Source organism: Ovis aries, chromosome 10 (genome assembly GCF_016772045.2).
Source record: "Ovis aries strain OAR_USU_Benz2616 breed Rambouillet chromosome 10, ARS-UI_Ramb_v3.0, whole genome shotgun sequence".
NCBI lineage: Eukaryota > Metazoa > Chordata > Mammalia > Artiodactyla > Bovidae > Ovis > Ovis aries.
In genome coordinates, this window is record NC_056063.1 from 50444 (window position 1) to 111559 (window position 61116).

The 61116-nt window shown below is 39.4% G+C and overlaps 1 protein-coding gene and 2 pseudogenes across 1 annotated transcript; all 3 read right to left on the bottom strand.

The window, feature by feature from the left end:
- Positions 1–23393: 23393 nt before the first annotated feature.
- Positions 23394–41535, bottom strand: LOC101118284 (olfactory receptor 5W2-like; the record flags this gene model as incomplete). The annotated part of the gene is made up of 3 exons (XM_060394256.1): positions 41503–41535; positions 24800–25146; positions 23394–23993 (listed from the first exon to the last, which is right to left on the bottom strand). Coding segments are annotated over exons 1-3 (980 nt in total), but the record flags the coding sequence as incomplete, so codon positions are not given.
- A 1179-nt stretch (positions 41536–42714) lies between these two features.
- LOC121820499 (olfactory receptor 5W2-like) lies at positions 42715–43409 on the bottom strand (annotated as a pseudogene).
- Positions 43410–56067: 12658 nt separating this feature from the next.
- Positions 56068–56750, bottom strand: LOC121820500 (olfactory receptor 5W2-like; annotated as a pseudogene).
- Between the last annotated feature and the right edge of the window lie 4366 nt (positions 56751–61116).

Below are 61116 nucleotides of genomic sequence, written 5' to 3' on the forward strand. Positions count from 1 at the left end.
CGAGTGGGGGCATGCATGTGAGCTTTCCTCCCGAGCTGTAGCAGCAGTGTCACGATTCATGGCGCGTGGATCAAGGGATCTGTGGCTTTCCCTCCAGGCTTTCCCACGAGGCTTTCCCACAGGACTATCCCAGGTGCCACCGTGGTGTGAGTCGATCCTCGGAGTGAAAGTCGAGGCAGTGCAGGGAAAACAGCTTCCTCTGGAATGGACTGAGACATCTGGGGGACTCTTGGAATGGTGGCACCACCCTGGAGTTCCTCTCGCCTTTCCTGTGGAGAGCGCCTCCTCTTGAGATGCGACGGGAACGCCGGGAATTCTTTCCCGAAAAAGCAGGGAAAGGATCCCTCATCTTGAGCTACGAGGCGGAAATGGGGCTCCTCTGGATGTGCGCGTGAGCCTCGTGCTTCCTCTCAAGGGGAGACAGGTATGTGGGGGAACTTCTTGAGTTGCAGCAAGGGTGTGAAGGACCCTTCAGAAGTCCCAGAGTTTAGGTGTGTTTAGCCTCGAGACACCTCATTGGAAATGGGCCTCATCTCGCCTGGAGGGGAGAACCTCCTGGATTTTCTCGAGTAGCTGCAGGTGCTCTCAACTTATAACGGGGACCTCAGGGACCCGCTCCTGTGGCCTCATGAAAGGCCAGTCCCCTTTCAAGTTGATAGGGGGCCTCTCCGGATTCTTATCTCGTCGATGCCTGGCCCTAAGACCTTGGGTGGAGTCGGGGCCAGAACCTGAGGATTCCTCTCAAGGGCTGACATGGATCTTGGGGTACTTCTGGAGTCTCCTGAGGGGAGTCAGTCCTGTCTCCAGTTGGGGGCATGCACAAGCGCTTTCCTCCGGAGCTGTAGCAGCAGTGTCACGCTTCCCGACGCCTGGATCAAAGGTTCTGTGCCTTTCCCTCGAGGCTTTCCCTAGAGGCATTCCCACGAGTCTTTCCCACAGGGCTCTCTCACGTGCCCCCGTGGTGTGAGTCGATCCTCGCCGTGAAAGTCGGGGCAGTGAAGGGAAAACAGTTTCCTCTGGAATGGACTGAGACATCTGGGGTCTCCTGGAATGGTGGAGCGACCCTAGATTTCCTCTCGCCTTTCCTGTGGAGAGCGCTTCCGCTTCAGAAGCGACTGTAAGGCGGGGAATTCTTTCCCGAGGAAGCAGGGAAAGGATCCCTCATCTCGAGCTACGTGGCGGAAACGGGGCTCCTCTGGATGTGGGCGGCACCCTCGTGCTTCCTCTCGATTGGAGACGGGTGTGTCAGGGGACTTCTTGAGTTGCAGCAAGGGTGTGAAGGACCCGTTGGAAGTTCCAGAGGTTAGGTTAGATTAGCCTCGAGACGCCTCAGCTGAAATGGGCCTCATCTCGCCTGGAGGGGAGAACCTCCTGGATTTTCTCGAGTTGCGGCAGGTGCTCTCGACTTAGACGGGGACCTCACGGACCCGCTCTGGTGGCCTCAGGAAAGGCCAGTCCCCATGCGAGTTGCTAGGGTGCCTCTCGGGATTCCTCTCCCGTCGATGCCGGGGCCTAAGTCATTGTGTGGAGTCGGGGCTGGAACCTGAGGATTCCTCTCCAGTGTTGACATGGATCTTGGGGTACTTCTGGAGTCTCCCCATGGGAGCAAGTCCTCGTCTCTAGTGGGGGCATGCACGAGCGCTTTCCACCCTAGCTGTAGTAGCAGTGTCACGCTTCTCATCGCGTGGTTCAAGGGATCTATGGCTTTCCCTAGAGGCTTTCCCACGAGGCTTTCCCACGAGTCTTTCCCACAGGGCTCTCCCACGTGCCACCATGGTGTGAGTCGATCCTCGGCGTGAAAGTCGAGGCAGTGCAGGGAAGACAGGTTCCTCTGGTGCCGGGAGCCAGTGTGAGGAATCTTGTCCGTGACAAGTTCATGAGGAAGGAAGCTGACATACGCAAGGCGAGCTCAGACTTCAGGGACCCCTCTGGAAATTCCTATGCATGTACCCCAACAAAAATCTGCTGGTTTTTGTGCTCTGCTTTTCTACTCTTCTGACATTTTCTGGAAAAAGTCAAGGCTTTAGTCTTCTGCATTTGAAAGAGTGTTTCAATCCAAAAGACCCTCTGATAGCTTTCTAGCCTGCCTGCAGGACTCATACAGCTGCGCGTGTAATTGTTTGAGGCCTCCTGACCGCAGGAGGCACAGGAAGCTTAAAACATCCTAGGAATGAAGGGGCTTCCGAGGAGTCAAAATCTTTAGAATAGGACTGATTAAAGGTTTCATTTGTTGAGTCAATGCTTGCTGCCAAATTTTCATATCCTATATTTTTAGATATAGTTGGTATATAGAAAAACAAGTAGTAGACCTTGTATTAGCAACATTAGATCTTTGAGTTCAGTACCTTCTTTGTTATAACCCACTGCACCTTTGTTCTATAGAGATGTAACTGCAATGCTTTAAGAAGATGTACATTAAAGAAAAACACTTCAGGGGAAACAAAACTAACATTCATTAAGGAAGAGAGCCAAAAAGTGTTAACAAGCCTCTTGGCCAGAAGATAATGTAAATCACCTGAGACCTTTTGTATACAAAATGATGTATAGAAAGAGTCTGAGCTGGAAACGCTACATAATTTTGGGTTACCCATTGATCTTCGTGTTTTATCAAAAGTATAAAAGGCCTTCTGAACAATAAAGGAGGGGGCCAGCTTCTCGGACCAGTTTCTCGAATTAGTCTCTCGGCCTGGTTTCTTGGGACTCTGGCTCCCCCGTGTCTCTCTCTCTCTTCTTCTCTCCCTTTCCCTATCTCTTCTCTTTACTTTAACTTCAGGCTGAATCTCCACCTGGGGCGCAGAGGCTCGCCAGGTCTACTTACTTGCCCTGGCTGTTAAGACCCACACGAAAGGGAGCTTATGGCGAGGCACCCTGAGATTTTCAAGCTGGCGCCGGTGGCCCAACGTAGGTGGTTCAAATTCCTTGTCTGGAAATTTATTGGCCTTCCGTGTAAACCAAGCTATTCAGCCCTCTTCCTCCACTTAATCTTCTTACTACACTATAGTTTCTTAATCAAATCTTATATTAATAAATAAACGACTCTTTCCATGCCAACGCCGTCCACCCTTTGAATTCCCTGAATCCACCAGGGTTGGACCCCGGCACTCTGGAATGGACTGAGACATCTGGGGGATGCTTGGAATGGTGGCACTACCCTGGAGTTCCTCTCGCCTTTCCTGTGGAGAGCACCTCCTCTTGAGATGCGACGGGAACACCGGGAATTCTTTCCCGAACAAGCAGGGAAAGGATCCCTCCGCACGAGCTACGAGGCGCCCACAGGGCTCCTCTGGATGTGGGCGGGACCCACGTGCTTCCTCTCGAGTGGAGACGGGAATGTCGGGGAACTTCTTGAGTTGCAGCAAGGATGTGAAGGACCCTTTGGAAGCTCCAGATGTTAGGTGTGCTTAGCCTCGAGACGCCTCAGCAGAAATGGGCCTCATCTCGCCTGGAGGGGAGAACCTCCTGGATTTCCTCGAGTTGTGGCAGGTGCTCTCGACTTACGACGGGAACCTCAGGGACCCGCTCTGGTGGCCTCAGGAAAGGCCAGGCCCCATGCGAGTTGCTAGGGGGCCTCTCGGGATTCCTCTCCCGTCGATGCCGGGGCCTAAGACCTTGTGTGGAGTCGGGGCCGGAACCTGAGGATTCCTCTCCAGTGCTGACATGGATCTTGGGGTACTTCTGGAGAATCGACAGGGGAGTCAGTCCTCGGATCGACTGGGGTAATGCACGAGTGCTTTCCTCCCGAGCTGTAGCAGCAGTGTCATGCTTCCCGTCGAGTGGATTAAGGGATCTGGGACTTTCCCTCGAGGCTTTCCCATGAGGCTTTCACACAGAGCTATCCCATGTGCCAACATGGTGTGAGTCGATCCTCGGCGTGAAAGTCGAGGCAGTTCAGGGAAAACAGGTTCCTCTGGAATGGACTGAGACATCTGGGGGACTCTTGGAATGGTGGCACCACCCTGGAGTTCCTCTCGCCTTTCCTGTGGAGAGCCCCTCCTCTTGAGATGTGACGGGAACTCCGGGAATTCTTTTACGAAGAAGCAGGGAAAGGATACCTCCTCTCGAGCTACAAAGTGGAAACGGGGCTACTCTGGATGTGTGCGGGACCCTCGTGCTTCCTCTCGAGTGGAGACGGGAATGTCGGGGAACTTCTTGAGTTGCAGTCAGGGTGTGAAGGACCCTTTGGAAGTTCCAGAAGTTAGGTGTGATTAGCCTTGAGATGCCTCAGCAGAAATGGGCCTCATCTCGCCAAAACCTCCCTGATTTTCTCGAGTTGCGGCAGGTGCTCTCGACTTACGATGGGGACCTCAGGGATCCGCTCTGGTGGCCTCAGGAATGGCCAGTCCCCATGCGAGTTGCTAGGGGGCCTCTTGGGATTCCTGTCCCGTCGATGCCGGGGCCAAAGACATTGTTGGCATTCGGGGCCAGAACCTGAGGATTCCTCTCCAGGGCTGACATGGATCTTGGGGTACTTCTGGAGTCTCCCCAGGGAAGTCAGTCCTCGTCTCGAGTGGGGGCATACACGTGGGCTTTCCTCCCGAGCTGTAGCAGCAGTGTCAGGCTTCCCATCACGTGGATCAAGGGATCTGCGGCTTTCCCTCGAGGCTTTCCCAGGAGGCTTTCCCACAGGCCTGTCCCACGTGCCACCGTGGTGTGAGTCGATCCTCGGCATGAAAGTCGAGGCAGTGCAGGGAAAACAGGTTCCTCTGGAATGGACTGAGACATCTGGGGGACTCTTGGAATGGTGGCACGACCCTGGGCTTCCTCTCGCCTTTTCTGTGGAGAGCGCCTCCTCTTGAGATGTGCAGGGAACGCTGGGAATTCTTTCCCGACCAAGCAGGGAAAGGATCCCTCCTTTCGAGCTACGAGGTGGAAACGGGGCTCTTCTGGATGTGGGCGGTACCCTCGTGCTTCCTCTCGAGTGGAGAAGGGTATGTCGGGGAACTTCTTGATTTGCAGCAAGGGTGTGAAGGACTGTTTGGAAGTTCCAGAGGTTAGGTGTGCTTAGCCTCGAGACGCCTCAGCGGAAATGGGCCTGATCTCGCCTGGAGGGGAGAACTTCCTGGATTTTCTCGAGTTGTGGCAGGTGCTGTCGACTTACGACGGGGACGTCAGGGACCCTCTCTGGTGGCCTCAGGAAAGGCCAGTCCCCATGCGAGTTGCTAGGGGGCCTCTCGGGATTCCACTCCCGTCGATGCCGGGGCGTAAGTCCTTGTGTGGAGTCGGGGCCGGAACCTGAGGATTCCTCTCCAGGGCTGACATGGATCTTGGGGTACTTCTGGAGTCTCCCCAGGGAAGTCAGTCCTCGTCTATAGTGGGGGCATACACGTGGGCTTTTCTCCCTAGCTGTAGCAGCAGTGTCACGCTTCCCGTCTCGTGGATCAAGGGATCTGCGGCTTTGAATCGAGGGTTTCCCACTAGGCTTTCCCACGAGGGTTTCCCACAGGGCTGTCCCACGTGCCACCATGGTGTGAGTCGATCCTCGGCGTGAAAGTCGAGTCAGTGCAGGGAAAACAGGTTCCTCTGGAATGGACTGAGACATCTCGGGGACTCTTGGAGTGGTGCCAAGACCCTGGGGTTCCTCTCGCCTTTCCTGTGGAGAGTGCCCAAGGGGGCCCAGGTGATTGCTCCATGGGGCCCACGAGATTAGCAACAAGGGGCCCACGTGATTGCCCAATGGGGACCAAGTGATTGCCCCTCGGGGCCCACGTGATTGCCCCAGGGGGCCAAGTGATTGCAGCAGGGAGACCACGTGATTGCCCCAGGTAACCCAAGTGATTGCCACAGGGGCCTACGTGATTGCCCCATGGGTCAGTTGCCACAGGGTGCCCACGTGATTTCCCCGGGGGCAATTGCCACAAGGTGACCACATGATTGCCCCGTGGGGCCCATGTGATTGCTCCGGAGGCCCCACGTGATGGCCTAGGGGGGCCTACGTGATGGCACAGCGGGGCACACATGATGGGCCAGGGGGGCCCACGTGTTTGCCAAAGCTTGCCCACGTGATTGCCCTGGTGGGCCCACGTGATTTACCTTGGGGGCCCACGTGATTTCCCCTGGGGGCACACGTGATTTCCCCTGGGGGCCCACGTGATTTCCCCTGGGGGCACACGTGATTTCCCCTGGGGGCACACGTGATTTCCCCTGGGGGCACACGTGATTTCCCCTGGGGGCACACGTGATTTCCCCTGGGGGCACACGTGATTTCCCCTTGGGGCCCTCGTGATTTCCCCTGGGGGCCCACGTATAATCCCCGGGGGGCCCACGTGATTTCACCTGCAGGCCCACGTGATTTCCCCTGAGGGCCAACGTGATTTACCTTGGGGGCCAACGTGATTTCCCCTGCGGGCCCACGTGATTTCCCCGGGGGGCACAGGTGATTTCCCCGGGGGGCCCACGTGATTTCCCCGGGGGCCCACGTGATTTCCCCTGCAGGCCCACGTGATTTCCCCTGGGAGCCCACGTTATTTCCCCGGGGGGCCCCGTGATTTCCCCTGGGGCCCACGTGATTTCCCCTGGCGGTCCACGTGATTTCCCCGGGGTCCCACGTGATTTCCCCTGGGGGCCCACGTGATTTACCTTGGGGACCCACGTGATTTCCCCTGCAGGATAGTCTCTCAGATGTTACAGCTTGTTTATTTTAAAGTGACACCTGAAAACTCACTAAACAATGACATATGGCTCCTAGATTTGTGGGAGAACTGATGGATCATACAAGTCCCATTTCTAAACCAAGGAGCAGTCCAGCAGTGACCGAGAGCAGAGGAGCAACTAGGAAGAGCTGTCACACTGGGAGGACATCTGTTTTAGTTACATCACATTGACTAGAACATAATCAATGTTGGGGTGAAGAGAACGTGATGTGGGGGACCACTTCGTTGCAGTTTCAGGAAGGAATAGGAAGTAAAGACAGTGGTGTCCCTTGACATTGTACAACCTAACAGTTTTGAGGAGGTGGTCTCTGCATTATCCATCTGTTGTAATATTTTATCACACATGTGAGTCATTGCTGTATACCTTTGAGCACAGGTTGATATTTGTTCTTTAGACACCTATAGGTGATGAATATTCTTCCCAAATGTACTATAATCATGTATATTACCTCTAAAACTTCAGTCTTAATGCAGTTAATTTAATTGTCACAGATGTATAAATGTAAAATGTGAGCAAACAAGAAAAGATATACAGGTTTATGCATTCCAGTAATCCAGTAACTTTCATATCTTGTCTGAGCTCTAACTTGGAGTAAATACAAAACAAATGATTTTCAGTTATTTTTGTTTATGTCTTCATACTGTTTACTGTTATAGTATTTCCCCTTGGTGTCTATAAAGCTAGAATATCCTGCAGACAAAATTCAATTAAATTAATAGTTTTCAGAAAAGAGATTTTTGTTACAATTATTAATGCTTTTCCTTAATGTATTCTCTTCTTTATGTGATGACCTCAATATGAAAATACCAAATGTACTTCTGTGGCAGATATTGACAAGAAAAATCTCAAAAACCCTATGTAATTGCTAAAAGTATTTCAGCATGTATGTATAAGATGATGATATATTTGTGGTCATTAAGAATTTATTTCCATTCTCTATTTCTCTGTTGTGTATTTGGACGGAGTGAAGTCAATCATCGTTACCATAACCTGATTTATTTCCAGACTTATTTTTCTCAGATGCTTCTCTTTCTCTAAGAATACCATGTTTCCTCAGGCTACAGAACCCCATCTTATCTTCACAAACCTGACTGCCCTTTCAGGTCATGATGACTTATTCTCCCTAAATCTGTAACATGGATTGCAGTGCACTACTGATAATTGAATAACGTAAATTGCTTCCCGTGAATACCTTTTTGAATCATGAGGGCATAGAAGGAGAGACTGAAGATAGAATGTAAAATGCAAGACTTTGGAGACAAACAATTGAAATAAATAATCTGTATCTAAACAAACTTCCTTGATGTCAATGATGTCCCTAAAAATAATACTGTATAGGTAACTATCTATTTAAAATTTCAAAATAAAATTTGATTTAGTAAATATTCATATGGTTTTCTATAAAGTATATCAATTCACACAGCCACTATGACTTTTCAGTGTGAATCATCTGGGTTTTCCATATCTTGTGTTAGCTGCTCAGACGTGTCCAACTCTTTTTGATTCTATGGATTGTAGCCCACCAGTATGCTCTGTCCATGGAATTCTCCAGGCAAGGATACTAGAGTGGAGTTACATTCCCTTCTCCAGGGCATCTTCCCAACCCAGGGAATGAACCCGGGTCTGTTGAAGACAGATTCTTTACCATATAAGTCACCAGGGAAAATCTTCTACATCTTAGACAGTACTTATTTGTTGTTGGCCTTTTCAATCCTGTGCATTGTGTAGAATATCTGATTCCCTGATGATGCAAAAAAGCTGGAAATCAACTTATATGAATATCCCTTTTAACAAAATGTCTCTTAAAGTCAAAATTCTGCATAGGTTAGTTAATTGGGTTTGATTTATGAGATTGGGCCTCCTGTAACCCATTGGACTGGAGATGTAATTTTTTTCCATCCATTGGTAAATATATATATATATATATATATATATATATATATATAGAGAGAGAGAGAGAGAGAGAGAGAGAGAGCCCATCCCTCTGTTATACTTTTTAAATCATCCCAAATAGAAATTATTGATAGAAGCATATTGACATAGATATAGCACGTGGTAGCTGAAATGTTCAATAGTGATTATTACATTCATAACTCTTTTTTGACCAGTGGAAAATGAAGCCCAGGGAGGAAGTGATTTGTTGATGGTGACAGTTATTGTAAGTTGAGTGTTCATATAGACACAATGTTGTTTAAACTGCTTCTCCAGGTCATAGCTTAAAAGATGGTAAAGCATCTGCCTACAATGTGGGAAACCCTGGTTCGATCCCTGGATTGGAAAGATCCCCTGGAGAAGGAAATGACAACCCACTCCAGTGTTCTTGCCTGGAAAATCCCATAGACCCTGTAGCCTGATAGGCTACAGTCCATTTGGTCGCAAAGAGTCAGATACTACTAAGCGACTTCACTTCAGAGAGGTTTTCAAGCTAAGTTAAATTTGCTGCCTCTGAAGAAAGAGACACATACTTATCAAATCAATGAGAACTATTACAGTTTTGATTCAACAAACTCTGCTAACTTTTCACCAGTATGAGCTCATGGCCTCTATCATTCTGTATATGACTTAACTACCATCCCTGGTTATGCTTATTTTTGGGGATACCAATTGCAGAGTAGAACGAAGGAACTGAGAGAAAAAAACTAACTTAAGTTACAATCTCATTACACAAAGTTCCTGAAGGAGGCCATGCAATGGGAGTCAGAGACGGTAAATGAAGCCTACAATTATTGGGATGATACCTTAATGAGAGGCTGACAAATGACTCAGAGGAAAAAAAAAAAAGGACTGGACAATATAAACAAAGAACTAAACTCAAAGTTGAGGTTGAGTAGTCAGAGAGAGGGTGAACTAGCAAGAGAGAAGAAAGCCTTCAGTAGTGAAAATGTATGCTGTGTAATAAATTGCATCAGAGTTGCATTTATTGCAGTGGAAACTATCTTTAACAGTAGTTTTTTCCAGAGGAGGGAATAAGTTAGAAGGTTGGAATCAACATAAACACACTACTATGTATAAAGTAGATAATCAACAAGGTCTTACCCTACAGTATAGGGAACTCAAGACTCTGTAATAACCTATATGGGATAATAATCTGAAAAAGAATATATACATGGATTTGTATTACAAATCACTTCGCTGTACAACTGAAACTAAGACAAAATTGTTAATCAACTCTAACCCAATATAAAGTATAAATTAAAAAGTAGAATTTTGCCAATACAGATCATTGTGAAGGTAAGGTGTGGGCAATGCTGGCTTTCAGTGGGGTAGAATGGAATTGTAGCTTGCAGGTCATGAGAATCAAGTATTTTGTCCTAAATATGGAACAGGAAATGTCTTAAGTGTATGAGTTCATCACAAAAGATAGACACTGTTTCCTTTGCAGCTAAATGTGCTATTTCAACTATGGCCCTTGGGACAGGACCAGAGAATTACATAAGAAAAGTACTCTGGGATTTATTAGCCAAATCATTTCTTGGCAAGGTGCAACCAGGGAATTACATCATTAGGGTGGTTTCAAGCATTTGGACTGATTTGGGAATGGCGTGCCCAACATAGATCACTGTGAAGTAACCTCTGGGCAGCTTGGACAATGAATGAATGCAGGGTCTGGAAAAAACAGTCCTAAGGGCAAAGAACTCCAAAAACGATATGATGCTGGGATGTGTAGTGAGATCTCAAACATTGGTTGACCTGCCTCTGAAGTAGACAAAGATGGATGCTGAAGATGCCACTCAATGACCTGGTGCTCTGAATGATGCCATCTCTTTTCAGGGTTTGTCCCGGAGGGAGTTATGAAGCTCTATATGCTTGCTGAAAGTGAAAGAGGAGAGTGAAAATGTTGGCTTAAAACTCAACATTCAGAAAACTAAGGTCATGGCATCTAGTCCCATCACTTCATGGAAATAGATGGGGAAACAGTGTCAGACTTTATTTTTTTGGGCTCCAAAATCACTGCAGATGATAATTGCAGCCATGAAATTAAAAGATGCTTACTCCTTGGAAGGAAAATTATGACCAACCTACACAGCATTTTCAAAAGCAGAGACATTACTTTGCCAACAAAGGTCCATCTAGTCTAGGCTATGGTTTTTCCAGTGGTCATGTACGGATGTGAGATTTGGACTGTGAAGAAAGCTGGGCACCGAAGAATTGATGCTTTTGAACTTTGGTCTTAGAGAAGACTCTTGAGAGTCCCTTGGACTGTAAGGAAATCCAACCAGTCCATCCTACAGGAGATCAGTCCTGGGTGTTCTTTGGAAGGACTGATGCTAAAGCTGAAACTCCAATGCTTTGGCCACCTCATGCAAAGAGTTGACTCATTGCAAAAGACCCTGATCATGGGAGGGACTGGGGGCAGGAGGAGAAGGGGACCACAAAGGATGAGATGGCTGGATGGTATCACCAACTCGATGGACATGAGTTTGAGTGAACTCCGGGAGTTGGTGATGGACAGGGAGGCCTGGCATACTGTGATTCATGGGGTCGAAAAGAGTCGGACATGACTGAGTGACTGAACTGAACTGAACTGATGTAAAACAGATAGTGTGTGGGAGCCTGCTGTACACCACAGGGAGCTCAATGTGGTGCCTTGCAGTGACCTAGAGGGGTGTGGTGCCAAAATGTAGGGTGAGAGGGAAAGGATATATGCACACATATGGCTGATTTGTTCCATTGCACAGCAGAGCTAACATAACATTGCAAAGCAACTGTACCCCACTTAAAAAAAATCCAGATTAAATACTCACCTCTCTCACATCTTAATCATTATGTTAAAACAAAAATAAACAGAAACAAATGCAAAAAATCCTGGTTTTCTTATCATCTGTAAAGGTATTGATACAGTGTCATTAGATAAATAGTTAAAGGAATAAAGTAAAGTTTACCTTTTTTTCCTTAAACATACAGTGGGTAGATGGTAAAAGAAAAAAATCCATCTGCCATGAAGGAGACAAGGGTTAAATCCCTGGTTAGAAAGATCTCCTGAAGAAGGAAATCCAGTATTTTCGCCTGGAGAATTACATGGGCAGAAGAACCTCGTGGGCTACACTCCATAGGCTCAGCAAAAGTCAGACACTATTGAGTGACTAGAACCTCAGCATCTTAAATGCGAATGATGGCCAGATAATTCAATTTTACATAACACAAATAAGCTTATTTTTAATAGGCATGATGATCTTTAATAGGTTTTTAACAAAGTACATATAATGTGGAAGGGGTTTGGACAATATTTAAGAGGTACTGATATAAAAAATATACTGAGAAAAAATCCATTATTTAAGATTATGAAAGAAAATAGGTTTCGGCCACAGCAATCAAACCAGAAAAAGAAATAAAAGGAATCCAAATTGGAAAAGAAGAAGTAAAACTCTCACTGTTTGCAGATGACATGATCATCTACATAGAAAACCCTAAAGACTCCACTAGAAAATTACTAGAGCTAATCAATGAATATATTAAAGTTGCAGGATATAAAATCAACACACAGAAATCCCTTGCACTCCTATACACTAATAAGGAGAAAACAGAAAAAGAAATTAAGGAAACAATTCCATTCACCATTGCAATGAAAAAAAAAAATAAAATACTTAGGAATATATCCACCTAAAGAAACTAAAGACCTATATATAGAAAACTATAAAACACTGGGGAAATAAATCAAAGAGGACACTAATACATGGTGATTATTACCATGTTCATGGATCAGAAGAATCAATGTAGTGAAAATGAGTATACTACCCAAAGCAATCTATAGATTCAATGCAATCCCTATCAAGCTACCAGCAGTATTTTTCACAGAGCTAGAACAAATAATTTCACAGTTTGTATGGAAACACAAAAAACCTCGAATAGCCAAAGCAATCTTGAGAAAGAAGAATGAACTTGAGGAATCAACCTGCCTGACTTCAGGCTCTACTACAACGCCACAGTCATCAAGACAGTATGGTACTGGCACAAAGACAGAAATATAGATCAATGGAACAAAATAGCCCAGAGATAAATCCACATACCTATGGAGACCTTATCTTCCACAAAGGAGGCAAGAATATACAATGGATTAAAGACAATGTTTCTAACAAGTGGTGCCGGGAAAACTGGTCAACCACTTGTAAAAGAATGAAACTAGAACACTTTCTAACACCATGCACAAAAATAAACTCAAAATGTATTAAAGGTCTAAACATAAGACTAGAAACTATAAAATTCCTAGAGGAGAACATAGGCAAAACATTTTGTGACATAAATCACAGCAGGGTCCTCTATGACTCACCTCCCAGAATACTGGAAACAAAAACAAAAATAAACAAATGGGACCTAATTAAAATCAAAAGCTTCTGAACAACAACAGAAACTATGAGCAAGGTGAAAAGACAGCCTTTGGAATGGGAGAAAATAATAGCAAATGAAGCAACTGACAAACAACTAATCTCAAAAATATACAAGCAACTTATGCAGCTCAATTCCAGAAAAATAAACGACCCAATCAAAAAATAGGCCAAAGAACTAAATAGACATTGCCCAAAGAAGACATACAGATGGCTAACAAACACATGAAAAGAAGCTCAACATCACTCATTGTCAGAGAAATGCAAACCAAAACCATAATGAGGTACCATTTCACGCCAGACAGAATGGCTGTGATCCAAAAGTCTACAAGCAATAAATGCTGGAGAGGGTGTGGAGAAAAGGGAAACCTCTTACACTGTTGATGGGAATGCAAACTAGTACAGCCACTATGGACAACAGTGTGGAGATTCCTTAAAAAACTTCAAATAGAACTGCCTTATGACCCAGCAATCCCACTGCTGGGAATACACACCAAGGAAACCAGAACTGAAAGAGACACATGTACTCCAATGTTCATCGCAGCACTGTTTATAATAGCCAGGACATGGAAGCAACCTAGATGTCCATCAATAGATGAATGGATAAGAAAGCAGTGGTACATATACACAATGGAGTATTATTCAGCCATTAAAAACAATGCATTTGATTCAGTTCTAATGAGGTGGATGAAACTGGAGCTGATTATACATAGTGAAGTAAGCCAGAAAGAAAAACACCAATACAGTATACTAACTCATATATATGGAATTTAGAAAGATGGTAATGATAACCCTGTATGCGAAACAGAAAAAGAGACACAGATGTATAGAACAGTCTTTCGGACTTTGTGGGAAAGGAAGAGCGTGGGATGATTTGGGAGAATGGCATTGAAACATGTATAATATAATATAAGAAAAGAAACACCAGTCTAGGTTCGATGCAGGATACAGGATGCTTGGGGCTGGTGCACTGGGATGATCCACAGGAATGGTATTGGGAGGGAGGTGGGAGGGGGGTTTAGGATTGGGAACACGTGTACACCCATGGCAGATTCATGTTGATGTATGACAAAACCAATACAATATTGTAAATAATTAGCCTTCAATTAAAATAAATAAATTTAAATTTAAAAAAAAAAAGAATGAAAATAGGTGGGTCATGGAGTAAGCAAGAGAATTTCCAAAAAAATATCTGCTTCTGCTTTACTGGCTGTGCTACCATCTTTGACTGTGTGGATCACAAAAGTCTGCGGAAAAAATCTTAGAAGTGATGGTGTTTTGCCAAAAGTTTTCTTTCCATCTTAGGATCAAAGATTTGTTAACAAAGTAAGCCACTCATTATATACAAATAAATAATGCATATTTATTAAAGAATTATATAGCTTACTTCCAAGATACTAACATTAGTAGAGCAGAGAATACATCACCAAACTGGGTTTTGACCAACATCCAGACTTAAACAGCACTGAGAAGTCCCATGTCATGGACATCTGGAGTCCCAACTGGGAAAAGGTCCCAGGCAGTACCTCCACTCTGCTCTGTGGGCGAGACTTCAAAGACTGTCCTGGTTTTTATTTATAATCCCAGGACAGATTCAAATGGATATATTCATCAATCTGGGACCAAATTGCAAGCCTGGTTTCAAGATAATGCCGTTGGTTTTTCCATGGAAAACTTGGAATATGGCAAATCCCGGGGCTTGGTTGACAAGTACCCTTCCAAGGGCTCAGCTATCTCAGGATTCCTCACCCACCTTATCTATGATGCTGCCAGTCTTGTACTTACAGCAGTCAATCCCAGTCACTCCCAGTGAGGGCAGTGCCAAGAGGGTTAGAAGCAAGGTCACAGGCCTACTCTGCTTTGTCTCTGAAGCCTAAACAAGACTATTTGTTTACTTTCTTTAACAAATGGGAGAACCAGATCACTCTACCTTTCTGTTGAGAAAACTGCATGTGAGTCCAGAACCAACAGTTAGAACCGGACATACAACAAATGACTGGTTCAAAATTGGGAAAGGTATATGGCAAGGCTGTATATTGTCATCCTGTTTATTTAACTTATATGAAGAATACACCATAAGAAATACTGGGCTGGATGAATCACTAGATGGAATCAAAATTTCCAGGAGAAATATCAACAACCTTAATTGTGCAGATGATACCACTCTGATGGCAGAAAGTGAAGAGGAACTAAAGAGCTTCTTAATGAAGGTGAAAGAAGAGAATGAAAAAGCTGGCTTACAACTCAACATTCAAAACACTAAGATCATGGCATCTGATCCCAACGTTTCATGGCAAATTTTGTTGTTCACTCACTAAGTCGTGTCTAACTCTTTGCAGCCCCATAGACTGCAGCACACCAGGCTTCCCTGTCTGTCATCCTCTCCCAGAGTTTTCTCAAAATCATGTCTATTGAGTCAGCAATGCCATCTCATTCTCTGTTGTACCCTTTTCCTCCTGCCTTCAGTTCCCAAATTCAAGGTTCCAGACATTTGGCTCTTTGGATTAGGTAACCAACATATTGGAGCTTCAGCTTCAGCATCAGTCTTTCCAATGAATATTCAGGGTTGATTTCTTTTAGGATTGACTGATTTGATCTCACCGTTCAAGGAACTTTCAAGAGTCTTTTCCAGCACCACAGTTCAAAAACATCCATTCTTTGGACTCAGCCTTCTTTACGGTACAGTTTTAACCTCTCTACATTACATGGAAAAGCCATAATTTGACTACATAGACCTTTGTCGGAAAAGTGATGTTGCTGTTTTCAATACTCTAAGCTTGTCATAGCTTTTCTTCCAAGCGGCAACCATCTTTTAATTTCATGGCAGCAGTCACCATCCACAGTGGTTTTGAGACCCAATAAAATAAAATCTGTCAGTTTCCATTTTCTCCCCCATCTGCTATGATCTTAGTTTTTTGAATGTTGATTTTTCAGCTATTTTTTTTCACCCTCTTCCTTCACCTTCATCAAGAGGCTCTTTAGTTCCTCGTTACTTTCTGCCATTAAGGTGATATCATCTGCATCTTCGAGGTTGTTGATATGTTTGCCAGCAATCTTGATTTCAGATTATGATTTATCCATCCCAGCATTTCACATGATGTACTCTGCATATAAGTTAAATAAGTGTGGTGACAATATACAGCCTTGACACACTCCTTTCCCAATTTTGAGCCAATCCATTGTTCTATGTCTGGCTCTAACTGTTGCTTCTTGATCTGCGTACAAATTTCTCAGGAGGCAGGTAAGGTGATCTGCTATTTCCATCTCTTTAAGAATTTTCCACAGTTTGTTGTGCTCCACACAGTCAAAGGCTTTACTGTAGTCATTTAACCAGAAGTCTATGTGTTTTTTTTTCTGAAATTCTCCAGCTTTTCCTGTGATGAATCAGATGTTGGGAATTCAATTTCTGATTCCCCTGCATATTCTAAATCTAGCTTGTACATCTGGACACTCTGTTCATGTACTGATGAAACCTAGGTGAAAAATTTTTAACACCACCTTGCTAGCATGTGAAATAAGTGCAGTTGTGTGGCAATTTGAACATTCTCTGGCATTGCCCTTCTTTGGGATTGGAATGTAAACTGACCTTCATGACAAATAGAAGGAGATAAAGTGGAAGCAATGACATTTTATTTTCCAGGGCTCCAAAATCACTGGGGACAGTGACTGCAGCCATGAAATAAAGATATGCTTTTTCTTTGGAAGGAAAGTGATGACAAACCTGGACAAAGTATTAAAAAGCAGAGACATCACTTTGTTGATAAAGACCTGTGTAGTCTAAGCTATGGATTTTCAAGTTGTCATGTATGGATGTGAGAGTTAGACCATAAAGAAGGCTGAGTGCTTTTGAACTGTGGTTGGAAAAGACTCTTGGGAGTCCCTTGGAAAGCAAGGAGATCAAAACAGTTAACACTAAATGAAATCAACTCTGAATATTCATTCAGACTGATGCTGAAGCTGAGGCTTCAATACTTTGCCAACTTGATGCAAGGAATTGGCTCATTGTAAAAAACTCTGGTGCTGGGAAAGATTGTAAGCAGAAGGAGAAGGCGATGACAGAGGATAACATGGTTAGACAGTATCATTCACTAAACAGACATGGATTTGAGCAAACTCTAAAAGATAGTAGAGGACAGAGGAGCCTGGCATGCTGTACTTCTTGGGGTTCCAAACACGACTTAGCCACTGAGCAACAAGGACAACAAATAAAATGTTTCTTCTTGTTTAAACTTTGTGTGATAAGTCATTGATGACAAATAACTTGCTGAAATTTTCATTTTAAAATGTTGTTTCAGTCTTATGGTATTTGAGGTACATAACATACAACACATCATGTACACTGAAGGGATATATAATGTTAGGGGAGAGGATCTGAGAAAAAACCTTGTAGATCTCATTACTGTGTTTCCAGACTCTGAAAAGTGTGTTTACAGGATTCTTTCTTGACAGCAACATAAAGTAAAGTAAACATTCCTGATGACTTGACATATTGCTATGTTTGTTTGTTTGTTTGTTTGTTTTTAATAAATGGGTAAATAAGCAGTTAACTTAAATAAATTACTGGAATAAATACTACCTAACATTCAGATCTTTATGATGACTACTACTAAAATTCTGTTTAGAATAAAGTTCCTGTACATGTTGCAGATACACAGAGAGCCAATATCAATCATTGCAAATATAATGAATTCTAAAATTACCTTGTGTTTGTTTCTTATTTTCCTGTATACTAATACTTGATAACTTTCTCTTTCATTTAAAAGATAGCAATTGAGATTTTTCTTTTTTTAATATTAACTGAGATAATGGCTCACTGGTAAGTGAAGTCGCTCAGTTGTGTCTGAATCTTTACGATTCCATGGATTGTAGTCTACCAGGCTTCTCTCTGTCCTTGTGATTTTCCAGGCAAGAGTACTGGAGTGGGTTGCCATTTCCTCTCCAGGGGATCTTCCTGACCCAGAAATCTAACTAGGGTCTCCTGCATTGCAAGTGGATTTTTTACCAGCTAAGATAACCAACCTATATGTTCAGATCAATTGGTTGATTAAATGTGAAGTGATTATTGTTTGTTTCATATTGTTTCCAATCATATGGATGGGTTTACAGTAATATTAGTAAAATATATTTACTGTACAATATAAAAGTAAAGTTTTATCTTTTAGAGGCAGATAATATCACCTGAAAAGAAACTTAGCAGTAATCTGACTTAATTCCGTCTTCTACACAGGGTGATCTGAAGAATAGAAAGCAACACTGTGGTATTTAGAGTGGTGTTCCTGCCTAGTTCATAGCATGGTTCTAACTAAAGAGAAAGCCATCCAGGGAAGCTAAAGATTTCTGCCCCAAGCTTTAACCCAGATCCTTTTACTTACTGGTGTCATGAACATTACTGCTGTTCTATTTGTAAGTAGTTTACTTGTACAGCCTATAACACGTATGAGTGTGTCTTTTCTCTGCATTAGACATTTACCAAATCTAACATTGCCTTGCCATCTTTCAGTTCAGTTCAGTCACTCAGTCACAACTGACTCCTTGCAACCCCATGGACTGAAGCATGCCAGGCTTCCCTGTCCATCACCAACTCCTGGAGTTGCTCAAACTCATGCCACTGAGTCAGTGATTGCCATTCTTATGCTAAAGTATTTCAATGGCAAAGATGAAGAAAGAGGTCAAGATATAAGAATGTGACAGTGATATTAAAGCATTACATCTGTCGTTGATTAATTGCATTTGCAAAATGATATTTTCCATGAGTCATTGGTGCATGTATGAGGAAAATATAATATGAAGACATTAAAATGATAAAGAATGAATAATACTGAAATTGACAGGCTAGAATAAATTTTGTGTTGTATTGTTCCTTTTTTTTCAGATTAATATCAGGAAAGAAGAATCATTTTGCCCAAATTCATATCTGACTTAGAAATTATCTTTAAAAATTTCAATAATTTCCCAGTAATTTTTTCAATTCAAGGAAAGGAAACCTACAATCAACTGAATCAGTTCTTTTTTTGAAAGTCAGTTTAATGGGTTTAAAATTTTCTCATCTTCACATATTACTCACTTCAGTTCAGTTCAGTCGCTCAGTCGTGTCCGACTCTTTGTGACCCCATGAATCGCAGCAAGCCAGGCCTCCCTGTCCATCACCATCTCCCAGAGTTCACTCAGACTCACGTCCATTGAGTCCATGATGACATCCAGCCATCTCATCCTCAGTCGTCCCCTTCTCCTCCTGCCCCAATCCCTCCCAGCATCAGAGTCTTTTCCAATGAGTCAACTCTTCTCATGAGGTGGCCAAAGTACTGAAGTTTCAGCTTTAGCATCATTCCTTCCAAAGAAATCCCAGAGTTGATCTTCAGAATGGACTGGTTGGATCTCCTTGCAGTCCAAGGGACTCTCAAGAGTCTTCTCCAACACCACAGTTCAAAAGCATCAATTCTTCGGTGCTCAGCCTTCTTCACAGTCCAACTCTCACATCCATATATGACCACTGGAAAAACCATAGCCTTGACTAGATGGACCGTAGTCGGCAAAGTAATGTCTCTGCTTTTGAATATACTATGTAGGTTGGTCATAACTTTTCTTCCAAGGAGTAAGTGTCTTTTAATTTCATGGCTGCAGTGACCATCTGCAGCGATTTTGGAGTCCCCAAAAATAAAGTCTGACACTGTTTCCACTGTTTCCCCATCTATTTCCTATGAAGTGATAGGACCGGATGCCACCATCTTCGTTTTCTGAATGTTGAGCTTTAAGCCAGCTTTTTCACTCTTCTCTTTCACTTTCATCAAGATGCTTTTTAGCTCCTCTTCACTTCTGCCATGAGGTGGTGTCATCTGCATATCTGAGGTTATTGATATTTCTCCCGGCAATCTTGATTCCAGCTTGTGTTTCTTCCAGTCCAGTGTTTCTCAGGATGTACTCTGCATAGGAGTTAAATAAGCAGGGTGACAATATACAGCCTTGACTTACTCCTTTTCCTATTTGGAACCAGTCTGTTGTTCCATGTCCAGTTCTAACTGTTGCTTCCTGACCTGCATACAGATTTCTCAAGAGGCAGGTTAAATGGTCTGGTATTCCCATCTCTATCAGAATTTCCCACAGTTTATTGTGATCCACACAGTCAAAGGCTTTGGCATAGTCAAAATAGCAGAAATAGATGTTTTTCTAGAACTCTTGCTTTTCTGATGATCCAGCGGATGTTGGCAATTTGATCTCTGGTTCCTCTGCCTTTTCTAAAACCAGCTTGAATATCAGGGAGTTCACGGTTCACGTATTGCTGAAGCCTGGCTTGGAGAATTTTGAGCATTACTTTGCTAGCATGTGAGATGAGTGCAATTGTGCGGCAGTTTGAACATTCTTTGGCTTTGCCTTTCTTTGGGATTGGAATGAAAACTGACCTTCTCCAGTCCTGTGATCACAGCTGAGTTTTCCAAATTTGCTGGCAAATTGAGTGCAGCACTTTCACAGCATCATCTTTCAGGATTTGAAACAGCTCAACTGGAATTCCATCACCTCCCCTAACTTTGTTTGTAGTGATGCTTTCTAAGGACAACTTGACTTCACATTCCAAGATGTCTGGCTCTAGATTAGTGATCACATCATCATGATTATCTGGGTCGTGAAGATCTTTTTTGTACAGTTCTTCCATGTATTCATTCCACCTCTTCTTAATATCTTCCGCTTCTGTTAGGTCCATACCATTTCTGTCCTTTATCGAGCCCATCCTTGCATGAAATGTTCCCTTGGTATGTCTAATTTTCTTGAAGAGATTTCTAGTCTTTCCCATTCTGTTTCTTTTCCTCTATTTCTTTGCAATGATCGCTGAAGAAGGTTTTCTTATCTCTTCTTGCTATTCTTTGGAACTCTGCATTCAGACACTTATAGCTTTCCTTTTCTCCTTTGCTTTTCTCCTGTCTTCTTTTCACAGCTATTTGTAAGGCCTCCCCAAACAGCCATTGTGCTTTTTTGCATTTCTTTTCCATGGGATGGTCTTGATCCCTGTCTCCTGTACAATGTCATGGACCTCCATCCATAGTTCATCAGGCACTCTATCAGATCTAGGCCCTCAAATCTATTTCTCACTTCCACTGTATAATCATAAGGGATTTGATTTAGGTCATACCTGAATGGTCTAGCGGTTTTCCCTACTTCCTTCAATTTAAGTCTGAATTGGTAATAAGAAGTTCATGATCTAGACACAGTAAAATGAACTAGTATTCATATTGAATCAGTCTTTAGATGCTGATGTAAAACTGATAATATATATGAAGATGGATTAATTAAATCCATGTTTACTAATCTCTCATTAATGATAATCCATTGACATCCAATTTGATTAGCTATATTTTTGAACAGGTTTGCTGTCATGTTGCTGCCTTGTCATTGCAACCAGTCAAAAGAAGTTTCAGTGAATTGATAAAGTATGCCAGAAGCACACATTTAAGTCTTTTATATTATGCAGGAATTTTAAAGTTTTTCTTAACATGTCATAGTGTTTTACAAATACCACTTTGAACAACAGAGGAATTATGTAGGCTTTATTTTTCCCTTCTGAAATATTGTCACATAAGGACATTCTACAATGGCGGCTAGAAGACCATCAGAGGCTTTTAATTTTATAATTTTTTTAAAGTATAAATTTATTTATTTATAGTTGTAATGAATAAATATCAGTCCCTTTCAGTACATTATGGTATTTAAAATACATTGTCACATCCTAGCTTTCTAAACAAACTAATTTAGTGCTTTAGCCTTCAGGAAGCCAGATCAAAGGTAGATGAAACAGTCAAATAGCAAGAGCTTAGAGCTTATTCTTTCTAGTGAAGTTAATAAGCATGTCTTTATAGTATATTATCTTAATGTCCACAACCATTTTAGGTACCTTCCAAACAAACTTGTGTATATGTGTTCAATATGTTAACTGTATCCTGATATACATTTTTTAGCTACTAATCAAAACTTCATTTAATTTTGTATTAAGGAAAGTGAAAGTGAAGTCATTCAGTCGTGTCTGACTCTTTGCGACCCCATGGACTGTAGCCCACCAGGCTCCTCAGTCTATGGAATTTTCCAGGCAAGAATACTGGAGTGGGTTGCCATTTCCTTCTCCAGGGGATCTTCCCGACCCAGGGATTGAACCCATGTCTCCCGCATTGCAGGCACATGCTTTACCATCTTGAGACACCAGGGATGCCCAATTTTGTATTGGCTATAATTGACATACAATTGTATTGACATATAATTATCAGTGAAAAATGTGTTGTCTTCTATTTTTAGTTTATTACATATTTGTTTATTTGACCTTCCAGACAACGTGTAGTGCTTTGTTTACATAATGCAAAGCTCATTCTTAAGCAAAGAACTCTGATCAACGGGATGATATAAAATAATCTTTTAAACAGGTGTTGTTGTTTTTTTTTTTTTTTTTTTTGAACCACAAGCTAACCAGAGCTAAGAATAAGGAAAAAAGGAAGGAAATTGGTGTGCAGAGAGTCACAGAAGAATTGATAGTTGATAATGAAGCACAATTATGTACTTTACCATGATTCTGTCCACTGTCTCTTACCTTTTTTGACTGTGTGTCTGTGCGTCTGTGTGTGTTTTAGCTGTATTCAGATAAAATTGACAAATAACATGTATATGGTACAGTGCATGAATATTTAATATGTGTTACATTCTGAAATAATTACTACAATAAAGTTAGTTAACACATTCATCAATTTACATAGCTATCACTTTGAGTGTGCATACCATGAAAACCCTTAAGGTCTACTTGCTCAGCAAATTTCAGTCTTACGATACACAACTGTTAACTAGAGTCACAGTGCACATTAGACACCCAGAACTTATTCATCAAGCACCAGAAAGTCTGTAAACTTTGACCAACATCACCCATTGCTCCCATCTTTCAGCCTGTAGCAATAGCCAATCTATTCTCTATTTCTATGTGTTTGACCAATTGGATTCTTCTTGTATGTGAGACCGTATAGTACTTGTCTTCCTCTGTATGAACTATTTCACTTAGCATATGCCCCTCATGGTTCTTCCCTGTTGTAACCAATGACTTCTTCTAACAGGCATGGACTCACACACTTCAAGATCAGAGTAACTGTCAGATCCTCTGCCTGCTATTTTTTTTCATCTAAAAATTGAATCATTTTCTGGATTCAGATAGTGCTTGACTAAAAACTGAACAAAAACTAATATATTGTAAAAGTCAGAAAAAAAATTCCTGGAACCGAATGCCATAACAAATTCTGGAAATATAAAGAAGCATGACAGGTAGGGAAAATAGCAATATATTTCAAATAGAAATTATGTTTCTCATGTAACCTACCATTTAATTTTAATAAATCATCAGTCACCACATAAGTATGGCTGTACATGTGTGCACATATACAAAATATAAATTTTTAAAACCATTTATTCTTTGATTTTTTCAGGGTCTGTTTCACATCCTTATTCCTTAGGCTATAAATCAGAAGGTTTAACAGGAGAATCACAAGGATATGAAACAAAGAGGTCATTTTGTCTTCATCTAGAGAGTAGGATGAACTTGGCCTGAAATACATGAAGACCATTATTCCCTTGAAAATTGCCATAGAAGTTAGGTGAGAGGTGCAAGTAGAGAAAGCCTTTAACCCCCCTTTGGCAGAGTAGATCTTCAAGACCGATAGGATAATATATGAGACAAGAACTCCTGAAATTGTACTCAGTTCAATGAAGCCAAAAGCAGTAAATATCAGTAACTCATTGACCTGTATATCTGGGCAAGATAGCAATAGGAGAGGAGCAACATCACAAAAAAAATAATTAATCTTATTTGATCCACAGAAACATAAGTGGAGTGCTAATGTCATGTGTATCAGAGCATCTGCTATTCCCACCAGATAAACCCCAGCGATAAGCAGGGAGCACACCCTGCTGGACATGCTGACTGCATAGAGCAAGGGGCTGCTGACTGCCTTGTACCAGTCATAGGCCATCACTGCCATCAGGAGACATTCACGATCCATATAGGTATCAGTTCAGTTCAGTTCAGTTCAGTCGCTCAGTCGTGTCCGACAATTTGCAACCCCATGAATCACAGCACACCAGGCCACCTCCCTGTCCATCACCAACTCCCGGAGTTCACTGAGACTCACGTGTCCATCGAGTCAGTGATGCCATCCAGACATCTCATCCTCTGTCGTCCCCTTCTCCTCCTGCCCTCAATCCCTTCCAGCATCAGAGGCTTTTCCAATGAGTCAACTCTTCTCATGAGGTGGCCAAAGTATTGGAGTTTCAGCTTTAGCATCATTCCTACCAAAGAAATCCCAGGGCTGATCTCCTTCAGAATGGACTAGTTGGATCTCCTTGCAGTCCAAGGGACTCTCAAGAGTCTTCTCCAATACCACAGTTCAAAAGCATCCATTCTTTGGCGCTCAGCCCTCTTCACAGTCCAACTTCCACATCCATACATGACTACTGGAAAAACCATAGCCTTGACTAGACGGACCTTAGTCAGCAAAGTAATGTCTCTGCTTTTTAATATGCTGTCTAGTTTGGTTATAACTTTCCTTCCAAGGAGAAAGTGTCTTTTAATTTCATGGCTGCAATGACCATCTGCACTGATTTTGGAGCCCCCCAAAATAAAGTCTGACACTGTTTCCCCATCTATTTCCCATGAAGTGATGGGACCAAATGCCATGACCTTCATTTTCTGAATGTTGAGTTTTAAGCCAACTTTTTCACTCTCCTCTTTCACTTTCATCAAGAGGCTTTTTAGTTCCTCTTCACTTTCTGCCATAAGGATGGTGGATCTGCATATCTGAGGTTATTGATATTTCTCCTGGCAATAGAGCACCAATAACTGCAGAGCACAGCCATAGAAAGGAATTGATTTGTTCTTATCAAATAGATCCACCAGCATCTTGGGGCCAACTGCTGTGGAAATGCTGAGACCACTGAAGGAGAGGCAGCTGAGGAAAAAGTACATGGGTGTGTGCAGCTGGGGATCCATTCTGATCATGGTTATTATTCCAAGATTTGCCAGAAGAGTAATGAGATAAACAAAGAGAAATATGGTAAATAGGATCACTTTGTTTACAGCATTATCAGTAATTCCCAAGAAAATGAAATCAGTCATGGAGGAGCAATTCCTTCTATCCGTTCTTCTTAGTTCTGATGTAAACTTTTGAGAAAATGATTTTAAAAAATGACACTTGCATGTGAAACGCTTTTTGGCATCTACAAAATGTCATAAGACAGAATATACTTTTCTGTAAGTGTCTTTTTATACTTAGAAAATTATTCAGTCATGCACCCATTCTTTAAAGAGGCATAACTGTCTATTCTGCAATAATGAAAAAGTATCTTAGAAAGACTTTTGAGAAATTTGATGTAAATTTAGATGTCATTCATGAGGCTTGTTCCTTTCTATAAGCTCTTCTCTGAGTGTTAGTTTCTTCATCCCAGAGAGTAGATTTAGAAAAATTTAACTCTTTACATCTTGAGAAAAACCTAGAAGAGACATCAGTGTTAGAGAGACCAGACAGTAAGATATAGGACTGAGCATTTATGAGGGCTGAAAATAGTCACTTAGATACAAAAATCAATACTAATTTTTATGTTTCTCAAACAAGTATGATTGGTTTTAGAGAATTTGACTTAGTTCCAGAAACAGTGAGCATATCAATGGCTAGCAATAAAAGAAAAGTAATTATATTACTTATTTTAGTTTATGTTATGTTCAGTATTTGCTGAGACATGAATTAAGTATTATTGACCTGGTGTTCTAGAAATTTATTCTTGCTTTCCCAAAATGCTCATTACCTCTTTGTGTAGTGGTAGTTGTCAAAAGGTGAATCTCTTAATGAGTGGAAAAAAAGAGCTAAAAGGAAGTGAAAACACCATATTTATTGTATAATTCGCATCATTTTATATGTTGAATGGCCTGTTAGTTACTAAATTGGAAATAAGATGACGGACAATAATGTTTCTAAAATGCATAGGCTTTTCCCTTTGTAATATATATGAGTATATGCATTAATGTTTGTAAGAATAGAATGTAAGCAATGAACGTTTTCCCTCAGAACTAAGAAACATGGCATGTGGTTCTCATGGAGATGAATTTTACATGTTTTTATCTTTATTGTGTTACGTACGCTATTTTAATTTAACAAAATATGCTTTAAATTCATGTATACATTTTTCCAAAGGTAAAAAAGAGTAAATATTTCCTGTGAATAAAGAACAAAATAAAACAAATAAACAGTTGCATTGTGGATATTAACAAGTTCAGATTCTTGTGATTCTGAAATCGAAATATTTCTAGCCATTGAGTTCAGATTTTAATGAGTAAGCTGGCACAAAATGGTTCATTTACAATTTGTTTCTTCAAAATGTTAAGTATTTTCTTCTATATTCTTTAAGTTAGGAACTGGAAACCTACCTGAGATGAGCAAGTCTTGACTAGTTGAACAATAAACAGGTGACCTCTTATTTTACCAGGTACACTGGGACTTAAATCCCTGTGCTACTGACCCTTTGCTTTGATGTTATGCAAACATTTCATTAATTATATTTCTGCTTCTATATTTCCCCCTAAGAATTCAGAAGCTACTTAGCACAAGCTCAGTTTTCATGCCTTCCTACTGTCATTAAATTGATCTATGGTAAAAAGAAAACTGCATAATTTTTTTTGTATGATGTGCTTCACAGTTATTCTGAAATGATTCTGTCCTTCTTTAGTTAAAGAGTAAACCTACTGAAACTCAAAAAGATCCTCCCCCCATTATTTCCATTTCTTTAGATTTGTTCATAGTGTTCTGGAGTCTCCTTCACATCTCATTGTAGGATATTACCACGCTTGATTCATGTTTTCCTTTTTACTGAAATTTAATGAGTACATCATAAAATGCACCTTTCTAATGTATACCATTGTTTGTTTTTTCATTGTGTTTTCAAGGTTCTTAGGTTATCATCAGTATTTACTTCCACAACATTTTCATTACTATGATAAGAAATCCATATGTAGTAGCTGTCGCTTTCCCTTCCTACCTCCCTGAGCCCTGGCAACTACTAATTTACTTTCTGATTCTTTGTGCTTCCAATTCTTGGCTTCCTTTTGAACAGAATTATGCAACATGCTTTTTTTTTTTCTTTGTTGTTATTCTTTTCATCAGCCTTCTTGTATTCATTGAAATATTTTCAACGTTCATCTATATTGCATGCATTGCATATTCATCCTTTGAATTTTTGCCATACTTCATCTATTTTGACAAACAAAAATTAGCAAAATTATCATAAGTCATTTCTGGGTCTTGTCTTTAATAAGATAGTGTGTGAAAGCCATGAATTACCGTATAGAAATTCCAACTACCCATCTTATTTTACAATGTGGCACATTCTGATATTACATGAACTGACAGGGGAGAATTTGGGTCTATCTTTCTAGATATTCTCATCTACTCTCAATTATTAAAGAACTTGCAACCTAGCCCATCTTTCCACTGAATATTTCATGAAACCTCAGTAAACATGAGAAAGAACAAAATAAGGAGTCAGTGATCATTCTCTTAAGTTATTTAGTTTTGAAATACAGTTTTTGTAGGAAGAGATAACTAGAACAGTGTGCAAAAATAAATCAGAAACAAGTTTTTGAATATATATAAATGCATGAATATTCAAGTGTTTCCCAGGTGGCTCAGCAGAAAAGAATTTGACTGTCTAGCAGGAGATGTGAGTTCGATCCCTAGGAAGAGAAAAGCCCCTGGAGTAGAAAATGACAACTCACTCCAGTGTTCTTGCCTGAAAAGTTTCTTGGGCAGAGGAGCCTTATCATCCATGGGGTTGCAAAGAGTCAGGTATGACAGAGCACGTATGGTCAGGTCATTCTCTTAAGTTATCTAGTTATGAAATGCAGTTTATGTAGCAAGAGATATGTGGAACAGTGTACAAAAATATATTAGAGAAGCAATCTTTTGAATATGTATGTGTGTGTATATATATATATATATATATATATATATATATGCATGCATATTCAAAGATTGAGGTAAAATGTTTGAAAACCATATAGCCAAATTATATGAAGAATTCTCACAGACAGTAAGACAACAAACAACCTAATAAAAATTGAACAAAAATTTTGAACAAATTAAGTCTCATCAAGAAGATATATACAAAGAAACCCACTTCAGAGCTAGAAACACATGCAAACTGAAAATGAAGGGATGTGAAGATATTCCATTCAAATGAAAATCACAGTAAAGCTGGAAAAGCAATACTCACAGCAGACAAGATAGACCTTAAAATAACAAATGTTAAAAGAGACAAGGATAGACACTACCCAATGACCAAGGGATCAATCCATGAAGAAGACATAATAATTGTAAATATGTATACACTCAACACAGGAACACACCATCAATATATAAGGCAAGTGCTAATATCTATAAAAGGGGAAATTGGCGGTAATACAACAAAGGTGGGGAACTTTAACATTCAAATTACACCAATGGATGGATCACCCAGGCAGAAAATTAATAAGTAAACCAATTCTTAAATGGCACAATAGACCAGATAGATTTGATATTTATAGGACATTCCATCTGAAAGAAGCAGAATACACTTTCATCTCAAGTAAACATGGGACATTTTCCACAGTAGATCATATCATGGATCACAAACCAAAACCTGGTACTTTTTTTTTAAATTGAAATAATAAAAAGCATCTGTTTCCAATGACAATATGAGAAGTCCATTACAAGATAAAGCTGTTTGTGTTTTTACACAAGTATATAGAAGCTAAACAATATGTGACTAAACAACCAATATCACTGAAGAAAACTAGGAGGAAATAAAAGAAATACCTAGAGAAAAATGACAACAAAATATGACAATCCAAAACCTAAGGTGCTCTGCCAGGGTCCAGCCCCAGTGAATCCAGGGAATTTGAAGCAGGGATGGAGTTGGTGATTAAAGAGAGATTAATTAGAAATTTAAAGAGAGATTAGAGAAGAATAATGTAGTGAAAAAAATAGAGGAGAAAAGAGGCTGATATTCCTTGGTTTACATGGAAAGCTAATAAAGTCTCAAGACAAGAAACTTGAACCGTCTGTGTAGGCCACAGGTGCCCACTTGAATAGCAGAGGGTGCCCCACCTTGGGCTCCCTCTCACGTGGGACTTAGAAGCCCAGGCAAATAAGGAGACACAGCAAGCCTCTGTGTTCCAAGGGATCAGCCTGAAAAAGAGAGGGAGGGAGAGGGGGAGAGAGTTGACACGGGGGAGGCCAAGCTTGTGCAAAACCCCATAACTTTATTTTCAAAAGGTGTTATCCATTGTGTTATACACAATGGAAGATGCAGAGTCATGCAGGGGCAGCAGTCCTGACCCTTACCTATACCAGGCTTTCTTTCTGCATATCTTTCCATATACAAAAGGTCTCAGGTGATTTACATTATCTTATGGCCAAGAGGCCTGTTAACACTTTATGGCTCTCTTCCTTAATGAATGTTAATCTCATTTTCCCTGAAGTGTTTTTCTTTAATCTGCATCACCCTCAAAGGACTAAATAAAGTTACATCCCTGTAGAACAAATGTGCAGTGGGTTATAACAAATAAAGTACTTAACTCAAAGATCTATGTTGCTACTTGTTTTTTTCTATATACCAACTATATCAACAACAACAAAAAAAGATATGAAAACTTGACAGCAAGTATTGGCTTAACAATGACACCCTTAATCAGTCTTAGTCTAATGATTTTTTTCCTAGAATTTTTTAAGCTTTCTGTGCCTCTTGCAGTTGGAAGGCTGTAAACAATCACATGCGCAGTTGCAAAAATCTGGACAGTCCTGTCGGGCAAGTTAGAAAGCTATCAGACGGGTTTGAGCTAAGACACTCCTTTTATGCCCAGGAGACTTATTAACTAGAGCTCTAAGTTAATTTTCTTTAGAGAAAGGTGGTAGGGAATAGCCCCCCTGTAATGTCAGAAGAGTATAGTATGGCAAACAGTAAACAGACAAATTTTGGTTTTGGGGTAGATGCTCGGGCAGAGGACCCCTTGAGACCTGAGACTCGCCTTTGCCTGTCAAGCCTCTTCCTCATGACCTTTGTCATGGGTGAGATTCCTCATGCTGGCTCCCGGCAGTGCTCAGCAAAAACAGTTCTAAGAAGGAAGCTTATTGCAATACAATCTTACCTCAGGAAACAGGAAAAATCAGAAATAAACAAACTTGCATTACACCTAAAGCAACTAGGGAAAGAATAAGCGAAACTAAAGTTAATAGATGGAACCAAAACATAAACATCAGAAAATAAATAAATTAAAAATATAAAGAAAATAATAACAAAGGTCAGTGAAACTAAAATCTGATTCTTTGAGAATATGAAGTTGATAAACCTTCAGTCAGACTCATCAAGAGAAGAAAAGAGAAGACTCAGGTCAACAAAATTAGAAATGAAAAATGAGAAGTAACAACTGACATTACAGATATTTTCCATCAGTCATCGGTGATGTGTAAAAGGGTTGTGCTATGGAAAGAAGAAGGAAAGTTAGTGATGAGAACTGAAGTAGACAGCCTAAAATACATCAGAATCTTCTGATATGTTGTTCCCTATTTTTGTGGAATTTCAAGAATTTTCATGGAACAGAAGAGTATCTCCATGCCATTGCCACAACTTTGATTTGAATTGTGAATTTCATAAAAAAAACACTCAGTTCTTCTTTAAGTTATCCAAATTCCAGACGAGGAAGCCTATTTTAATCAAATATTGTCTGCTGTAATATTATTTTTTACTTCCATTTAATGGGCTTAATTTTTTTTCTTTTTTTATATCATATTTATTAGATCCAATAAAATGGAGCAATATGTAGGTCAAATCAGTCTTTAGATGCTGTAATATACATCTGACATTTGAATGGAGACATTAACTAGATTACATGTATATATACTGCACAATACCTGCCAATCCACTGATGCATCGTTTGTCTTAGACTTTAATTTTCAGACAATATTTTCTGTTAGGATGCCTTTTATGAGCAACATTTCCAAAATAGTTCAGTGAATTGATAAAATATGGCAGGAATATAAACCTATACATCTTTTATATAAAATAATAATTTTATGTTTGTAACTTTTTCCACAATGAGAACGTTTCCTAACATGTCATAATGTTTCACTGCTGCTACTAAGTCACTTTAGTTGTGTCTGACCCTGTGAGACCCCATAGATGGCAGCCCACTAGGCTCCCCTGTCCCTGGGATTCTCCAGGAAAGAACACTTGAATCAGTTGCCATTTTCTTCTCCAATGCATGAAAGTGAAAAGTGAAGGTGAAGTTGCTCAGTCGTGTCCAACTTTTAGCAACCCCATGGACTGTCTCACAAATGCCCTCAAATTTTTATCCCATGACCATTTTGTGGTTCATTTATCACTAAACTGCTTAGGTCATTAATGCCTACTACTAGTATCAGCTTAAATTCATTAGTATATAATCTATAAGATGTACTATATTAAAAAAAAACTGAGTTCTGAAAGATCACTCAGCAAATCTTTGATTTAATTTAAGACAAAACCTTTAAGAAACTGCATAATGTTTGAGTGAGACTGAAATAATGTTTGAATGACAATTGAATCAAAAATTAGCATAACTGAAAAGTCAAAATGATTTTCCAAAACAGTAAGTGCCCTATATAAACGCTGCCCACATACTAAGCATGATATCTGAGGAAACCTGCAATATTTCTTAACAGTGAAGCTGTGCTTAGTCACTCAGTCATGTCTGATTCTGTGACCCCATTGATTGTAGCCCATCAGGCTCTTCTCTCTATAGGGATTCTCCAGGCAAGAATACTGGAGTGGGTTGCCACTTTCTCCTCCATGTGTCATGTCATCTAATTTTAATTACACAGTTACTATATGTGTGTGGTTGTGTGCACATATGCATAGTTCAAATATTTAAAAATATAGTTTAGCTTTCAATTTTACTAAAGCCTCTTTCACATTCTTGTTCCACAGGCTAAATACCAGAGAATTCAGCAGGGGAATCACAAAAGTGTAAAAGAAAGAGATTATTTTGTCTTCATCAAGAAAGTAGGATGAATTTGGCCTGAAATACATAAAGATTACAGCTCCCTGGAAAACTGACACTGCAGTTAAGTGGAAGGTGCAGGTGGTAAAAGCTTTGACTCTCCCCTCAGCAAAGTGGATCTTCAAGAGTGAAATAAAAGCAGAAGATGGCAGAGGAATAGGATGGGGAGACCACTTTCTCCCCCACAAATTCATCAAAAGAACTTTTAAACGCTGAATAAATTCCAAAAAACTCCTGAATGCCGGCAGAGGATATCAGGCACCCAGAAAAAGCAGCCCATTGTCTTCGAAAGGAGATGTGTTATCAATGGTGCTGTATAGAAGGATAAGTCTTGAGACTACTATAAAAATAAGACTGAAAACCAGAAGCAGGAGGCTTAAGTCCAAACCCTAAGAACACCAGAGAACTCCTGACTCCAGGGAACATTACTCGACAGGAGCTCATCAAACGCCTCCATACCTACACTGAATCCAAGCACCAACCAAAGGCCAATAAGTTCCAAAGCAAGACATACCATGTAAATTCTCCAGCAACCCAGGAACACAGCCCTGAGCTCTAATATACAGATTGCCTGAAGTTACTCCAAAACCATTGACATCTCATAACTCATTACTGAACACTTCATTGTACTCCAGAGAGAAAAAATCCAGCTCCACCCACCAGAACACTGACACAAGCTTCCCTAACCAAGAAACCTTGACAAGCCACCTGTACAGCCCCACCCACAGCAAGGAATCTCCACAATAAAGAGAACTCCACAAACTGCCAGAATACAGAAAGGCCACCCCAAACTCAGCAATATGAACAAGATGAAGAGACAGAGGAATACCCAGCAGGTAAAGGAACAGGATAAATGCCCACCAAACCAAAGAAAAGAGGAAGAGATAGGGAATCTACTTGATAAAGAATTCCAAGTAATGATAGTGAAAATGATCCAAAATCTTGAAATCAAAATGGAATCACAGATAAATAGCCTGGAGACAAGGATTGAGAAGATGCAAGAAAGGTTTAACAAGGGCCTAGAAGAAATAAAAAAGAGTCAATATATAATGAATAACACAATAAATGAGATCAAGAACACTCTGGAGGCAACAAATAGCACAATAACAGAGGCAGAAGATAGGATTAGTGAAATAGAAGATAGAATGGTAGAAATAAATGAATCAGAGAGGAAAAAAGAAAAACAAATTAAAAGAAATGAGGACAATCTCAGAGACCTCCAGGACAGTGTTAAACGCCCCAACATTCGAAGTATAGGAGTTCCAGAAGAAGACAAAAGAAAGACCATAAGAAAATACTTGAGGAGATAATAGTGGAAAACTTCCCTAAAATGGGGAAGGAAATAATCACCCAAATCCAAGAAACCCAGAGAGTCCAAAACAGGATAAACCCAAGGTGAAACACCCCAAGACACATATTAATCAAATAACAAAGATCAAACACGAAGAACAAATATTAAAAGCAACAAGGAAAAAACAACAAATAACACACAAGGGGAATCCCATAAGGATAACAGCTGATCTTTCAATAGAAACTCTTCAGGCCAGGAGGGAATGGTAAGACATCCTTAAAGTGATGAAAGAAAATAACCTACAGCCCAGATTACTGTACCCAGCAAGGATCTCATTCAAATATGAAGGAAAAATCAAAAGCTTTACAGACAAGCAAAAGATGAGAGAATTCAGCACCACCAAACCAGCTCTCCAACAAATGCTAAAGGATCTTCTCTAGACAGGAAGCACAAAAAGGGTGTATAATCTCGAGCCTGAAACAATAAAGTAAATGGTAATGGTATCATACTTATCCATAATTACCTTAAATGTAAATGGTTTGAATGCCCCAACCAAAAGACAAAGACTGGCTGAATGGATAAAAAAACAAGACCCCTATATGTGTTGTCTACAAGAGACCCACCTGAAAACAGGGGCCACATACAGACTGAAAGTGAAGGGCTGGGAAATGTTATTCCATGCGTATAGAGACCAAAATAAAGCAGGAGTAGGAATACTCATATCAGATAAAATAGACTTTAAAACAAAGGCTGTGAAAAGAGACAAAGAAGGACACTACATTGCTGGGAGCCAGTGTGAGGAGTCCCCCTCGCCCCCCCCCCCCACCCCCGTGCAAAGGTCATGAGAAAGGAGGCTTGGCATATGCAAAGGCAGGATCAAACCTCAGGGGTCCCCCTGGAAATTCTTGAGCATCTACCCAACCAAAACCAGAGTCTGCCTGCCTTACTGTTTTGTACTTTTACTTACACTTCTGATATTACAGGGGGCTGTCCCTCACCACATCTCTCTGAGAAGGAGTTAGAGCTCTAGTTAATAAAATTCCTGGGCGTGACAAGAGTGTTTCAGTTCACAAACTCCTCTGAAATTTCTCTAGCCTACCTGACAGATTCGTCTGGTCAAATGTGATTGTTCATAGCCTCCCAACCATGAGAGGCATGAGATGCTTTAACTTTCTAAATACAGATTATTTTGAGAAGTTAGAAAATTATTAATATAGTATAGTGGGTTGATTAGAAATTATACTGGTGAAGGGTTTTCATTTGTTGGGCCAATATTTGTTGCTAAGTCTCTATAGCCCCTGCCCTTATACACATTAATGAATATGACTAGCATTTGGGAGATATAAGTATTAACCTTAATATTAATCATGTTAAACCTTAGGCTAAGTAAATTTTTTCTTTATAATGCACTGCACCTTCACCCTATAGGAATGCAACTTTATCTGGTGCTTTTGGAGGATGGCGCCTGGGTTTAAGAAACATCACCCCTGGAAAAAATAAGTTTTCTGGTTGACTGACGGTTATCAGAAAGAAAGGGTCATAAAATGTTAGCAGGCCTCATGGCCAGAAGATGATGTAAAGCCCCTAACACCTTTGTATACATTTGTATAAAGCACCTGATTTTGATAAAGGTCAGGTCTGCTGACCCCACATGACTTTGTATTTTATCTCTATGTGTAACAAAAAGTATATAAGCGGACCTGAAATATAAAGAGACAGATCAGTTCCTGGAAAGACTGGTCTCCTTATGTCGTTTTTTTCTCTCACCTTCTGGCTGAATTCCCATCTGGAGCGTGGACGTTCGCCAAGCCTAATAATTTTGCCAGGGCTTCTAAGATCTGACTGGGGAGGCCTTTGTGTCTCCACTCCTTCAGGAGACTGGGAAGATGCCTGTAGCCTATGTAGGTGGTGCAAACTCCCTGTCTTGGAGTTTTATTGGTTTTCCACATAAACCAAGTTATTCAGCATCCTTTTCTCCACTAAATTTTTCCATTACACTATCCTTTTCTAATCTCTCTTTATATCTGTAATTAAATAGTTCTTTCCTAGGCACTGGCACCGTCCACCCTTCGAATTACCCTGGATCCACCAGGGCTGGACCCTGACACTACATAATGATCAAATGAAGATATCTTCAAGAAGAAGATATAACAATTATAAATATATATATACACCCAACAGAGGAGCACCGCAATAAGTAAGACAAATTCTAACAAGTATGAAAGGGGAAATTAACAATAACACAATAATAGCGGGAGACTTTAATAACCCACTCACACCTATGGATAGAGCAACTAAACAGAAAATTACTAAGGAAACAAAAACTTTAAATGATACAATAGACCAGTTAGACCTAATTGATATCTATAGGACATTTCACCCCAAAACAATGAATTTTACCTTTTTCTCAAGCACACAAGGAAACTTCTCCAGGATAGATCGCATCCTGGGCCATAAATCTAGCCTTGGTAACTTTTTAAAAAATTGAAATCATTCCAAGCATCTTTTTTGACCACAATGCAGTAAAATTAGATCTCAATTACAGGAGAAAAACTATTAAAAATTCCAACATATGGAGGCTGAAACACACACTGCTGAATAACCAACAAATCACAGAAGAAACCAAAAAAGAAATCAAAATATGATAGAAACTAATGAAAATGAAAACACAACAACCCAAAACCTGTGGGACACTGTAAAAGCAGTGCCAAGGGAAAAGTTCATAGAAATACAAGCATACCTCAAGAAACAAGAAAAAGTCAAATAAATAACGTAACTCTACACCTAAAGCAACTATAAAAGGAAGAAATGAAGAACACCAGAGTTAGTAGAAGGAAAGAAACGTTAAAAGTTAGGGCAGAAATAAATGCAAAGGAAACAAAAGAGACATAGCAGAAATCAATAAAGTCAAAAGCTGGTTCTTTGAAAGTATGAATAAAATTGACAAACCATTAGCCAGACTCGTCAAGAAAAAAAGTGAGAAAAAATCAAATAAATAAAATTAGAAATGAAAATGCGGAGATCACAAAAGACAACACAGAAATACAAAGGATCATAAGCATTGACAATTATATGCCAATAAAAAGGACAACTTGCACGAAATGGACAAATTCTTAGAAAAGTACAATTTTCCAAAACTGAACCAGGAAGAAATAGAAAATCTTAACAGACCCACCGCAAGCATGGAAATTGAAACTGTAAACAGAAATCTTCCAGCAAACAAAAGCCCAGGTCCATATGGCTTCACAGCTGAACTCTACCAAAAATTTAGAGAAGAGCTAACACCTATCCTACTCAAACTCTTCCAGAAAATTGCAGAGGAAGGTAAACTTCCAAACTCATTCTATGAGGCCACCACCACCCTAATACCAAAACCTGACAAAGATGTCACAAAAAAAGAAGACTACAGGCCAATATCACTGATGATCATAGATGCAAAAATCCTCAACAAAATTCTAGCAATCAGAATCCAACAACACATGAAAAAAAATCATACATGATGACCAAGTGGGCTTTATCCCAGGGACGCAAGGATTCTTCAATATCCACAAATCGATCAATGTAATACACCATATTAATAAATTGAAAAGTAAAAGCCATATGATTGTATCAATAGAGGCAGAGAAAGTCTTTGACAAAATTCAGCATCCATTTATGATAAAAAAAAAAAAAACCTCCAGAAAGCAGGAATAGAAGGAACATACCTCAACATAATAAAAGTGATGCATGACAAACCAACAGCAAACATTATCCACAGTGGTGAACATTGAAAACATTTCATCTAAAGTCAGGAATAAGACAAAGGTGCCTAGATTCACCACTACTATTCAACATAGTTTTGAAAGTTTTGGCAACAGCAATCAGAGCAGAAAAAGAAATAAAAGGAATCCAAATGGAAAAAGAAGTAAAACTCTCACTGTTTTCAGATGACATGATCATCTACTTAGAAAACCCTAAAGACTCTACCAGAAAATTACTAGAGCTAATCAATGAATACAGCAAAGTTGCAGGATATAAAATCAACACACAGAAATCCTTTGCATTCCTATACACTAATAATGAGAAAATAGAGAAATTAAGGACACAATTCCATTAACCATTGCAATGAAAAAAATAAAATACTTAGGAATATATCTACCTAGAGAAACTAAAGACCTATATATAGAAAACTATAAAACACTGGTGAAAGAAATCAAAGAGAACTCTAATAGATGGAGAAATATACCATGTTCATGGATCAGAAGAATCAATATAGCGAAAATGAGTATACTACCCAAAGCAATCTATAGATTCAATGCAATCCCTATCAAACTACCAATGGTATTTTTCAGAGCTAGAACAAATAATTTCACAATTTGTATGAAAATACAAAAAAAAACCTCGAATAGTCAAAGCAATCTTGAGAAAGAAGAATGGAACTGGAGGAATCAACCTGTCTGGCTTCAGGCTCTACTACAGAGCCACAGTCATCAAGAGAGTATGGTACTGGCACAAAGACAGAAATATAGATCAATGGAAGAAAATAGAAATCCCAGAGATAAATCCACACACCTATTGAGACCTTGCCTTCCACAAAGGAGGCAAGAATATAAAATGGATTAAAGACAATGTCTTTAATGAGTGATGCTGGGAAAACTGGCCAACCACTTATAAAAGAATGAAACTAGAACACTTTTTAACACCATACACAAAAATAAACTCAAAATGGATTAAAGATCTAAATGTTAAGACCAGAAACTATAAAACTCCTAGAGGAGAACACAGGAAAAACATTCTCCAACGTAAATCACAGCAGGTTCCTCTATGACCCACGTCCCAGAATATTCGAATTTCAGTTCAGTTCAGTTCAGTCACTCAGTCGTGTCCAACTCTTTACGACCCCATGAATCGCAGCATGCCAGGCCTCCCTGCCCATCACCAACTCCCAGAGTTCACACAGACTCACGTTCATCAAGTCTGTGATGTCATCCAGCCATCTCATCCTCGATCATCCCCTTCTCCTCCTGCCCCCAATCACTCCCAGCATCAGAGTCTTTTCCAATAAGTCAATACTTCGCATCAGGTGGCCAAAGTACTGGAGCTTCAGCTTTAGCATAAGTCCTTCCAAAGAAATCCCAGGGTTGATCTTCAGAATGGACTGGTTGGATCTCCTTGCAATCCAAGGGACTCTCAAGAATCTTCTCCAACACCACAGTTCAAATGCATCAATTCTTCGGTGCTCAGCCTTCTTCACAGTCCAACTCTCACATCCATACATGACCACAGGAAAAACCATAGCCTTGACTAGACGGACCTTAGTCGGCAAAGTAATGTCTCTGCTTTTGAATATACTATATAGGTTGGTCATAACTTTTCTTCCAAGGAGTAAGTGTCTTTTAATTTCATGGCTGCAATCACCATCTGCAGTGATTTTGGAGCCCCAAAAAATAAAGTCTGACACTGTTTCTACTGTTTCCCATCTATTTCCCATGAAGTGATGGGACCGGATGCCATGATCTTCGTTTTCTGAATGTTGAGCTTTAAGCCAACTTTTTCACTCTTCTCTTTCACTTTCATCAAGATGCTTTTTAGCTCCACTTCACTTCTGCCATAAGGGTGGTGTCATCTGCATATCTGAGGTGATTGATATTTCTCCTGGCAATCTTGATTCCAGCTTGTGTTTCTTCCAGTCCAACGTTTCTCATGATGTACTCTGCATATAAGTTAAACAAGCAAGGTGACAATATAAGCCTTGACGTACTCCTTTTCCTATTTGGAACCAGTCTGTTGTTCCATGTCCAGTTCTAACTGTTGCTTCCTGACCTGCATACAGATTTCTTAAGAGGCAGGTCAAGTGTTCTGGTATTCCCATCTCTCTCAGAATTTTCCACAGTTTAATGTGATCCACACAGTCAAAGGCTTTCACATAGTCAATAAAGCAGAAATAGATGTTTTTTTTATTTTTTTCTGGAACTCTCTTGCTTTTTCCATGATCCAGCGGATGTTGGCAGTTTGATTTCTGGTTCCTCTGCCTTTTCTAAAACCAGCTTGAACAGCAGGGAGTTGACGGTTCACGTATTGCTGAAACCTTGCTTGGAGAATTTTGAGCATTACTTTGCTAGCATGTGAGATGAGTGCAATTGTGTGGTAGTTTGAGTATTCTTCGGCATTGCCTTTCTTTGGGATTGGAATGAAAACTGACCTTTTCCAGTCCTGTGGCCACTGCTGAGTTTTCCAAATTTGCTGGCATATTGATTGCAGCATTTTCACAGTATCATCTTTCAGGATTTGAAAGAGCTCCACTAGCTTTGTTCATAGAGATGCTTTCTAAGGAAAACATGGCTTCACATTCCAAGATGTTTGACTCTAGATGAGTGATCACATCATCATGATTATCTGGGTCATGAAGATCTTTTTGTACAGTTCTTCCATGTATTCTTGCCACCTCTTCTTAATATCTTCTGCTTCTGTTAGGTCCATACCATTTCTGTCCTTTATAGAGCCCATCTTTGCATGAAATATTCCCTTGGTATCTCTAATTTTCTTAAAGAGATCTCTAGTCTTTCCCATTCTGTTCTTTTCCTCCATTTCTTTGCATTGATCGCTGAAGAAGGCTTTCTTATCTCTTCTTGCTGTTCTTTGGAACTCTGCATTCAGATGCTTATATCTTTCCTTTTCTCCTTTGCTTTTTGCCTCTCTTCTTTTCACAGCTATTTGTAAGGCCTCCTCACACAGCCATTGTGCTTTTTTGTGTTTCTTTTCCATGGGGATGGTCTTGATCCCTGTCTCCTTTAAAATTTCACAAACCTCATTCCATAGTTCATCAGGCACTGTATCTATCAGATCTAGGTCCTTAAATCTAATTCTCACTTCCACTGTATAATCATAAGGGATTTGATTTAGGTCATACCTGAATGGTTTAGCAGTTTTCCCTACTTTCTTTAATTTGAGTCTGAATTTGGCAATAAGGAGTTCATGATCTGAGCCACAGTCAGCTCCTGGTCTTGTTTTTGTTGACTGTATAGAGCTTCTCCATCTTTGGCTACAAAGAATATAATCAATCTGATTTCGGTGTTGACCATCTGGTGATGTCCATGTGTAGAGTCTTCTCTTATGTTTTTGGAAGAGGGTTTTTGCTATTACCAGTGTATTTTCTTGACAAAATTCTATTAGCCTTTGCCCTGCTTCATTCCATACTCTAAGGCCAAATTTGCCTGTTACTCCAGGAGTTTCTTGACTTCCTACTTTTGCATTCCAGTCCCCTATAATGAAAAGGATATCTTTTTTGGGTGTTAGTTCTAAAAGGTCTTGTAGGTCTTCATAAAACCATTCAACTTCAGCTTCTTCAGCATTACTGGTTGGGGCATAGACTTGGATTACCATGATATTGAATGGTTTGCCTTGGAAACAAACAGAGGTCATTCTGTCATTTTTGAGATTGCATCCAAGTACTGCATTTCTGACTCTTTTGTTGACCACGATGGCTACTCCATTTCGTCTGAGGGATTCCTGCCCACAGTAGTAGATATAATGGTCATCTGAGTTAGATTCACCCATTGCAGTCCATTTTAGTTCGCTGATTCCTAGAATGTCGACGTTCACCCTTGCCATCTCTTGCTTGACCACTACCAATTTGCCTTGATTCATGGACCTGACATTCCAGGTTCCTATGCAATATTCCTCTTTACAACATCGGATCTTGCTTCTATCACCAGTCACATACACAACTGAGTATTGTTTTTGCTTTGGCTCCATGCGTTCATTCTTTCTGGAGTTATTTCTCCACTGATCTCCAGGAGCATATTGGGCACCTACTGACCTGGGAAGTTCCTCTTTCGGTGTCCTATCATTTTGCCTTTTCATACTGTTCATGGGGTTCTCAAGGCAAGAATACTGAAGTGGCTTGCCATTCCCTTCTCCAGTGGACCACATTCTGTCAGACCTCTCCACCATGACCTGCCCAACTTGGGTTGCCCCACACGGCATGGCTTGGTTTCATTGAATTAGACAAGGCTGTGGTCCTAGTGTGATTAGATTGACTAGTTTTCTGTGAGTATGGTTTCAGTGTGTCTGCCCTCTGATGCCATCTTGGAACACCTACCATCTTACTTGGGTTTCTCTTACCTTGGGCGTGGGGTATGTCTTCACAGCAGCTCCAGGAAAGCACAGCCGCTGCTCCTTACCTTGGACTGGGGATATCTCCTTACAGCCGCCATTCCTGACCTTCAATGTGGGATAAAAGCAAAAATAAAAAATGATACCTAATTAAACTTAAAAGCTTCTGCACAACAAAGGAAACTATAAGCAAGGTGAAAAGAGAGCCTTCGGAATGGGAGAAAATGATAGCAAATGAAGCAGCTGACAAACAACCAATCTCAAAAATATACAAACAACTCCTGTAGCTCAATTCCAGAAAAATAGACGACCCAATAAAAAAATGGGCCAAAGAACTAAACAGATATTTCCCAAAGAAGACATACAGATGGCTAACAAACACATGAAAAGATGCTCAACATTACTCATTATAAGAGAAATGCAAATCAAAACCATAATGAGGTACCATTTCACGCCAGTCAGAATGGCTGTGATCCAAAAGTCTACAAGCAATAAATGCTGGAGAGGGTGTGGAGAAAAGGGAACACTCTTACATTGTTGGTGGGAATGCAAACTAGTGCAGCCACTATGGAGAACAGGATGGAGAATTCTTAAAAAAACTGAAAATAGAACTGCCTTATGACCCAGAAATCCCAATGCTTGGTATACACACCAAGGAAACCAGAATTGAAAGAGACATGTGTGCCCCAATGTTGATCACAGCACTGTTTATACTAGCCAGGACATGGAAGCAACCTAGATGTCCATCAGCAGAGAATGGATAAGAAAGCTGTGGTACATATAAACAAGGGAGTATTACTCGGCCATTAAAAAGAATGCATTTGAATCAGTTCTAATCAGGTGGATGAAACCGGAGCCTGTTATACAGAGTAAGGTAAGCCAGAAAGAAAAACACCAATTCAGTATACTAACACATATATATGGAATTTAGAAAGATGGTAACAATAACCCTGTATGCCAGACAGCAAAAGAGACACAGATGTATGGAACAGGCTTTTGGACTTTGTGGGAGAGTGAAAGAGTGGGATGATTTGGGAGAATGGTATTGAAACATGTGTAATATCATATCTGAAATGAATCACCAGTCCAGGTTCAATGCATGATACTGGATGCTTGGGGCTGGTGCACTGGGCTGACCCAGAGGGATGGTATGGGGAGGGAGGATGGGGGATGTTTCAGGATTGGGAACACGCCTGTACCTGTGGCTGATTCACGTTGATGTATGGCAAAACCAATACAATATTGTAAAGTAATTAACCTTCAATTAAAATGAATAAATTTATATCAAAAAATATGAGCAACTACTCCTAAAATAGTACTCAGTTCAATAAAACCCAAAGCAGTGAATATCACTAACTCATTGGCCTGTGTATCTAAGCAGGACAGGAAAAGATAAACAAACAAACAAACAAACAAATAAATAAAAGCCGATGTAAATTACACAGAAAATGGTTAATCACATTTGACCCACAGAAGCATAAATGGAATGTTAATGCTGTGTGTATCTGAGAAACTGTTATCTCCACCAGGTAAACCCCAGCCATGAGCAGGAAGCACACCCTTCTGAATATACTGACTGCATAGAACAAGGGGCTGCTGATGGCCTGTACAAGTCGCAGACCATCACTGTCCACAGTAGAGATTCAGAATCTGGAAACATACAGAAGACCAAGAATTACAGAGCACAGCCATAGAAGGGGGCAGTTTTGTTCTTTATAAATATTTCCATCAGCATCTTCAGCCCAATTGCTGTGGAATTGCAGAGGCCACAGAAGGAGAGGTGGCTGAGGAAAAAGTACATGGATGTGTGCAGCTGGGGATCCGTCCTAATCAGGATTATCATTTCAAGATTTGCCAGAATATTGATGAGATAAATAAGGAGAAACATTGTAAATAGAATCACTTTGTTCTCAGTGTTATCAGTAATTCCCAGGAAAATGAATTCAGTCAAGGAGGAACAATTCCCTCTATCCATTCTTCTTTATTTTTGCATAAACTTCTGAGAATATGATGAAGACAATGACACTTGCATGTGGTAACACTTCTGCGCATCTGTAAAATATCATAAGGCAGAACATTTTTTTTCTGTAATCTTTTTAAAAGCAGCAATATTCTACCCATGCACCCTCTCTTCAAAGAGGCATAGCTGTCTATTCTGCAGTAATTAAAATTATTCGAAAAAGACCTTTGAGAAAGTTTGATGTAAATCTAGATGTCATTTATAAAGTGTGTTTCTTTCTACAAGCTCTTCTCTGAGCCTTAATATATATATATTTTTAATGTCAGAGTGTAGATCTTAATGGATTTACATTTTTTCACCAGTTCAAAACCATATGGAAGAGAAACTACTGTTGGGGAGAGCATACTCTAAGACATAAGACTAAAAATTTCCTATGCTTGAATATATTCAGTAGGATACAGAAAGTGATTATAATTCATTTTTCTGAAAAAAAATGTGATTGGTTGCAGAATCTTTGCCTTAGTTCCAGAAGTAGTTAGTATATTACTAATTAGTAATAATAAAAAATAATTTTGTTACCTGTTTTAGTTTATCTTGTATTTGGTGAGATATGAAGTAAGAAAATTATTGCTTCTTCTATTCTAGAAATTATTATTTCTCTTTCACGTTGTTCATTATCTCTTTGTAGGGTGGTTGTTGTCAAAGATAACTTTTTTGACCAATGAAAGAAAAAGGCTAAAAGGGAGTGAAGACAATGGAATGTACCATATACGTTTGAATTAATTCATATTTTAAACGTTTTTTACATTATAAAACAGAAATGAAATTAAGGATAGTACATGCTTTTAAAACACATAGACCTCTATCTATACAATATGTGTGTATTTGTGTTTGAGCATGTGTTTATATTTTAATGTATACAAGAATAGAATGCATTTAATGGATTCCCCCACCCCACCCCACCCCCTCAGGTCAGTTGAGTTCAGTTCAGTCACTCAGTCGTGTCTGACTCTTTGCGACCCCATGAATCGCAGGACTACAGGCCTCCCTGTTCATCATCAACTCCTGGACTCACGTCCAACTCAGACTCACGTCCATCAGGTCAGTGGTGCCATCCAGCCATCTCATCCTCGGTCCTCCCCTTCTCTTCCTGCCCCCAATCCTTCCCAGCATCAGAGTCTTTTCCAATGAGTCAACTCTTCACTTTTGCGACCCCATGAATCGCAGGACTACAGGCCTCCCTGTTCATCACCAACTCCTGGACTTCACTCAGACTCACGTCCATCAGGTCAGTGGTGCCATCCAGCCATCTCATCCTCGGTCCTCCTCTTCTCTTCCTGCCCCCAATCCTTCCCAGCCTCAGAGTCTTTTCCAATGAGTCAACTCTTCACATGAGGTGGACTTTAGCATCATTCCTTCCAAGGGAATCCCAGGGTTGATCTCCTTCAGAATGGACTGGTTGGATCTCCTTGCAGTCCAAGGGACTCTCAAGAGTCTTCTCCAACACCACAGTTCAAAAACATCAATTCTTTGGCTCTCAGCCTTCTTCACAGTCCAAATGTCACATCCATGCATGACCACAGGAAAAACCATAGCCTTGACTAGACGGACCTTAGTTGACAAAGTAATGTCTCCGTTTTTAAATATACTATCTAGGTTGGTCATAACTATTCTTCCAAGGAGTAAGCGTCTTTTAATTTCATGACTGCAGTCACCATCTGCAGTGATTTTGGAGCCCAAAATAATGATGTTTGACACCGTTTCCTGTATTTCCCCATCTATTTCTCATGAAGTGATGGGACCAGAAGCCATGATCTTCATTTGCTGAATATTGAGCTTTAGGCGAACTTTCTCACTCTCCACTTTCACTTTCATCAAGGGCTTTTTTGTTCCTCTTCACTTTCTGCCATAAGGGTAGTTTCATCTGCATATCTGAGGTTATTGATATTTCTCCTGGCAATCTTGATTCCAGCTTGTGTTTCTTCCAGTCCAACATTTTTCATGATGTACTTTGCATATAAGTTAAATAAGCAGGGTGTCAATATACAGCCTTGACGTACCCCTTTTCCTATTTAGAACCAGTCTGTTATTTCATGTCCAGTTCTAACTGTTGCTTCCTGACCTGCATACAGATTTCTCAAGAGATTTCCCCCTTCAGGTCCAAGTAAACATGACATATGGCTTACAAGGAGATGAAGTTGTACATGTTTTTATTTTCATTGTGATATCTGCAGTATTCCTTCAATAAAATAAAACAAAATATACCTTAAATTCACGTATACACTTGCCCCAAAATAAAAGAAATAAAGGCTTTTTTGTGACCCAGTAACAAATAAAATAAAATAAAATGCAATATTGTGGATATTAACCTATTCAGACACATTCTTCTGAGAATCTGAGATTCTGAGAAAAAAAAAAAAGATTATTTCTAGTCATAAAATACAGGTTTAATAAGCAAGCAAGCATAGAAGCCTTCATTTACATTTTGTCCTCAAAAACCTAAGTATTTTCTCCTATATTCTTTAAGTTAGAATCTGGAAACCTACCTGAGACGAACACATCTTAGGTAGCTGAACAATAGGTAGAGGACTTTTTATTTTACTAGGTACAATATGACTTAAATCACAGAAGCTATTGCACTTAGATGCTGGTGTTATTTGAGGAAGGACATGACAACCCACTCCAGTATTCTTGCTAGAGAATCCCGTGGACAGAGGATCCTGGTGGGCTGCTGTCCGGAGGGTCGCATTGAGTTGGACACGACAGAAGCGACTTAGCATGCATGCATGCATTGGAGAAAGAAATGGCAACCCACTCCAGTATTCTTGTCTGGAGGATCCCAGGGACAGAGGAGTCTGGTGGGCTGCTGTCTATGGGGTCGCACAGAGTCGGACATGGCTGAAGTGACTTAAAAGCAGTAGCAACAGCAGCCGGCTGCTGGTGTTATTAAAACACTCCATTAATTACTTTCCTACTTCTCTATATTCCCATGTGAATTCACAAACAACTTGCCAAATATTGTTTTTATACTTCACTCTTGTCACCAAATTGATCTGTTGTAGAAAGGACACTGCAGGCTGTTTATATGGTGTGCTTCACAATTACCCTGAAACTATCTTTTTCTCTAGTTAAAGAGGAAACTTAAGGGAACTCAAAAAGTTCACCCCCTTCATCATTTCCAGTTCCTCTGTGTTTTTGAAACATTCTCCCTCTATACCTCATTTAAGAATATTACTGCACTTTGGTTGTATTTTTTTCATATTGAAATGTAATCCCTGAATCATAAAATTCATCATCTTAATAAGTACAGTTCTTTGGTTTTTAATATATTTTCCAGGTTGTTCAGTCATTATCACTACTTCCAGAACTTTTTCATCGGTTCAATAAAAAGCTCATAGTTATTAGCTATCACTGCCCCTTCCTCCCTCCCTGAGCCCTGGAAACCATTAATCTATTTTTTATTCCATGTGGTTTCCTGTTCTTTGCCTTGCCCATAAACAGAATCATGCAGTATGTTTGAGTACCTACATTTATTATTTTAAGTTGGATAACAAAATATCACCCAATGAGATTTTTGTTTCATTAAAAATAGATATCTTAAAATAATTAAAAGCATGTCTTAAGAAGAAAATGTCTTCCTTAGATACAATTAAGATAAAAATAATCTATATTTGGGGTTTTTCTGGTGCCCCTGGCGACAGTAAAATTCTGTAAGCAAATGTCTACCCAGACATTATTTTTACAGAACATAGTTGTCTGTTCCTCAAACATGGAATATTGTGATACAGGGTTCACTGCACTATAGGGTACCAAAGTTCAGTATGTCTCCCTGCAGCAGGGAGAATGACTACAGGAGTTAGTAAGGGCATAAAGACAGGGTTGTTCTACAAGCAGGGCATCACTTCGGGTAATATAAAGATACACTGAGATGTTCCAAGAACTTATGCACCACATCAATACCAAAAATATATAATGCACACTTCTTTTGCACAAGATACTGTTAGATTTTAACAATTTGACAGTGAAAATACTTTGTGGAAACATTTTTAGAGTATGCTTTATCAAGAAAACTTTATCTACTAAATGATACTGAAAATAAACGTCAGGCATGAAAATATCCCTTTTCTCAGAAAAAGGCAAAAGCATTATTAAGATCTCAGAAATCATCTCCATATCCATCACAAATTGATGTCCAGTATGATCCTTTAATTTGGATATTTTGAGTTATATAGTAGTAAAATCATATAGCTTTTACATTTTTATGTGAAACATTTCATTCAATTTTTTTTTGGTATATGAAATTTCTCTATACTTACGTATGTCAAGATAGTTTATTCATCCTAATAGTTATTTAGTTTTCCCAGGTGCTAACTTACATACAGTTATCTAATCTAGAGGAGCAGTCAGTATACTTGATCTATAAAGTTTCATTGGAACTGGACACACCAATTATTTATTTATATATATTCATGATTGCTTTTATGATACAGGGGAATCTTGAGAGCAGTGACAAACATATTTGTCATGTAGTAATGGAACCGGATGCCATGGTCTTAGTTTTCTTTAATGTTGAGTTTTGAGCAAGCTTTTTCACTCTCTTCTTTCACCCATTTAGAAACTCGTTAGTTCCTCTTCACTTTCTGCCGTTAGAGTCATCCTCTGCATATGTGAGGTTATTGATGCTTTCAAATTGTGGTGCTGGAGAAGACTCCCTAGAGTCCCTTGGATAGCAAGGAGATCCAACAAGTCCATCCTAAAGGAAATCAACCCTGAATATTCATTGGAAGGACTGATACTGAAGCTGAAGCTCCAATACTTTGGCCACCTGATGAGAATTGCCAATTCATTGAAAAAGACCCTGGTGCTGGGAAAGATTGAGGCCAAAAGGAAAAGAGGGTGGCAGAGGATGAGATGGTTGGATAGCATCACTGGTTCAATGGGCATGAAATTGGGCAAATTCTTGGAGAGTGATGGATAGGGAACCATGGTTTCCCTTCATGGGAACAGAGAGGAAGAAAAGTTCCTGCTGCAGTCCATGGGGTGGCAAAGTGTCAGCACAACTTAGCAACAGAACAAAAACAGCAACTTTTTACATCTGTTTTGCTTACTGGAGGGCTAATAAATGTAAATATCCTCTCCTATGAGCATTCTATTAGATTCCTGAATTGGAATAACAGGTCACACAAAAGTTATGTTTGAAAGTGTTTGGTCTTCTGAATCTCATCCTATCTAGATGGCTTCATGTCACCTCTATTTAAGATTAAAACAGCCAACACATAGAGCCCAATTACTATTTTGAAGATGAAGTAGCTCCCTGTATTTTTTTAAACAGTTTTCAAGTCCTTTCCAATACTGGGATGGATTTACACAGCAGGAGGGTCATATTTTATAGAGACAGATTGTATCACCTGGAAAGGAACTTGGAGGTATTCTAGTTGAAGTCTCTGTCTTACATAAGGGAATCTGAGGGTCAGAAAGGAATAGCTATGTTCTAAGTTTAGAGTGGCATTGCTACCTGGTGCATAATACATGTCTAAAGCCAGAGATCCAATTTGGATTCCTTTTATTTATTTTTCTGCTCTGATTGCTGTGGCCAAAACTTCCTGAACTATGTTGAATAGTAGCAGTGAAAGTGGACACCCTTGTCTTGTTCCTGACTTTAGGGGAAATGCTTTCAATTTTTCACCATTGAGGATAATGTTTGCTGTGGGTTTGTCATAGATAGCTTTTATTATGTTGAGGTATGTTCCTTCTATTCCTGCTTTCTGGAGAGTTTTTATCATAAATGGATGTTGAATTTTGTCAAAGGCCTTCTCTGCATCTATTGAGATAATCATATGGTTTTTATTTTTCAATTTGTTAATGTGGTGAATTACATTGATTGATTTGCGGATATTGAAGAATCCTTGCATCCCTGGGATAAAGCCCACTTGGTCATCATGTATGATCTTTCTTAATGTGTTGTTGGATTCTGATTGCTAGAATTTTGTTGAGGATTTTTGCATCTATGTTCATCAGTGATATTGGCCTGTAGTTTTCTTTTTTTGTGACATCTTTGTCAGGTTTTGGTATTAGGGTGATGGTGGCCTCATAGAATGAGTTTGGAAGTTTACCTTCCTCTGCAATTTTCTGGAAGAGTTTGAGGAGGATAGGTGTTAGCTCTTCTCTAAATTTTTGGTAGAATTCAGCTGTGAAGCCGTCTGGACCTGGGCTTTATTTTGCTGGAAGATTTCTGATTACAGTTTCAATTTCTGTGCTTGTGATGGGTCTGTTAAGATTTTCTATTTCTTCCTGGTTCAGTTTTGGAAAATTGTACTTTTCTAAGAATTTGTCCATTTCTTCCACGTTGTCCATTTTATTGGCATACAACTGCTGATAGTAGTCTCTTATGATCCTTTGTATTTCTGTGTTGTCTGTTGTGATCTCTCCATTTTCATTTCTAATTTTATTGATTTGATTTTCTCTCTTTGCTTCTTGATGAGTCTGGCTAATGGTTTGTCAATTTTATTTATCCTTTCAAAGAACCAGCTTTTGGCTTTGTTGATTTTTGCTATGGTCTCTTTTGTTTCTTTTGCATTTATTTCTGCCCTAATTTTTAAGATTTCTTTCCTTCTACTAACTCTGGGGTTCTCCAACTCTTCCTTTTCTAGTTGCTTTAGTTGTAGAGTTAGGTTATTTATTTACTGGCCACAGCAATCAGAGCAGAAAAAGAAATAAAAGGAATCCAAACTGGAAAAGAAGAAGTAAAACTCTCACTGTTTGCAGATGACATGATCGTCTACATGGAAAACCCTAAAGACTCCACCAGAAAATTACTAGAGCTAAGCAATGAATATAGTAAAGTTGCAGGATATAAAATAAACACACAGAAATCCCTTGCATTCCTATACACTAATAATGAGAAAGTAGAAAAAGAAATTAAGGAACAATTCCATTCACCATTGCAACGAAAAGAATAAAATACTTAGGAATATATCTACCTAAAGAAACTAAAGACCTATATATAGAAAACTATAAAACACTGATGAAAGAAATCAAAGAGGACACTAATAGATGGAGAAATATACCATGTTCATGGATCGGAAGAATCAATATAGTGAAAATGAGTATACTACCCAAAGCAATTTACAAATTCAATGCAATCCCTATCAAGCTATCAGCCACATTTTTCACAGAACTAGAACAAATAATTTCAAGATTTGTATGGAAATACAAAAAGCCTCGAATAGCCAAAGCAATCTTGAGAAAGAAGAATGGAACTGGAGGAATCAACTTGCCTGACTTCAGGCTCTACTACAAAGCCACAGTCATCAAGACAGTATGGTACTGGCACAAAGACAGACATATAGATCAATGGAACAAAATAGAAAGCCCAGAGATAAATCCATACACATATGGACACCTTATCTTTGACAAAGGAGGCAAGAATATACAATGGAGTAAAGACAATCTCTTTAACAAGTGGTGCTGGGAAAACTGGTCAACCACTTGTAAAAGAATGAAACTAGATCACTTCCTAACACCGCACACAAAAATAAACTCAAAATGGATTAAAGATCTAAATGTAAGACCAGAAACTATAAAACTCCTAGAGGAGAACATAGGCAAAACACTCTCAGACATAAATCACAGCAGGATCCTCTATGATCCACCTCCCAGAATTCTGGAAATAAAAGCAAAAATAAACAAATGGGATCTAATTAAAATTAAAAGCTTCTGCACAACAAAGGAAAATATAAGCAAGGTGAAAAGACAGCCTTCTGAATGGGAGAAAATAATAGCAAATGAAGCAACTGACAAACAACTAATCTCAAAAATATACAAGCAACTTATGCAGCTCAATTCCAGAAAAGTAAATGACCCAATCAAAAAATGGGCCCAAGAACTAAATAGACATTTCTCCAAAGAAGACATACGGATGGCTAACAAACACATGAAAAGATGCTCAACATCACTAATTATTAGAGAAATGCAAATCAAAACCACAATGAGGTACCACTTCACACCAGTCAGAATGGCTGCGATCCAAAAATCTGCAAGCAATAAATGCTGGAGAGGGTGTGGAGAAAGGGAACCCTCCTACACTGTTGGTGGGAATGCAAACCAGTACAGCCACTATGGAGAACAGTGTGGAGATTCCTTAAAAAAATTACAAATAGATCTACCGTATGACCCAGCAATCCCACTTCTGGGCATACACACTGAGGAAACCAGAATTGAAAGAGACACATGTACCCCAATGTTCATCGCAGCACTGTTTATAATAGCCATGACATGGAAACAACCTAGATGTCCATTAGCAGATGAATGGATAAGAAAGCTGTGGTACATATACACAATGGAGTATTACTCAGCCGTTAAAAAGAATTCATTTGAATCAGTTCTGATGAGATGGATGAAACTGGAGCCGATTATACAGAGTGAAGTAAGTCAGAAAGAAAAACACCAATACAGTATACTAACACATATATATGGAATTTAGGAAGATGGCAATGACGACCCTGTATGCAAGACAGGGAAAGAGACACAGATGTGTATAACGGACTTTTGGACTCAGAGGGAGAGGGAGAGGGTGGGATGATTTGGGAGAATGGCATTGTAACATGTATACTATCATGTAAGAATTGAATCGCCAGTCTATGTCTGACGCAGGATGCAGCATGCTTGGGGCTGGTGCATGGGGATGACCCAGAGAGATGTTATAGGGAGGGAGGTGGGAGGGGGGTTCATGTTTGGGAACGCATGTAAGAATTAAAGATTTTAAAATTTAAAAAATAAAAAACTAAAAAAAAAAATAAATAAAATGGTAAAAAAATAAAATAAAATAAAGCCAGAGATATCCAAGAAGGTTGAAAGTTGCTGTTTTTGTGTTTATCACAGAATTTTATACCTACTGGGATTATTGAACATTATTTTTTGTGAGTGTAGCTATACAATCTATGACCCATATATTCTCTGCCTTAGCCATACAGTGATATCTACGATTAGAGAGAGAGAGAAAGTCACTCAGTAATGTTCGGCTCTTTGCGATCCCACAGATTGTAACCCATGAGATTCCTCTGTCCTTGGGATTCTCCAGGCAAGAGTACCGGATTGCCATTTCCTTCTCCAGGGGATCTTCCTGACCCAGGGACCAAACTCGAGTCTCTGGCCTGGGAGGCAGGAGATTGTTTACCATCTGAGCTACAGGAAAATCCATTATCTACTATTGTTATGCCATATTTCTACTCAAGTATTTAAGTGTCAAGGAGAAGGGGTCAAGATATGGGACTTGCCTGTAGTTTTAGCCTACTGCACTGTCATTGATAATGTTGCATTTATACAATATTGTTACCTGTCATTGTTATGGTATGTTAAAAAATGTGAGGTAGACGTATTAAGAAGGGGAATATAGAGATGAGAGCTGATGTAGATGGACTAGAATACACCAAAATATTTAGTGCAGTTTTCTTATTTTGCAGAATCCTGATAGAAGAGCATTATACATTCTTGTTCAAACTTTTGAGCTATAAATTACTTAAAATATATGTCCAAAATTTGTTAGTTAACCATACAATTTCTGGGAGAAATGAAATCGTCAATTCTATTTTGATCTTCCATTTAATGGGATGAATTTCTTTTTTCTTTTTTATATGACACAAGTAGATCTGATAAAATGGGTCAATACTTAGATCAAATAATTCTTTAGATGCAGTAATAAATTTCTGTTATATAGATGGAAATATATTATTCATGGCAACATGATGACATCCTATTTTGATTGGACTTTATTAATTTTTCAGAGGCTTTCTGTCATACTGTTGCCTATAAGCAACAATTCCAAAAGAATTTAGGTGTATTAATGAAATATGCTAGAGTTAGACTTTTAAAACTTTTATCTATTCATCTGAACTGTGGTACATATACACAATGGAGTATTACTCAGTCATTAAAAATAATACATTTGAATCAGTTCTAATGAGATGGATGAAACTGGAGCCGATTATACAGAGTGAAGTAAGCCAGAAAGAAAAACACCAATACAGTATACTAACACATATATATGGAATTTAGGAAGATGGTAATGATAGTCCTGTATGAGAGACAGCAAAAGAGACACAGATGTATAGAACAGACTTTTGGACTCTGAGGGAGAGGGAGAGGGTGGGATGATTTGGGAGGATGACACTGAAGTATGTGTACTATCATGTAAGAAACGAAGTGCCAGTCTATGTTCAATAAAGGATACAGGAGGCTTGGGGCTGGTGCACGGGGATGATCCAGAGACATGATATGGGACGGGAGGTGGAAGGGGGCTTCAGGACTGGGAACTCATGTACACCAGTGGCGGATTCATGTCCATGTATGACAAAACCAATACAGTATTGTAAAGTAAAATAAAGTGAAGTGACTTTGAAAAAAAAAAACAACTTTTATTTAAAATAAAAATTATGACATTTTCCTAACATGTCATAATGTTTCACAAATACCACCCTGTGTAACAGAGGCATTTTTTTAGGCTTTACTGTCATTCTAAGATATTTTCTCATAATGGTATTTTACAATGGCAGTGAGAAAACCTAAGAACTTCAGTGGACTTTAACTTTTACAATTTTAACGAATAATTAAGAATGCCTTTCTGTCTTAAGAGATTTTTCCAATATATGGCCAAATTCACACTTTCACGAGGAACAAAGTTAATGCTCTATCCTTCAATAAAGAAGGGGAAAAAAGGAAATAAAATTGTCAAATATCAAGAACTATAGCTCTTTACTCCTAGTGTAATTAACATGAATGTCTTTATCAATCCATTATATTAGTATTCACACCATTTTATGTATCTTCTAAATAATCTGTTGAGTGTAAGCATATAATTTATTTGCTATAATGTAAATAAATAAATAAATAAATTATATATATATATATATATATATATATATATATATATATATAGAGAGAGAGAGAGAGAGAGAGAGAGAGAGAGAGAGTAGATGTTATCCCTCTTGGACAGTTGTTATCCCTCCATGGACAGTTGATTTTGCCACTGAAATAAAATTAATACTAGAAAATGTTTTCAGTTTATTATGTATTTATTTACTCCTCCATTGTGATGTGGAAAACATGGAGTTTTTTTGGATAATGGAGTTGATTTCTCACAAACAAGGTGAAATAAAATAATGCTTTAAGTAGATGGTTGTATGTGAATGACAAAGGGATAAAGAGGACATTCAACAAGGGTCAAGAAGAGGAAAGAAGAGAAAGAAATTTTCATGGAGAAAGTTATAAAAATATTGATAACTGATAATGATAGTCCAATGATGTACTTTATCAAGGTCTTTTCCACTGTCCCCTAAACTTTCTTTCCTTTCTTTTCTTAAGATTTATTCAGACAAAATTGACAATTATCATGTGTAAGGTGTACAAGGTGAAGATTAGACACATGTATGCATTATGACTGGGCTTTCCAGATGGCACAAGTGATAAAGGTCTCACATGCCAATACAGGAAACATAAGAGACATGGTTTCAATTCCTGGGTCTGAAAGATCCCCTGGGGAAGGGCATTGCAACCCATTCCAGTATTTTGCCTAGAGAATCTCCATGGACAGAGGAGCCTGATGGACCTCAGTCCATGGGGTTGCAAAAGAGTTGGACATGACTAAAGTGACTGAGAACACATTGTGACATGATCACTACATAAAATTAGTTAACACATTCATTAATTCACATAGCTACCATTTGGAGTGCAGCTATAATGAGGACAGTTAAGATCTAATTTTCTAGAAAATTTAAAGTTTAAATTACAGAATTGTTAACTAAAGTCAGAGTATACATTAGAGTCCCAGAACTTACTCATCATACAATAGAAAAGTTGTACACTTTGACAAATATTTCAAACTTCTTTCACATACCAGACCTTGAAAACAATTAATCTACTCTGTATTTCTATAAATTAATCCTTTTTGTATTCAACATGCATGTGAGATAATACAGTAGTTATCTTTCACTGTCTGACTTTGTTCACTTAGAGTAATGACTTCATGGTTCTTTCATGTTGTGGTGAACCAGACTTCTTTACTTCTAAAATACATGAGCTTGTCCACCTCATAGCTCATTTAATTATCAGATTCCCTGACTAATATTTTTTCATTTACCAACTTGAATAAATTTTAGATTTGCGACTGAATATATCTTTCCAAGACATACTAGTTTTAGATTTTGCTTTGGATTCATAACACTCAATATTTTATTTCATGATTGTTGGGCTTCTGCTGAATTACTTACCTGCTTAGTTAATTAATGCTTGTTGGTGACACTAGTTTATATTCATTAGTACAGATGGTACAGTATGTCCCATTAAATATAAATAATGCTCAAAAATCTCTCAGGAAGCACATAACAAATCTTCAGGTAAATTGAAACGTTGTTTGAATGAAAGAATAAACCAATGAAATTTGATCGAGTTAGAAAATTCAGGAAATTTTTCAACAAAGAGGAGGTGCTATATATACATTTTTGATACATATGAGCATGCTGTATTTGGAGACTGTAACATTTCTAAAATTTGGGCTATATAGCAAATGCTCATTTATAACATTTTAAGCATTGGGGAATTTTTGGTTCTCTTGTGTGATGAAATATAATTCTATAAATACAAAATCAAAAATGTGTTTTTGTGTGTGAAATATATACATTTAACCCCATCTTTTAAGTTTCACTTTTTCCAGAGCCTGTTTCACATATTTGTTCCTTAGACTGTAAATCAGAGAGTTTAACATTGGAGTCACAAGACTGTAAAACAATGAGGTCATCTTTTCTTGATCTAGAGAATTAGGATGAACTCGGCCTGAAATACATAAAAAGCAGAGTTCCTTGGAAAATTGCCACTGCAGTTAGATGGGAGGTGCAGGGGAAGAATGTTTTGAACCTCCCCTCAACAGAGTGGATCTTCAAGACTGAAAGAGTAGTATAACAATAAGAGACAAGGACTCCTGAAATGGTACTCAGTTCAATGAATCAAAAAAGCAGGAATAATGCCAATCCATTGACCTGTATATCAGAGCAGGAAAGGAGGAAAAGTGGAGGTAAATCACATAAGAAATAGTTACTTTCATTTTACCCACAGAAACATAAGTGGAATGCTAATGTGTCAATCTATCATTCCCACCAGGTAAACCCCAGCCACGAGCAGGGAGCTCATCCCGCTGGACATGCTGACTGCAAAGAGCAAGGGGCTGCTGATGGTCTTGTACCAGTCATAGGCCATCACTGCCAGCAGAAGAGATTCAGAATCCGTAGAGATACAGAAGACAAGGAACTGCAGAGCACAGACACTGAAGGATATTGACTTGTTCTTGCCAAATTTGTCCACCAGCATCTTGGCCAACAAAGTTCCATCTAGTTAAGGCTATGATTTTTCCATTAGTCATGTACAGATGTGACATTTGAACTATAAAGAAAGCTGAGCACCAAAGAATTGATGCTTTTGTACTGTGGTGTTGGAGAATACATTTGGGAGTCCCTTGGACTGCAAGGAGAGCCAACCAGTCCATCCTAAAAGAGATCAGTCCTGAGTGTTCATTGGAAGGACTGATGTTGAAGCTGAAACTCCAATACTTTGGCCACCTGATGTGAAGAGTTGACTCATTTGAAAAGACTCTGGTGCTGGGAAAGATTGAAGACAGGAGGAGAAGGGGACGACAGAGGATGAGATGGTTGGATGGCATCACCAACTCAATGGACATGCGTTTGGGTAAACTCCAGGAGTTGGTGATGGACAAGGAGGCCTGGCGTGCTGCAGTCCATGGATTTGCAGAGTCAGACATGACTGAGTGACTGAACTTTTTCCTTAGGCCTACTTAAGTATACATGCTCATGATTCGCATGCAGATGAATTTGTCCCTTTTTATTTTTATTGTGGTACTGAAAGGGTAACAGGTAGGAAGGCCAGGGGTCTCCAAATTGAGAAAATAGGCTGCAAGTGTCAGACATTTTTATCTCCCTTAAGCGGCAGGAGGAAACAAACTAGCGGACTTTTTCCTTCTCTATACAAATTTAAACAAAGGTTTCTCTTAAAATACTGTGTTGTCATAATGACACCTGGTTTCACCTGAAGTTAACTATTCTCAAACCTTGAGTTAACCAATGCATTTTTCTTGTGGAAACATTTGTCTTAAGCTATGTTAATGTACTATGCATTTACCCCAGTTCTGCCTAATGGCTCAGAACCTACTTGATAAAGCAGTATGTTATATTCAGATATTGTTCCCCTAATCTATGTAAATGAAACTATTTGTATGGTGATCTGCCCTTCTACAAGATTCAAGTCAATCGTTTTATGGCCTGGGATGAATCATCTGGTGCCAAGATTATTCCAAAATGCATCTTATGTGTGAGGGGCATGGTGCCATTCTGAGTTTTAAGACATTCCTTTCTTTCATTAACAGACTGCTAGTGACTATGTAACATCCAGCTGAAGACTAACAGAGGGGTACTCTTTCTGCCCCCTTCTGATGCCTATGTCAGAAACTTTCTCTGTCTCCTTTATACTTTAATAAAACTTTACTACACAAAAGCTCTGAGGGATCAAGCCTTGTCTATGGCCCCGGATTGAATTCTTCTCCTCTGGAGGCCAAGAATCCCGGCATCATATTGTTCAGCAACAACATTTTGGTATCCACACGAAATTTTCAATAAAACAAAACATACCTTAAATTTCTGTATACACTTGCCCAATGATGAAAGGATTAAAGGCTTTCCTTTGGACTTCCCTGGTGGCTCAGACGGTAAAGCGTCTGTCTACAATGTGGGAGACCTGTGTTCCATCCCTGGTTTGGGAAGATCCCTTGGAGAAGGAAATGGCAATCCACTCCAAGACTATTGCCTGGAAAATCCCATGGACAGAGGACCCTGGTAGGTTAGAGTCCATGGGGTCGCAAAGAGTCAGAGACGACTGAGTGACTTCACTTTCTTTCACTTTATGAACTAAGAGTAAATAAAGTAAATAATAAATTGTTATATCATGGATATCAGTAAGTTTAGACAGATCCTCCTTATTCTGAAAAGAAAATATTATTTCTTGTCATTAAATGGAGGTTTTAATAGGTAAGCTGGCATAAAATGCTTCACTTATAATTTTTTTTTCCTCTAAAAGTTAAGTATTTTCTCTTATGTTCTTTAAGTTAGGATCTGGAAATCTACCTGAAATGAGGTCTTGGGTAGCTGAACAATAGGCAGATAGTTTTTTATTTCACCAGGTACACTGGGACTTAAATCCCTAAAGTTAATGCTCATACACTTTATTAATTATTTCCCTGCTTCTGTATATTCTGTTGTGAACTCAGAAACAGCTTGGCAAAAGGTGAGTTTTTGTGCTTCATTGTTGTCACCCAATTGTGCTATGGTAAGAAGGATACTGTAAATTGTTTGTAAGATTGTTTTACAGTTACCCTGAAACTATCTCCTTCTTCTGTAGTTACAGAGGAAAACTAATGAAACTCAAAAAGATCTCCCTCAATCATTTCCAAAGCTTTTGGATTGTTCATTGTGTTTTTGAAACTTTATCCTTCATAACTCATTTAGGAATTAAATTGTATTTCAACTGTATTTTCCTTAATATTGACATGTAATACATATACCATAAAATTCACCCTTCTAATGTATACAGTTTTTCTATTTGTTTTGTTTTTATTATATTTTCAAGGTTGTTCAGTTATCACCAGCATCTGCATTCAGAAAATGTTCATCAGTCTCATAAGAAAACTGTACTTATTAGCACTTGCTCCCTCTCTGAAACCTCCCCCACCGCTGAAACCTTTAATTTATGTTCTGAGTCTATGTGGTTTCCTATTCTTGGTTTTGAATATAAACAGAAGCATGCAATGAAAAAAAAATTTTTTTCCTTTCAGGCTTCTTTTCTTTAGTGAAATACTATACTATATTTGCTTCATGGAAAGGGAAATGGCAACCCACTCTAGCATTCTTGCCTGGGGAGTCATGTGGATGGAGGAGCCTGGTGGGCTGCCGTCTATGGGGTCACACAGAGTCAGACATGACTGAAGTGACTTAGCATGCATGTGTGCATTGGAGAAGGAACTGGCAACCCACTCCAGAATTCTTGCCTGGAGAATCCCAGGGACAGAGGAGCCTGGTGGGCTGCCATCTATGCAGTCGGACAGAGTCAGACACGTGTGAAGCAACTTAGCAGCAAAAGCAGCATATTTGCTTCAGTAAAATATTTAAGTAAATATAATATCAGCCACATTGTGCTTGTGTCAGAAATCTGTTTCATTAGTTAGCATAATAATATTTCATTATATGGATGGATATAACACAGTTTATTGATCCTGTCCTCAGCTGGATGAACATTTGGTTATTTCTACTCTTTGGATATTTAGAATAATGATGCCATGTCATTCTGTTAGTGCTACCTTTCAAGCAGACTTCATCATCAGAGAACCTTTTATTCCCATCCTCCAACCACATGTCCAAGAATATTTCATTAACTTTGTAACTTCTTCATATTCTCTAAGCAGTGCACCCTTCTCTGAATTATGCTTATTTTATTCATGTAAGAATCTCTTTACTACATTTAAGGCCTCAAGAATAAGAGCATGTTTATTTTCTATTTTCTAAACCCCTTGATAAAATGATTTGGGTAGGTAGTGCTTTTAAAATATTGTTCACTCAGTACTTCTGTCTATTAAAGTGGAGAATGATATACAAAGAAAAGAAATATACCTATTTTGGGATTTTTCTTCGGATACACATGTGTTGCCCTGACAGCTCAGTTGGTAAAGAATTTGCCTGCAATACAGGAGACCTGGGTTAGATTCCTGGGTTGGGAAGATCCCCTGGAGAGGGAAATGGCAACCCACTCCAGTATTCTTGCCTGGAGAATCCCATTGACAGGAGCCTGGCAGGCTATAGTCCATGGGACTGCAAGAGTCAGACATGACTTAGCAACTAAACCACAATAGCTCATATGTGCAAAAATGACTACTTTAAAATAATTATGCATGGAGAAGAGTTTTCTACATCAGTAGAGTTCTGCTTTATTTCTTAAAATAATTTGCTTGCAATTATGCATATTCGTTCTTGAGAAAATATATATCAAAATTTTCACTTTATGGTCTTCCCCAAATCCTTCTCAACAGAGAGCAATGAAATTCTCTGTACTCCTAAAACTCACTCTAACCTCTCTGTATCTGGTGTGATAAGGGTACTTCCTGAGGTCTCTGAACTAATCTTGCTTTCACAGTGACCTGAATGATTTAAATGCCAATCATTCTTTTTTTTAAATTTAAATTTATTATTTTAATGGAGGTTAATTACCAATCACTCTTAATTTTTATGTGTGCTGTAGATGTACTGCTTCAGTCAGGGATTTTGTGTAAGTATATATACAACAACATTGAAAAAGATTATACACAAGCTCTGACAGATCTAATTAAAGAATTAAAGCTATTAATAAATCTATCTGGAATTAGAAATTACAGAGTTCTACAATGGGAAAATGACAGTTTGGGTAGATTAAAGATAACTGTCATTTTTCACACATATTTTTTATAGATACATTATCTATTTATCCTCTCTTTGAATATTTGCTACACGTTAGGTGCTTTCGGAGAAGGCAATGGCACCCCACTCCAGTACTCTTGCCTGGAAAATCCCATGGGTGGAGGAGCCTGGTAGGCTTCAGTCCATGGGGTTGCCAAGAATCAGAAACGACTGAGTGACTTCAC